At 39.7% G+C, this 69,421-nt stretch overlaps 5 protein-coding genes across 7 annotated transcripts; 4 read left to right on the forward strand and 1 right to left on the reverse strand.

Annotated features, from left to right (window-relative positions):
• Positions 1-12,301: 12,301 nt before the first annotated feature.
• Positions 12,302-28,420, reverse strand: snx16 (sorting nexin 16). 2 transcript variants are annotated; one of them, XM_054623253.1, is made up of 9 exons: positions 28,278-28,420; positions 26,307-26,840; positions 25,898-25,984; positions 24,365-24,513; positions 24,006-24,075; positions 23,026-23,162; positions 22,666-22,782; positions 20,736-20,780; positions 15,673-15,760 (listed from the first exon to the last, which is right to left on the reverse strand). In XM_054623253.1, exons 2-8 carry the CDS (start codon positions 26,691-26,693, stop codon positions 20,762-20,764), a joined length of 966 nt encoding a protein of 321 aa, XP_054479228.1. In that variant the 5' UTR covers positions 26,694-26,840; positions 28,278-28,420; the 3' UTR covers positions 15,673-15,760; positions 20,736-20,761. The 2 variants fall into 2 exon arrangements, with proteins under 2 accessions (XP_054479227.1, XP_054479228.1); XM_054623252.1 differs by lacking the exon at positions 20,736-20,780 and having other exon boundaries at positions 12,302-15,760.
• Positions 28,421-30,559: 2,139 nt separating this feature from the next.
• LOC129110693 (leukocyte elastase inhibitor-like) lies at positions 30,560-38,364 on the forward strand. The gene is made up of 9 exons (XM_054622866.1): positions 30,560-30,742; positions 32,570-32,731; positions 33,588-33,728; positions 34,669-34,786; positions 35,611-35,753; positions 36,817-36,894; positions 37,138-37,227; positions 37,309-37,489; positions 37,731-38,364. The coding sequence occupies exons 1-9, from the start codon at positions 30,560-30,562 to the stop codon at positions 37,955-37,957; spliced, it is 1,323 nt and encodes a 440-aa protein (XP_054478841.1). The 3' UTR covers positions 37,958-38,364.
• Positions 38,365-41,049: 2,685 nt separating this feature from the next.
• On the forward strand, positions 41,050-45,389 carry LOC129111115 (leukocyte elastase inhibitor-like). Its single transcript, XM_054623407.1, has 6 exons — positions 41,050-41,133; positions 41,689-41,861; positions 43,430-43,507; positions 43,753-43,842; positions 43,924-44,104; positions 44,346-45,389. The coding sequence occupies exons 2-6, from the start codon at positions 41,694-41,696 to the stop codon at positions 44,570-44,572; spliced, it is 744 nt and encodes a 247-aa protein (XP_054479382.1). The 5' UTR covers positions 41,050-41,133; positions 41,689-41,693; the 3' UTR covers positions 44,573-45,389.
• Positions 45,390-53,762: 8,373 nt separating this feature from the next.
• Positions 53,763-61,253, forward strand: LOC129110672 (leukocyte elastase inhibitor-like). 2 transcript variants are annotated; one of them, XM_054622832.1, is made up of 10 exons: positions 53,763-53,892; positions 54,517-54,698; positions 56,545-56,649; positions 57,863-58,003; positions 58,238-58,355; positions 58,452-58,594; positions 59,300-59,377; positions 59,690-59,779; positions 59,904-60,084; positions 60,252-61,253. In XM_054622832.1, exons 2-10 carry the CDS (start codon positions 54,522-54,524, stop codon positions 60,473-60,475), a joined length of 1,257 nt encoding a protein of 418 aa, XP_054478807.1. In that variant the 5' UTR covers positions 53,763-53,892; positions 54,517-54,521; the 3' UTR covers positions 60,476-61,253. The 2 variants fall into 2 exon arrangements, with proteins under 2 accessions (XP_054478807.1, XP_054478806.1); XM_054622831.1 differs by lacking the exon at positions 56,545-56,649 and having other exon boundaries at positions 53,765-53,892.
• A 2,063-nt stretch (positions 61,254-63,316) lies between these two features.
• pigm (phosphatidylinositol glycan anchor biosynthesis, class M) lies at positions 63,317-66,543 on the forward strand. The gene is made up of 8 exons (XM_054623226.1): positions 63,317-63,645; positions 64,185-64,358; positions 64,548-64,668; positions 64,795-65,038; positions 65,157-65,260; positions 65,487-65,641; positions 66,125-66,226; positions 66,329-66,543. Exons 1-8 carry the CDS (start codon positions 63,475-63,477, stop codon positions 66,494-66,496), a joined length of 1,239 nt encoding a protein of 412 aa, XP_054479201.1. The 5' UTR covers positions 63,317-63,474; the 3' UTR covers positions 66,497-66,543.
• The last annotated feature ends 2,878 nt before the right edge of the window (positions 66,544-69,421 follow it).

Consider the following 69,421-nt stretch of genomic DNA (forward strand, 5'->3'; position numbering starts at 1 on the left):
ATGAGGGCTGAGTTGAGGGCAGTGGAGATGACATGTTAGTGATGGGGCTTCCGCTTACGGTAACCAAAGGGATGGCAGCGAAAGGAAAGGTGTCTCAACAAAAGTGAAAGAAATCTGCTTCCAGTCAAAATGATAGAAGTACTTGTTTACGTTTATTATATTCAAAAGGTGTATAATAGGAGGAGGACATCTAATCAAAAGGGTTAAAAGCCAGAATATCAATAAAGACAGAGAGGTGCAGCAACACAAGGGTGGTAATTAGCAGAAATGCTAAAACTAGCTAGAGTAGCTCAAGGCAAAGCTAACAGATAAAGAGAGGGATGCTCAAGGAGGGAAAACATGAAGATATACAGAGTACGCAAAGGCGCTGAAGGAGGGCCCAGGGCAGTGGTTCTCTTCGTGAAGAAGCAGCTTATAGAGAACCTTGACATTCCCGGCACGATGGACCTACAGATAGAAAGAGCTCACTGGGCATTTGCACCACTGCCTCCGGCAAGCGCCCAACGCAGATGATCCCAGTCAGATTCCTCAGTTTAAGAATGAAGGAAGAAGGGCTTAAACTGGCATGGCAAAAGAAAATCCTACAAAAGAGCCTTGACCACAACTATTCACCTGTAATCCTAGTCAGACGGAAAGAATATGTGGTGGCACGGAGGGTCCTGAATGAAAACATCAGAGAATGTCAGTTTCTTTAACCAGCTTGGCTGAGAGTATTCTATGATAATGCGACAAGAACCTACAAAATGGTGGAGGAGGCAATGTCTGACTAAGTGGACCGGGGATTCACACAACTAGAATCGCTTCCAGAGAAGGTTCAGCGTGGTCATGGCAGCCTGTGTAGGCGCAGTGCATGACTCAGACCAGCGAAGTTCCAGGTGAAAGTATTCAGACGTGGACAATCAGAGAACACAGACTACTGTAAAACTGAAGACGTCTCAATAGAGTAGTTTGGCTCAGGTAAAGGTTTATAACATTTAGAATACTCATCCTACTAATATGATAGACTTATAAAAAATATGTAATATTCTATGGCTATTATCACAGCAGAAGGCCCTCTAACCCAGTTATCCCTCAGAGTTGAGGCAAGCCAGTGAAAGAACTTCACAAAGAACTTTTCAAAGTCTGGAAAAGAGTTAAAAAGTTCAATGTTCAAAACATTTCTTGTCTTAGTTCTGCTTTTTGTTTTATTTGTTCAGAAGGGAGTGATCATTTTACTTCTGTTAGAAAAAAATGCAAGTTGGGTCTGTGAAAACATTTTTCATGTAAATGGGGGTTTTGAATACAACATAAGATAAGAAAGATATTGTCAAAATAAAAAAAAGAACACATTTTGGTTTAGCACAAACACACACAAACACACACAAACACACACACAGACATATATTTTGGTTAAAACTCACTTGTGGACGAGGGAGAAACAACAGCGGATGACTTAGGTTCCACACAGTTTAAACTCTCTATGTTTATGTAGAGGCTGTCGCCTTTCCGTTTCGTTGGGGAACCTCTTGCTTTTCATTTCTGCGCCCACGTTTTTAGGTTAGAGCATCCACACAACCCGTGAACAGCGAGACTGCAGTCGCTGAACTGCTGCCGCACTTCTTCTGCTAGTCTTCAGCAGATCATTATCATTGTCTATTTTTGCTCAGAAAAAATGGGCAACACACAGCTGTGCTGCTCAGGCTCCATATGTCTTTTGTACAGTACTGGTCCAACAGCGTGTAGACTGCATCTTTTAAAGATTCAAATGTGGGTCAAGATGTAAAAAGTTATTTCAGCTTTCGAGTTCTTCAAAGATTAAAATTATTTTAAATGTTATGTTATTCCCATTTTGGCTATTGTGAAAAGAGAATAAAAAATTAATTAATAGAACAGTAAATATGTAAAAAAATAAGTAAAATATGTATGAAATCCAGGTTGCTCAGCAATACAGTTCAAGCACATCTCAAAACAACAGTATGGCTGTTACTATGTTACTTAAAAGAAAGATAACCTCAAAATAAAAAATACATATTTTTCCTCTTACCTGTAGTGCTATCTATCAATCTAATCTAATTTAATTTTGGAAATATCTGCTGTAGAGATGTCTGCATTCTCTCGAATTTAATTGGACAGTCTAGCACTCTGCTTGTGGCGCTCAAATCATTGAAAAAAACATTTGCAAAACTCAACATCAATGTGTCTTTCCAGAAAACAGGACCCAGTTATTCAGTGAAATCAGGCCAGTTAACATGCAGAGAAAATGTCATTAATACAGTGTTACGTTAATTTAATGTTGGTGTGTGTGTGCGCTCTAAACTAAAGTCTGGGGGTGGAGTCTATAGGGTGGATGGATGTGAAAGGGAAAATGTTTTATTTATACATAGTTATAATAATAATGTTAATAATAATATCAAGAATAAAAAAAATAATGATAACATGTAAATAAATGAATAAAGAAAGAGAAAAAATGTAGACAAATGCTAATACTAATCATATGTTTACTGCCACCACCAAAGCTACTATTAATAATAACAATAACAAAATAATAATAAAGAAGTTAGAGGAAGTGCCAGGCAGCTGGGTACCAGGCAGCTCCGGTACGGGACAGCAGAGTCTGGCAGTCGTCCGGTTTTGTACTTAAACATCTGGAATTTTCTTTATTCATGTAAATTTTTGGAAGCAATAGGACCCTTATAGGAGGGGGCGGTCCAATTGTCGGCTCGATACCATTAAATCATAGGCAAACAAGACCCGAGGTCTTATTTCGTTAGTTGTATTGTGATGACCTAGCCTTCCTTCCCCCTGCCAGCCGCTCTAAAGAGAACCATCAGAATTCCTCGAATCGAGCTTCAGCTGCCAGGTACAGGGAGGATCACAGCCCCCAACAGTTTCCATGTACCCTATTTATGATCCATCCATCCATCCATCTTCCGTTACCGCTTATCCAGTTAAGGGTCGCGGGGGTGCTGTAGCCGATCCCAGCTGTCAATGGGCGAAGGCAGGGTACACCCCTGGACAGGTCGCCAGTCTGTCACAGGGCTGACATATATAGACAGACAACCACTCACGCTCACATTCACACCTATGGGCAATTTCAGAGTCATCAATTAACCTAAGCTGCATGTCTTTGGACTGTGGGAGGAAGCCGGAGAACCCGGAGAGAACCCACGCTGACACAGGGAATTGAACCCGGGCCCCTCTTGCTGTGAGGCGACAGTGCTAACCACTACACCACCGTGCAGCCCCCTATTTATGATGAAGATATTAATCATAATAAAACGAATTAATAATATGGTGGCGAAGGGGTTTAAGAGAGAAAGAAAGAAAAATATACAAGAAGGCAAAACATATAGAATTCATGACAAATATGCAACAATAAATAAATAATAAAAAAGAATAAATACATTGGTAGATGGGCGTATAGGAGGTTGTCTGTGTTGGGGAGGTTGTGAATATATATGCACCAGTTGAATAAATAATAATGATAATAATAACAACCATACAAATAAAAACAATAATACTGTCCTTAAAAATAACAATGGCAAAACATAAACACTTGATAAATGTTTACCTTTAATAAAGGCTGTTAGATCTGGGTGAATTATGGGTGGAGTGCCTTTTTCTATCCTGTGAGCTAGTGTCTTATTGATGATTTTTAAATCTCTCTTGAGGAGAGAAAAAGGACGGTAACTTGATGGCAATGTTGGGCCTTTGTTAGGTTTGAGTAAAATTGTGTTCAAGTTCTATGGAAGTCTTAAATGTAGCTTTGATTCTATAATAATTCAGTTGAAGAGTAGAGCTAGAATGGACCAGTAATGCTTAAAGAACTAAGTAGGGAAGCCATCAGGCCTGGTGCTTTTTTATTGGGAATGAGATTGAGGGCAGTTGAGAGTTTATTCTAGATATTGGTGAATTAAGTATGGTGGTTTGTTTTTTACTAAGCTGTGGTAGATCAATGCTGTTGAGAATGAGTTGATGTCCTCTTGATTTGGGTCTTTTCCTGAGTATAAGTTGGCAAAAACAGTTGAAAATTTGATTTATCTTTAAGGTTGAATTTGTGGGCTTCCCTGCTAACTGCTTAATGACAGATGGTTTATTTTGCCAGATTTATTGCTATGTAGGAAATTTGCTTGTAGAAGTCTGTTTATCAGGAATTGAGCTTTCTTACACACATTTTTTTTCTTCATAATTTTGTTTAATTTAATTTAATTTGCAAGTATTTATCAGATGAATTGATATGGTGGAAATTTGCTTGTCGAAGTGTATTGGGGAATTGAGTTTTCTTACTTGTAATTAAATTTTTGGGGAATTTATACTCTCATTTGTTCTGGGTTTCCTTTGTTGGGTTACTTGCCGCTGTGTTTTTGAGTTGCTTGATTTTTTTTCTTCTCTCGTTTAATAAACGGAGAATGAAATTATCATGCCCCTAAAAACTGCCTTTTCTGTCTCACACAGAAGAGTTGGTGATGAACGATGAATGATTTGGGGGAAACAATATGGAAACTTATACTCAACGCAAATATATTTAATGATCCAAAAATAGTGGAGAAACTTAAGGAAGACATCAGATACTATCTAGAACTTGATGATTCTGGGAAAGTGTCAACAGTAATTCTGTGGGACACAATAAAAAGATGTAATAAGAGGGAAAATAATTCACTGCATATATGAAGAAACCTAGTGGCAGAGATTGGCAGATCTGCAGGTGCAATTAAAACAGCTACAATTTGTTAACAGTAATAAAACAAATTCTTATTTGAAACTTGAAATTTTTAAAAACTACACAGATTGACCTAATGTATACACAGGAAAACGAGAAAAGGTTTCTTTTACTGAAACAAAAAAATGTCAGAGGCAAATCAGCAAAATGTATAGTTCACAAGTTATGTAAACAAGTGGGAAAACAAAGAGCCCAAAAACAAAACATTACGAGAATAAAATAGAGAAAATTCAAGAGAGCTTTGGAACATTTTACCAAGAGCGGTATTCTCAACCCCAGGCCTCCAACAAGACCCATATCAACATTTTCTTAAGTTCTTTGAAACTATCCATACTCATAAAACAAAAAATAGTACAACTAATTTCTGCCAAAGAATTGGACCTGGCTATCTCTAAATTAAAGGGTGGAAAGTCCCAAAGCTCAGATGGTTTTACCACAGAGTGATACAAATCTTTAAAGCCACAGCTATCTCCATTATTAATCAACACATTAAACTCAAAACTTACAGAAAGGAGAATTTTTAAACTCTTGGAGGAAGGCAATTATCTCGTGCTATTCCGAAAGAGGACAAAGAGAAACAAGAATGTGGTAATTCTCAGGGTTCTCAATTATCTTATTTTTCTTTCTCATGTCATTATATTATAAATGTAAAACAAAAAGCAAGCTCAGTAGGAGTTACACATTTTTTGATTAGAGGTCACATGGCTAACTAGCTATGCTAGTCTTCACAGCAAACACTTCCATCTATAATCACAGTTACAATTCAAACTGCCCCTCTCTCCCTGCACTAAGTTCCTGGCCCCAAGAAGAGGCGTGTACCAGGCAAGGGCTGCTGTAAAGCACACAGTCTAGTCACAGTCACAGGTAGAATGCTGTTGGAAGTGTAAAAAATTTGATTGCTGGTGAAACTGTAGGAAACACTGCGTCGGATGAGGTCTGATGAAAAAGAAGGATGCAGAATGGCGATATGAGGATTTGCAGACAGTTTGAGGATCCGATGTAGTTAAAAGATTTAGTCACAACCCCTTTTATTACTTTTAATTGGTTCACCCACTGACAGATGTAAAGGGTAACTAATAGCATAGATATATGAAAGAAAAAAGAAATGACGAGAGACATGCTGGGAGGAAAAATGCCCAATTTCTCCTCTCCTATTTGCTATATCTATTAAACCCATAGCTCAATTAATAAGACTGCGTGAAGCATTCAACATCTACCAGAAGGGAGCACTACTAGCAAATAATGTTCTGATGTATTTTTAAGAGCCGGAATTTTTTTTTTATAATTACATTAATTAAAGCAAAATATGAGGCTTTTTTTTTTAAAGATAAAATCAGATATGCAGAAATGGTATTTTATACCATTTTATAATCTTAATTCAAGAATAAGCGCAGTTAAAATAAACATTCTCTCTTGACTACTATACCAGTATAGGTCAATGACCATCAATTTAGGGATTGGGACAAATCCTCAGTTTATCTGGCAAGGAATAAAACCAAGAACCCATTTAATAGGGCTCAATGCTAACACCTTTGCTATATTGTTGCAATGCCGCCAAATTAAAGGGAATTAGAATTTGGAATGATTACTACTTTTCCTCTACAATAGCTGATAAATGCCTTGCAGCCCTACTCAAAGAGAAAAAAAAACTAAATAAATCTCACATAAAAAATATGGCAGATGGTGGTTAAGTCATGTGGAATCCACAACATGTTATATCTTCTCATATGGTGTGCCTACGATACAGATTTTTTTCCTTACAGAGGAGATAAGATTAGAATCCTGCATAAGGAAAGGACTTACAACCTCTCCCTCATCGTATTGGAAAAATCTCCATTTTGATGTGGACGTCTAATCAGTGCTGATAGTAAGTTTAGTCCATGGCCGCAAATTCCATTCCCTGTATGTTCACTGGTACCGGAGGAGTGTTAACCCCGGCGGAAGTCATCTTCCAAAACAAAGTGGCTAAATCCAGTACCACCTATGTTGGAAGATTGGTAGGGAATTAATGGAGAGTTGACTTATTCATTGAGGATCCAAAACGTCAAATTTGATCAAATTCGGAATTAAAAGATCCTAATTATAACCGCAATGAAAGCTAACTTTGTATGACTCCACTAACTCTCTTCGTCTTTTTGATGGGAATAGTAGAAATGTAAGCATGTTTTTAATGGGTTGTTGGATGGGCATATGCCATGGAGGTATGTAGGCCGTATGCATGTCGGTATACTGGTGAATATTGATGTGTGTGTGTGTTTGTGTGTGTAGATGTGTTACATCTGTATATTTGGAAAGGTATGGATATGGATGTATACTACTGGAAGTGAAGATGGACGACTGAAAGTTTTCCTGAGTTACAGCCAATAAGTACTGTGGCTTCATATACCTTTCTCTGTGCATGTAAATATATACAAGTATATAAAATAATGGAAAAGAGTTCTAAAATGATAAAAAAAGAATTGGCAAAAATATTGAAAAGCTTTGTACTCTTTAACATAAGATAATAATAATCCTTTATTAGTCCCGCAGCGGGGAAATTTACAGGATTTACAGCAGCATAGAGTACAGTGCAAACAAGAGACATAGCAAAAAAAAGCAGTAAAAACAGTAAAGAATATTAAATAAGTAAAAAAATCCACAATAACTAAAATATTATATATACAGACAGGATAACTATTATATTGCACAGTGTATTTATACTGCACAGATTTTTTGTGTCGTGTGGTCTACTGGGAGCAGAGATGGTTGTGCAGCCTGACAGCAGCAGGAAGGAAGGACTTGCGGTACCTCTCCTTCACACACCGGGGGTGAAGCAGCCGGTGGCTGAAGGAGCTGCACAGAGCTGCCAGGGTGTCCCGCATGGGGTGGGAGGTGTTGTCCATCAGGGATGATAGCTTAGCCATCACCCTCCTGTCTCCATTTCCACCGTATCCAGTGGACACTCCAGCACACAGCTGGCCTTCTTGACCAGTTTGTTCAGTCAGTTAACCATATTCACTCTTTGCAGAGTTACTCTCACATCTGCTGTGGGTATTGACAGTTGTAAGTCCTCTGATCACAGCGAATATAACAGGTTTACGCTCATCTGGCAAAGTGCCCCCACTCAACATTCTGTTTTTTGTGGCCTGTGATGTTCTGGATCACCTGCCACATATCTTTGGTGTTGGAGTTTTTCTCCAGTCTCTCCTTCTGCCTCCACTTTGCTTCCTTGTTGCCAGCTGACAGTCCTGCTCTGACGGTTCTGTTTGTGATTTGGTCCCCTGACTGAAAGGCAGCTTTTTTGGGGGGCTCTGGATAGGGCCCTCATCTCACCATTCATCCAGGCTTTCAAATTGTCTTTGTAATCAACACATCATCAACACATCATCAACACATTTGCAACACATTTGTGTCAGCATGGTCCACAGTATTTTTTCCTCTTGTGCAAGTGAGGACATGCTGGTTGAATTTAATTAAAACAGTTCCGTACAGATGTTAAAATGCGGGCACAGTGGTGTGATTTCTGCCACCTCATGAGAGTGTTATTGATTTTGTCATGTAACTCTTTACGTAAAAGTGACTAAGCATATGTATTTTGTCTGAGCTTAAGTCGCATATCGCATATATATATATTTTTTTACATATTTGCCTTTGTTTGACAGTCAGTATACTAAGAGACATGAAACATGATAAGAGAGGGGGTATGCAACAAAGGGTTTTAGTCTGAACAGGCTCGGATTTGAAGACACTTCGAGCAGCTAGGATCTTCCAAGCTCTCATATAATATTCACCCTGCCGGCCTTCAGTCAAGGGACAATGTAATCACTCATTCTAATTTTAATTCAGCAGCTGCTGTGGAAACTTAACTAGAATACAAAAACCTGAACGCTTTCATTTTGGAAAAAATGACCAGTCAAATTATTCCTATCAAATCTTGAGTTACAACAAACACAGCAGGTCGAGAAAGGATTTGTGTTGACTGACCTTTTCTCATAAAAACTCTTCACATTTATTATACACATAATGACCAGTCTATTTAACCCTTGGTGCAGCTGTACTAAACACCAGACACCCACAATTGAATTAGCATAAACTAATAATGACATGACATTTAAATTAGTGCAGTTTACAACTTAGTTTACATGAGAGCAGTTTAGTCATGGAGAAGAAAGAGACAAACTTGCCTTTAGGGTAGCAACATAAAACAGACAGTGTGCATACTGTCCCTGTGTTGCTGTTTGGTTGCACTGTAACTAACAGATTGCCATATTAATCCTTTAAAATTCTTCTGTGGATACTGTGCAACATACGTTTAACGACACGTTGTCCTTAAAAATGTTGACTGTTGCTGTAGTGTGACTGTTAGGAAGATAGAAGAAAGAAAAATAGAAAGAGAGAAGGGAAAAAAGGAAAGATTTTTGTTCATAAAGGAAAAATTAAAGATTTAGGAAGATTCGATCAAATGTAATTAAAGTAACATTGTCTGCTAAAACACAAATCAATACAATTTCAAAAATTGTTATCAAATCAAACCTGCATAATGGCTTTAAATGAACACATCACTGAATTTCAAATCCTATTATAGAGCTGGCTGGGATAATGCTAACAGAGTTGTAAATAAATAACAGGCTGCCAGGGCTAATGGACCAGCTGGCAACCCATTCGTGTGTTGATTAGAAATAAGAAAGTATAAACCAGAAATGAAATGTGTGAGGCATTTATTTCTCAAATCATTAAGTCCTATCATAACTGAAAGGATGCAGTCAACTCATGTGGGAGTTCGGGTTGCCCAGATCTGAGCCACTCCTTGTTTCAAGACTGAGACAGAAGCAGAAGACAGAAAAATAGACTTTGACAGTGAGCGTAGACATGCACCAAAATGGTTGATTACAACAATACTGCATGATTGGTATAAGAAATTTCTGTTTACATTTTGATACATATTTTGTGCCACAAAAAACTAAACAGCTTCTGTTGGAGCTCTGAACTTTTTACAGCAACCTTAAAAACCAATGGGGAGTTTGTTTTTTAAATAAATGACTAATGTTGAGTATTGTTGAGTATTATTGTAAACTACTCAAAAAGATCTCTTTAGATAACTCTTGTTTAACACATCTGATTTTTAAATTATTCAACAACATGAAACTAAAATGTACAGCTACTCCCAAAGGCAATCAAATGCAGGACCTGCATACCAGACTCAAACAGGAGGCAGAAACAAACAAACTTAGTCACACAAAAACAAACTTTGTGACTAATTAACTCGAAAAAGTAACTGTTCTAGGCAGCGGTAGACCTGCAGAGGACCCTATGTTCTGCAAGGCAAAAATTATTTTTTTCTCAATGGAGTCTCGTGGCTTTGGTGAAAGCACAGATGGACACGACAGCTTCAGTTCCTTGTCTGAAATGGCTATCTGATGGCAGCCACAACTGGGCACCCAAAATATTATGCAGTTTGCTGGAGCAGAATACAAGATTAGCCGTCAACCGATACAGAGGTGCGCAGGCAGTCAGCCCTTTGCCCACTTTTTTGCATTTTTCAAAATGATTCAGTGGCTGGAGTTAGACTAAGCCCTGAGTGTGAAGTTACACTTTATAATGCCCATCCCTAGTATAGCGGGTCTTGTACAGTTTATTAGTGATGCACCGGTATCTGCATCAGGTCCGATACTGTGCTCATGTACATGTACTTGGAAAATTCTGATAAAACTGCACCCAAAACCACTACAGCATTATGACAACATCTGATGAAAATAAAACATGATTTCAATCGCGTTGTTAGAACTGTATTTGTATTATTTAGTACTCATGTCGTTCCTCGGTATGGATTCTATCTGTGCATCCCTACAGTTTATGATGTTTACCTTATCGCGGTGGCAGGAGAGGATTGGCAGTTCTTGGCTCTGGGAACTTCAATCCAGGGATCTAGACGTCTCATCTGGGTTGGCTAGCAATCAACTTCAAACGACTCAAAAGACCTGACCTGCAGGCGTTAAAATAGTCAGATATGTTTATTACTTAATTGCCTTTTCCATTTATCAGGATTTGTTAATTTCTTTCATTTGAAAAACATATACTTTATAAATATTATGTAAATTCCACATCAAAATATGCTCAATAACCTTTGCAGAAAATAATTTGAGTAAAAGGAAACTGAATTTATATCTTAAGTGCATTTACTTTATCACTGATCATGAGTCACAAACTATTCACTGTAAAGTTTACACAATACTATAATGCCAGCTGTTCTTTTTAATTGATATTCAATAAAATATTGTTATCTATTTTACCCAACTTACCATTTCATGAGTTGGTCTGTGTCTTTCGACAGTTTTCGGTTAGCAGGGCCTCTCATATCCACATCTACTAGTACAGACTGTTAATGCTCTGATTTTACAACGTTATATCGTGTTTTCACTGTTTTAACTGTTACATTTGTACCTTTAAGCAGCATTTCCTAACGCTGCAGTGTCACCCAGCGTCTTACTGGTGCATGCTGCCTTCGGCTTTCTTTATACTTGCGCTAGGCTCCGTAGCGAGCGCGTGAGCTCCGAATACGTACGAAGGCGTTTATGTTCTCTGTGCTGCATTATTCTATAATTCTATTATTATAATTATTATATTATAATTCTATATAAAACATAAAACCGGCTTATAAACAATATTTACTGTGAAGAATCAAAAAGGCAACGAGTGTAACCCATAGGTATGCCTATAGGCTGAGACCAATTGCGGAGCCCTTGATTACGTCATTTTCTGGCGCTCGCGGTTGCAGACCTGCGTTCTGATTGGCTAAGGCACTTATCGTTAACTCTTTGTGACATGTGACACAAGCACAAATGAACAACAACCTTTACAACCGTGGATGTACAACTGCAGCTGTAAGAGTAGAGGGACTTTAGTAGAGCGTTTTATTGCTCTGGCTATTCCAATTGTCCAAATGAAATCACTTGTGACAAAAACTATACAATGTCTCTCTTTTCCATTTGATAGAATATCTACAAATTGTCCATACTGTCTATTGAACATGTTTCCTGGATTGTTGCGCTACCTGGTCCGTGTCAGATATCTCATATGTGACTATATCTAGCCAACTGTTTATGAGTCATTGAAAAAAAAAGCAATTGGAAATGTGCCTTCCTCCTTCAAAGAATAATACAGAGCATTACATTCTCAGTGTAAATGCTTAGCAATAACTCTCATAACAGTTAGAGTACAAAGCACTCAAGGGGGACACAATGCTTTGTTGGTTTAATGGATTGAGGCAAACTCATTCTTACTGAGTTATAGTCACTTGTATTCATCGTAAAGCTGTAGTATCACATACAAGCAGAGCGCCATTTCAACTAATTCTGTAAAAGCAGCATGGTGTATCAAAAAACGAGGTATTGATCTGTTAAGCACAAGAAAAATAAGTGCCCTATAAATGACGGTGTACTTTACATTATAGTCTCTGCTTACCTAATAATCATACCGCTGACAAGAAAGATGGGGGTAGCCTATAGTTTGAAGCGTATACTACTCAGACAGTATGCATATAGTCCCCTCTCTAGGGAAACTGTTTAATTAGTATTTTTACAGCTGAAAATAAACTATTGTGGCAAAGAAAGAGGATGTTCCGTGATAAGAATTTATTACATTTCGAAAGCATCACATTTTTAAAATGGGCCTTACAGTAACTGTATGCCCAAATCATCTTATACCTTATCAGACCTGACAGCTGTGTCACCCAAGCACAAACCACTAATATGATTTCATGAAAGCAGACTTTAGATGTGAAGAAACATACATGTGTATTCAATAGATCCTTCCACGTTAAATTGTGGGTGAATTAAATATTTCTTTCTGATAAACAGCTCTGCTGAAACATGTGTTACAGTATCCACAATATTCATTTCAGACCAGATTTCTCTGTGAATTATCCCCTTTAAATCCAGGACATTGATAGTGACACCAAACTAAATGTTATTAATTCAAGTCTTTCATAGTGCAACTATAGGTGTATATATGTAACTAAGACTTCATATTATTCATAACATTACAAAAACACATCCGTTCAGTCTATTCAAAGCAACATACACATGGGGGTCATTTAAAAGATTATTTCCCTCAGAGGAACCAAGTGGAAGTGTTTCATGTTGTGAACGAATCTATAAAGCTATTCAAACACATCAAAAGAAAAGTTAGGTGAAAGATGTACAAGGCACTTAGAATTATGCAATTTACAGAAAAACAAAACATGAACAAAACTCATATGCATTTCTCACATATTGACACATTAGATCCATTTGGGAATCAAAACAGATTCAGTGGTTGAAAAGGCACATTTCTGTCAAACAAATTAAGTAGTAAAAACCATATCCTAGCAACCACTATGGGTTGCCATTCATCCATAAAGTGCATCTCATGACCTCTTTTCCCAGGTTGAGACGATTCAATAGAGCTGTGGTTGTTAAACACTGTATTAAATCATCATCAAAGAGTGAAAACACACCAACACATGTGAAACCACTGCACCTCAAGTGTTTTATATGGCTTTTGGGCATGACGTGTAGGCCTGGCAACACTGTCTAGTAGTGATGCCCCAGTCAGCCTTTTCTATTACAATCTCCCACCTGACCCGCTATAAGAGCCAATCTGCACGGCCCGACACAAAAATGATGCGTTAATCAACCACCTGGCCCGATCTGCAAACCGCTAACGTTATGCATTATAGTCACACAATTTTCAAGGGTCTGGTCTGACTCGAGTGCCGCTGCCTGCTGTGTGTCAGATATATTTTTTAAAATCTAGCATATACTTGTTTCTCAAGATTATCAACCCTAGACGTACAACTTTAAGTTCAGCCACACTGTACAACATGTTCTCGCCTACTTTAATAGATATCTAGCATTGCAGATAGTTTTGGTTTAATGTTCAGATGTCACAGTTACTCAAGATGTTACCCTCGGATGGCCCTGTTAAGAGGCATTTTGCTCCTGTAGATGGTGGTTATACTTATAACTGTTGTGTCTGTGGATAATCTGTTTACTGATTACTGTTCAGTTTTTCATGTCATTTTCCAGTTCTTTCGGCACCACAAACTAAAATTCCATTGACCTAAATTGTATCCAGATAGAGGCAGAAATCTTAGAAGTGGTTATCTTAAAAAGGTGCTAAATATGGAATTCAATGCATATCTATTGCCTCAACACTGCTCTCAACATGGAGTTGGCTGAGCCGCAGGCTCGCAGCTAACGGTGCTATAAGCACGAACAGTGGATACAACGACACCAGTGCCGAGATAGCTAACAGTGTTTACCAGGGGGGGAACGCTTTGGGAAGGGACGGTAATAAACACAGATGAGTATTTATTTCAAATTGCTTAAAGTAAAAGTCAAGGCTATTACAGGGACATTAGGTTATCCTAGCTAGAGTAGAACTTATGTTTTATTTCACAATAACCCCACAGTTAGCAGCCCCTAGGGACACTAAACTTTGCTATGCTAGCTAGCAGTGTTGACTTGGCTGATCTAACTTGTTTCACCATGTTAAACTAACATTAGGTAGCTGGTAAGTGCAGGTTCTTCTCAACCACCTAGACATTGTTGTCAAAAGTAACTTAATACCAAAATCAATCTTTAAAGTAGAACATTTAACACTTCTTGGGACAGCAGGCATGCGTGAGACACCACCGTAGTAATGTATATAGAATCTTTTAAATCTTCAGCAGATACCACCAAAACTATCTGCATGGCCACACATACCATTAGGAGTTAGTAGAAATGTTTTGTTTTTTGTTTAATGGCTGAACTGTCCCTTCAAAAATACCTACGTTACAACATCTAGGTTGACCTTGTCAAGTCCATGCTCAGTCTACTCTATTAACAGGCAAGGTGCCAGAAGAGGTTTAATGTTGTAAATATTTATGGACTTTCCTTAAATTGGCATATGCAATGTCTAAAAGCAAACTGATGCTAGTGTCAGGGGAATGACATGAAAGTGTACATTACATTCCTCTAAAAGCAACAATAGACCACATTTCCTTGGCACTCTGTCAATAGAATGCATTACAGATTTGATGTGTCTCTCGGAGGACTTTAGTTTACTACAACTCTTCCATGGCACTAAAACATGGGGGAGTCTAGGCTTTTAGACGCAAACTGAAAGTGAAAATCCAATGATGGATCCAAAGGTCAGTCTATAGCCTCAATGGGAGTCAATGGCAGTACAAAGCAATGACAAGGAAGTACTTGCTAACATAGCGTTATCAGTCCTCTCTGATACCAACCTGGCCTCCAATGCTTATCCTGAGACATTTTTCTATCCAGACTCTTTGTTTATATTTCTATAGTCACATAGGGCTGTTGTCTTTTGGGTTTAAGAGGAGGGCATCTTGTAACAAGTGATGAGCCATAATGCGAGTCTGCAGAGACTGATGAGATGATGGTTCGGGTTTTCTGTAGATTGTCATGATTGTGAATGTCTTCAAGTTATCTTAATTTTTTTTGGTCAAGAAGCCAAACTTTGGCCTTGTGACCTCAGGATCAAGTTGATTCAGACTGGCTGCCGCTTTATGAGGCTCAAAAGTGAACGGGGAGGATTGAGAAATCCCGCAGAGTTTAAGACAGATCAACTCAATCTGAGGTTTTAGTGTAGCCATGTAATTCAAGATATTGTTCATATCATGTTGTACGAGGTCTTCAGAAAGTCTTCTGTAGGGGCCAGATAAAACATCCTATAACCCGTCGTATAGGGGGAAATATAAGTGGAACAAGCTGTTGCAGTACAAAACTGTTCCCTTTTAACATATACACAGATCTTGAGCTAAAGAGGAAAAAATGTAATTGTGGTGGGAGGAAGGAATGATAAGGTGAACAAAAGGCCAGAAACAAAAAACAGACCTTAGGGAATAGCACTCAAACATAAGGAAGTAGGGGAGGAGGAGATGGAGGAAAAGAGATAAGTGGGACAAGTGTTCATTGTTATTGTTCCAGCTTCTGGTGGTAAATCTGAGTGACCTCAATGACCGGAGGAGAGGTGCTGAGTGGCGGCCCACACCAACAGGCTGAGGATGACACCGGTTGGACCTCACACCTTCCCCTAGAGAGAGGGATGTCACAGCAGAGGAAACTCATTACCAAATCGACCTATTCAACTCAAATGCAATGCAACGTCAGAGCTGTACACCTCAGACAACATAAAGCCAGACAGACTGAGAGGATCGAAGAGGAAATGTAACAGTAGAGGAGAGATGTTAATATAGCCCAACTTAGGAGCCATCCTCGTGGAAGGGGACACATACTGTAGAGACGTGTTATTAATGCCACAACAACGGCAAATTACAGGTACAGAAATCCAACAACCTACAATGCCCATGTAGTGAGCATACATCACCATGTGAAAGAAGAGGCGCTTACAGCATGTGTTAGTCAAATATGATGCAGGGGAGCAGTGTGGCACAGCCAAAAGGTTCACAGAGCACAGAACACTGCAATACAATGAATACACACCAATATTGGGAACAAATCAATTTCAGGACAATCAATTCAAAAAGTGGATATAATACTAAATACTTTTTTAAAATTAATTTTGTGGCCTGATACCCTGTTTTTGTAAATAACAAGAACCCTCAACCTTTCTTTCATGGTTTGTTACAATAAGGCCACCGTAGTTTAAAGGGAAAATTTGGCACATTAAATGAGCAAGTGTAATCAGTTGTTAATGGTAATTGTAGTTATTTGACTCAATAAAATCCCTAAATGTGTCTTCTATTGACCCAGAGAGCTCAGTTTGCAGCTCAAAACATCTGTTCCTGCATCCAGCGGCCTAATTTGATGTGACAGCAACGTAGTGGGTCGCATAGTTTACTGAAATATGAGTGCAGAGGATGTTATGGATGAGGACACATTTAACAGTGTTTTTGGATGAACTGTCGTATTCGAGACAGAGGTTTACGGCTGAAGAAATACAGCAGAGAGAGGCCAAGGCTGCAGCGAGGATCGTGTGGACAGTAGGGAGCCTCCAGAACCTGAGCCGCCAAGAGTTAACACAGACTGGTTGTTGTAAGAGTAGCATAGTTTATTTGGAGAAGAGCAGAGCCAGTACTTAAGTGTTTGTGTGTCTAGGGTGTAGTGGAGAGTAAAGCAGTGTGATCAGGACGAGAGAGCTATTGGAACAAAGGAGAGTTTAAGTTTAGCGGTGAAGATATCAAGTAAATGTGCAGTAGGGTTTGCAGGACGGAAACGCAAAGTACGCAATGCATCCTGGTACATGTAGGCACTACCGGCACGGCTCTGTGAGCAGGAGAAATCATCTTTCTCTGTCAATATAGTATACACTGAGGAATTTATTGCTTCAATTGACTACATTTACCATGAACAATGATTGGGATATCCACATATAAGGTGCCAAATTTTCCCTTTAAGGGGATGGGACTTTGTGTAAGAGAATACAAGATCTTTTCCTGAATTAGTTGCCCTGAAAGTCAACTGACCCCAACCTTGATAAACATCCTGCACATAAAAACAAGCACATAAAACATAGGCTTATATTTTTTTTCAAGGAAATCTTAATACAATGATCACATGTCATATACAGCGGGTAAAATAAGTATTGAACACATCACCATTTTTCTCAGTAAATATATTTCTAAAGGTGCTATTGACATGAAAATTTCAATAAGTAGGATAAGTAATCCATACATATAAAGAAAACCAAACAAATAAGTTCAGAAATTAAGTTATGTGTAATAAGATGGAATGACACAGGGAAAAAGTATTGAACACGCTTACTGAAATTGATGTAATACTTCGTACAAAAGCCTTTGTTGGTAATGACAGCTTCAAGACGCCTCCTGTATGGAGAAACTAGTCGCGTGCATTGCTCAGGTGTGATTTTGGCCCATTCTTCCACACAAACAGTCTTCAAATCTTGAAGGTTCTGTGGGCCTCTTCTATGAACTCTGATCTTTAGTTCTTTCCATAGATTTTCTATTGGATTCAAGTCAGGTGATTCTTTCTCTGAAACCAATTGAGATTTTCCTTGGCTGTGTGTTTGGGATCATTGTCTTGCTGAAATGTCCACCCTCGTTTCATCTTCATCATCCTGGTAGATGGCAGCAGATTTTTATCCTTCCTTCAATTATATGAAGTTTGCCAGTGCCGTATGCTGAAAAACAGCCCCACACCATGATGTTCCCACCTCCAAACTTCACTGTTGGTATGGTGTTTTTGGGGTGATGTGCAGTGCCATTTGACCTCCAAACATGGTGTGTATTATGGCATCCAAAGAGTTCAATTTTGGTCCCATCTGACCAGACTATATTCTCCCAGTTTTTTTACAGGCTTGTCTAAATGTTGTGCAGCAAACTTTACACGAGCTTCAACATGCTTTTTCTTCAGCAACGGGGTCTTGCGTGGTGAGCCTGCATACAGGCCACGGCGGTTGAGTGCATTACTTATTGTTTTCTTTGAGACAATTGTACCTGCTAATTCCAGGTCTTTCTGAAGCTCTCCACAAGTGGTCCTTGGCTCTTGGACAACTCTTCTGATAATTATTTTCACTCATCTGTCAGAAATCTTGCAAGGAGCACCTGGTCGTGGCCAGTTTATGGTGAAATGATGTTCTTTCCATTTTCGGATTATGGCCCCAACAGTGCTCACTGGAACATTCAGAAGTTTAGAAATCCTTCTGTAACCAATGCCATCAGTATGTTTTGCAACAATAAGGTTGTGAAGGTCTTAAGAGAGCTCTTTGCTTTTACCCATCATGAGATGTTTCTTGTGTGACACCTTGTTAATGAGACACCTTTTTATAGGCCATCAGTTGGGACTGAACCATCCATCCATCCATCTCCTTCCGCTTATCCGGGGCCGGGTCGCGGGGGCAGCAAGCTAAGGGGGGTCCTCCAGACATCCTTCTCCCTAGCAACACTTTCCAGCTCCTCCTGGGGAACCCTGAGGCGTTCCCAGGCCAGACAAGATATATAATCTCTCCATCATGTTCTGGGTCTACCCTGGGGCCTCTTACCAGTTGGACGTGCCTGGAAAACCTCTAAAGGGAGGCGTCCAGGAGGCATCCTGATCAGATGCCCGAGCCACCTCAGCTGGCCCCTTTCGACGCGAAGGAGCAGCGGCTCTACTCCGAGCTCCCTCCGGATGTCTGAGCTCCTCACCCTATCTCTAAGGCTGAGCCCAGCCACCCTACGAAGGAAGCTCATTTCGGCCGCTTGTATTCGCGATCTCATTCTTTCGGTCACTACCCAAAGCTCATGACCATAGGTGAGGGTTGGAACGTAGATGGACTGGTAAATCGAGAGCTTTGCCTTTCGGCTCAGCTCCTTCTTCACAAAACGGTCCGGTACAACGCCTGCATCACTGCTGACGCTGCACCGAACCGCCTGTCCATCTCCCGCTCCATTTTACCCTCACTCGTGAATAAGATCCCGAGATACTTGAACTCCCTCGCTTGGGGCAGTGACTCACTCCCAACCCAGAGGGTGCAATCCACCGTTTTCCGGAAGAGAACCATGGCCTCAGACTTGGAGGTACGGACTCTCATCCCGACTGCTTCACACTCGGCTGTGAACCGCCCCAGTGCATGCTGAAGGTCACGTTCTGAAGAAGCCAACAGAACCACATCATCTGCAAAAAGCAGGGATGTGATTCTGAGGTCCCCAAACCGGAAACTCTCCTCCCCCCGGCTGCGCCTTGAAATCCTCTCCATGAAAATCACAAACAGGATTGGTGACAATGGGCAGCCCTGGTGGAGGCCAACACGCACTGGGAACAAGCTCGACTTTGTGCCGAGTATCCGGACACAGCTCTCACTTTGGTCATACAAGGACCGAATGACTCAGTAACGAACCAGGTACCCCATATTCCCGCAGTACCCCCACAGGACTCCCCGAGGGACACGGTCGAAGGCCTTCTCCAAGTCCACAAAACACATGTAGACTGGATGAGCAAACTCCCATGCACCCTCCAACAGACCTGCAAGGGTAAAGAGTTGGTCCGCTGTTCCACGTCCAGGACGGAATCCGCATTGCTCCTCCTGAATCCGAGGTTCGACAATCGGACGGAGCCTCCTTTCCAGCACCCTGGAGTAAACTTTCCCGGGGAGGCTGAGCAGTGTGATACCCCTATAATTGGAGCACACTCTCCGGTCCCCCTTTTTGAAAATGGGAACCACCACCCCGGTCTGCCACTCCACAGGCACTGTACCCGACTTCCACGCGACAGTGAAGAGACGTGTCAACCAAGACAGCCCAACAATGTCCAGAGCCTTTAGCATCTCCGGTCGAATCTCATCCACTCCTGGCGCTTTGCCGCTGAAGAGCTTTTTAACTACCTCAACGACCTCCGCCAGGCATATGGACGAGTCTTCCCCTGAGTCTTCAGACTCTGCCTCTTCCACAGAGGACGTGTTGGTCGGGTTCAGGAGTTCCTCAAAGTGTTCTTTCCACCGCTCGACAATATCCCCAGTCCGGGTCTGCAGTTCTCCCCTGCTGAGCACAGACTGAACCAGCTGATATTAATTTGCACTGACAAGGGGCAGGATTTCTTTCTAATTACTGATAGATTTAAGCTGGTGTCTTGGCTTTCCATGCCTTTTTGCACCTCCCTTTCTTCATGTGTTCAATACTTTTTCCCTGTGTCATTCCATTTTATTACACATAACTTAATTTCTGAACTTATTTGTTTGGTTTTCTTTGTATGTATGGATTACTTGGGTTGTTACCGACATCTTGTGAAAATTTCATGTCAATAGCACCTTTAAAAATATACTTACTGAGAAAAATGGTGACGTGTTCAATACTTATTTTACCCGCTGTATTTGGCCAGTGTGGATATTAGGAACAATATCAGCAATAATTAACTGCACGTATGGCATATGAGCATGGTTTTAAGACAAGATGTGGAAATAATAGAAACCTATGCTTTTGCATCCTGATACCACAAAAAAACCTCCATTTCAGTTAAAAGTGGGCGTAAGATAGACGTTACTGAAAAGAAGAATATGACAGAAGAGTATGCCAGAGTAGTGTTAGACTGAGCTGGTGTACAGTATGAAGTACCTCGCATGTTATGGGACTCTTTTTTTTCAGATTGGGGCAGCACTGCTGTGAAATGTGAAGGACGAAAAACACAAAAAGGGAAGGGTAACATCTTTAAAGAAGCACACTAGCAGATGTGATTAGGATAAAAATTACATTTTCACCTTCAAATCAATGATATCGTTGAAGGCGTACATGCCAATGAATTATTTATTTAAAGAGAAGATCAGAGACTAATGTGTCTATCCAGACATGTGCAAAAGTATGACTGACATTTGGGCCTGAAAATCATTAAAGGATACTTTGGGTTATGCTTTTCTTGACATTAAAAAGCCAGTTACGTAACCCATCCCAATATCCAGCAAATTGGATAAATTAATTGAAATTATCACTGATATGTTACATTACATTACATTACAGTCATTTAGCAGACGCTTTTATCCAAAGCGACTTACAATCAGTAGTATATTGCATATCATTCACCCATTCACACACTGATGACAGGCTACCATGCAAGGTGCCACCATCAGACTCTAACTAACATGCATGCAACATCCAGTCCACACCGATGGCAAGCCTTCGGGAGCAACTTGGGGTTAAGTGTCTTGCCCAAGGACACATCGACTGCCGAAGCCGGGTATCGAACCACCGACCCTCTGATTGGAGAACTACCTTGCTCTCCACTACGCCACAGCCGCATCATGTGGGGATAAAGATACTAGGCAATACATGTTTTATTGCCCATTGTGAATTGGCAATTGGAAAATTGGCAATAAAATTGGCAATAAAAAATGGAAATACACTTTTATAATGCTTAATAATGTCTCAGTATGTTCCTAGTAAATGGGACTATTTTCTGGTAAGTACTAATGAATCAATGCAAAAAAGGAGGCTTGTAGTTAGAGATGAATCAAAAGAACTGTGATTGGATTAGTGTTTAGTTTTTAAGATGGGAGGTTGAACTTTTGACAGGTAAATTTGAACATTTAACAGGAGTAATCCAAGATCAGGTAACATCATTTGAGATAAAGTGCTAAACCATTACACATGCAGGCCCATGACTCATAACAGGACCAGTATTACTGATCATAACCTGCTATTATGTAATACAGTTAAAGTTTCTTAAATATGTTTGTAACCATGTAATTTGATTAGGTAGTAGAGACTGAGGCAAGAAAAGTCCACACTGCTCAGAACCTGCAAATCACTACTGTAGATAGTCAAGCCATGGTCTTATTTAACTGAAGGGGAACCGGGCCTTTGTGTACATGCGCTTTACATCATATTTAGCGAGAGGCCTTGCACTTTTTCAGTCTGCTCCCGTTTACCATGCTGATTTGTAGTTGGTGCAAACATGACACATCCTCAATCTGTTTCACGTTAAGTGCTTCCTGTGGCTAAAGGGGCATTAACCCTTCATTTCCCTGAGAGGTTTAACTGGGAAAGTAGAGTTTAATCAGCAGCACCTTAACGCCATGAAACACAAAGGCGAAAGTAGAATTCACCAGAAAAGAATTGACACTCATTGAGTCATCATAATCACTTTAGTTACTGTGCGTGTGTTAAATGGAAGAAAATGGACTTGAAACTTAACAGTCATGTGAGAAAAACAGTGAAACGGGAGCGGTGGCATTTGAAGGCGTGTTTATGTATAAGCAAAGGTCATAGTGCACGGATGATTGATGCAGCATGTAACGTTGACTAATTAACCTTGCCCTCAATTCCTACAAAATTTACTATGAGCTCCCTTTTTGTGGCAGGAAAACACCCCATGTCCCTCAGCATCATTTCCTATGTGAAATAAAACCAATTGTAGAATGGGATGGTGGGATTAACTTGACAACAGGGCTGTGTGAGTTGTGTTTGGTCGCTACATTTGTGGAGTTTGCTTGTGCTGTATTAATACATCTCATTCACTACTGCGTGTGGTGTTTGTGTGTGTTCACATTACCCAGTGTCGTCAAGCACATCCTGATCAGCCTCTGCAGCGGACGAGTCCACATCCGCACTGCTCTCGTTGCTCTGAGCTGACAGACCACATGGAGACTGGGGGCTCACACACTCGCCACTGGGACGGACAGAGATACACACAACCATGTGGTTTTTATTGACTTAGTTAGTACATATAAAGATATTTTAGAGCATTGGGTGTGGACCTCAATTGTCACCGCCCTCTGCATAAGAAGCAGCACATGGTGTGAACCACATGTATGCTGCTTGTATGTCATTTATTGTATTTTGTAGTTTTTAATTTGTTACAACCCTGATTCCCATTTCTTGTATTGTATGTGTGTCTACTATGCCTACTGACTTGATATGCTTCTCCAGTAGCAAGATGGCTTGCTCCCTTTCTTGCAACCTCCTCTTTAGGGAGGCAATCTCCTTCTGCTTCTCGAGCAGCTCCTTCTGGAGACGATAGTTGCTCTCCTCCAGAGTCTCACAAAACGCCTGGAAGGAGGCAGTGACAGAGAAAAGAAGAACAGAAAATATTTGCTGGCAGTAGAAACAAGGATTTGTTTCCTGGTGTCAGCCTGAAAACATGTTCAGGTCAAATCAAGAGGCAAGTGAAACATGTTTATTAACTGCTGTGATGACAGTAAGTACCTGCCCTGGAGTCACTTCATATGATACCCCAGGAAAATGTAGGGCTGGGTGTCATTTCAATTGCTTAAATACAATCTCCATATGGCACCTGAAGTTTGGCACTGACTTTAAAATGATACCCATAACATACTTTATTTTGAGTAATGTATAGAAAACTTTCTATTCAATGTAGTCTTTATACACACTGAGGAAAAGAGACATCCATCTCAAACAGAGGGGGAGGAAGTAAAATTGTGATGGTCAAAATAGCTCAGACCATGAAAACACTGGTGAAAGCAGAAATGGAGATGGCAGCAAATTAAAAGATATATAAAAGGTAACTTTACAAGAGCTCTCAGTGTCAAAACTTTTTTAAGCGTTTCTATTTCCAAAGCTTCTATATTAATGTTTTTCTTTCTGTCTTCTGAACTTGGTGGGGTGTTTTTTCTTTCATATCTAATCTAAATCCAAAATGCGTCAGGCCTGACGCCTAAAGAAGAATTAGGTGTGAACTTTAGATACTTGACAGAGTTTTTTATACATCATATTATAGATAAACATAGTCGGTTCACAAAGCTACTGTATCAATGTTCAATACTCCGACCTACTAAAATGACCTCTTTTAATGCCTTGAAATGACACGGATAGCAGCCCAAACATACATACAGTACATGAGCACTGTAATGTCACATGCGTATGCACACTTACTCTGCTCTCCTCCAGACTATCAAAAGGCCCAGGTGGGTCATCCAGACACAGAAACTCTCTCACTGCCAGGCTGTCAAGGAGAAACAAATCAGGTGACATGAATATGTGTGTGTGTGTGTGTGTGTGTGTGTGTGTGTGTGTGTGTGTGTGTGTGTGTGTGTGTGTGTGTGTGTGTGTGTGTGTGTGTGTGTGTGTGCATGGTTGTGTTAATGAACAGACCGGTGTGCTCAGGAATACAATAAAAAAAACTTAAATAAAAAGTAAGGAGTTATCAATTTTTTAGGTGACCACATAGTTTACACAAAAAGGCTGAATAAATTCATTTTTAACTTAAGACTCTGCATAATCATGTCACATACCAGTTTGCGATGTCCTTGTGTGCAACCAGGTTTTGCAAAAAAGCCTGTAGTCCCAACTGTCTGTCCTCCAGGAAGTCGCTGTCATAGTTGTCTTTGAACCAGCGCTTGGGAGGAAGCGCGAGGCGGAAGCCTGGGAACATCTCCTTCAGCTAGGAGACACACAAACACAGACAGAGAAGGGAATGAGTATCACATGATTTTTCATAGTACAGCAGTTATAGTGAAAGAATACTTTCAAGACAATATGAGGTTATGGACATGCATGGAGAGAACGCTGCAGTAAGAGTGGCAAAGAAAAATAGTACATGCTGCTGATCCCTGGAGCACTAACGCTGCACGTCTGCATTACATGCTGTGTTCAAATAACTAATGAAGTCGATTGTCCTCCAATCTGTATCTCTAACTAAATAACCACATTTTTTACGGGGATCACAACTACACACATGTTCACATTTGACACACACTTTAATTTAAAAGGTCATTCAGAATTATTTATCAGATAAAAGTATGAACATATATTTCAAATGACATGATATTTCAGTTTGGTTTGAACAAGATTCTTGTTTCACAATTCAAGTCTTAGGTAATTTGCTCAACTGTACAGGACGCTGCAATAATGTGTCTAATATAACTACTTCACAAGCAATGTGTGATTCCAGCCACACAGTAAGAAGACCTTGCTGCAGGTTCAAAACCTGATCATGTGTTCCATGCCAGAAATCTACGCTGTCCTTTATCTTAATTACATGTGCATGTTTGGCTATATACACAGAGTGCAAGTCCTCTTCAATAACTTTTAGATGAATACACATAGGAATATCATCAACATGTTCATGCTTATGTGCTACATTGATTGATGCACCTGATGTGGGAACATTTCCAGCCATTTGAATATAAGCAAAAAAGAGGCCTCAACAATTACAGTATGCGCAAAGGCAAAAAACTATTCGTCGTGGAAATTACAGCTGCCCTTGAAGAAAAGCCAGATGAATGGTTGAGAGGGATGTCCACACCCCCCCCTTCTCTGTCCTCTTGCTCCGATCTAGGGTGATCCCGTCTCCTGTGTTTCCATTCTTCTTGCCTGGGGTTACTGAATTAGTGCTTTACAGTTATAGATTTAATCAGTTTTGCATGTTAGCTGCAGCTATTTAGCGTCATCTTTTTTTCCTCTTGCAGGCTTTTTTCTTCATACAGTATTATCACATGGCATCACATCCCTTTTCTGCTGGCAATTTTCCCGCCCCTTTTGTAATCTGTGACAAAATAGTTGTTACAGAAACCACGAGAGACCTGTTCCCTAGTTGGCTAGGGCCTTTTGGCTATTTGTGAACAGAAGGCTTCTTTGTGTAGCTTTAATCACTTCCACAGTGCACTCAAAAACAAAAGAAAAGCATGCTCATAGCAATTATTTGATGGTCACAGTGTCCGCAAACAGATGATCACAAAATTAAGTTTAAGATAGGCCTGAGATTTGGGACTGCCCGTACTTTGCACACAAACATGCATATGTACATATAACACACCCAAACACACCTTGTCGTTGAGCCTGGAGAAGTCTGTGTACCTTCTAAAAACAACCCAGCTCTCATCTGGAGTCTTCCTGACCAGGACCTTAAATACCTGCAGCAGAGATAAGACAACACACAGGAACTTAAAGACATTTGTACAACTGCAAAATTATAAGACTTGTTTCATTTTGCTAAGCACTTGTAAATGATTTGTATCCATCTAAGTAAATGTTGACATTTGACCCTTAATCTTTAGTATTCTTCATGCTGTGTTTTTCCTCATTGAGTATGTCTGGCCCCTTTAACCTAGCTATCAATTTAGGCTAAATAACATAGCATTTAAAATGTAATCAGAGCACTTAGCTGGAGGGTTGTACCACAGATAAACAAGTTCAAATAAGTTGTCATGATAAGCCAATTTTCCGCTTTCATACCGTGAACTTGGCCCTCTCCTCCATGACCTCATACCCCAACACAGTGGGGGTAATGGGCCTCTCCTCGCCCTGCTGGCTTCCGGCAGGATCCGATATGGAGCGTGGACAGCTGGAGTACTCTATGGAGGTCTCCAGAGTCCCGTTCACCCTGGCCCGTGTCACAGGGCTGTGGAGGGGTGGTGGTGTCCTGCTCCGACCGCCTCTGTCCATGCCGCGAGATTGCCGCCCGGAACCTAATCCTCCGCATCCTCTTCCATGGTCCTCCCCGGCTAAGGTGCTGGAGACGCTGCCTAGTGATGAAGCTCGCTGCGGCCGCCTGAGCGTGCTGCTACCTGCTGAGAAGGCTCTGTTCAACGGCACGGGGACAGGCACAAAGGGTGACGCCATCTTCCTGAGCTTTGTCCTCCTGGCCCGCCACCGCAGTAGTCAACAAGGCTCCTCACACTGACCTTGCCTTGCTTCAGTGGTGCTGTGCAATGATGAAGTGAAGCAGTAATGCTCACCCTGGGGGGGCTGACAGCGACTCTGAGCACCCTGTAACAAGATGAAGAGAATAATTCTCATTCAGTGTATTTATCATTATCAAAAATGACTATAAGCCTCCCTAAATACAGGCTGCCAAAATGAGATCCTCAGATTTCCCTTAAACTTACACCAATGTAGCAGAATCTGTCAGCAAACATTATTCTTAGATAAGGAGGCCAGACTGTGAGGGCAGATGAATTATTGACATGAGCCACATGTCATTCATAATTTATGGATTTGTGCATTATGTGTAAAATGAATGATGGAAAAGGTCTGTGAAGATCTGTAGATTATTGTAGTAAATCTGATTATCTTGTAAATTGATAACTTTTGTGTACTTGTTCCTATAGAGGCCTTACTGATCCTAGCAAATTCTGCAAAAAGCCATGATGAGATGTTTGAGATAAAAGTAAGAGGAACCTGCATGCATAAATTGATTTCTGCTCAGCCTGAGAGACTGTCAGCAAGTTGTCAAACCTGTTTGCATTAATTCAGCATCAGTGGAGCTCAGCGAGACCAGCCCTGTGCCTCTGTATGATTATCTTAATTACACGTTAGTAATACACATTTCATTAGGTGTATAGGATGTTCAAATAAATATTTCAATGCCAACTAAAGGCAGGAGGACAATAGAAGAAGAAAAAACACATGAAAGCAATACAGAAAAATGCACAAAGAGGATGAATTGGTAAAGTTAACTAAATGACCCTGATGATATTCATTGCTTAGGCTGCTCACTCTTGACTACAGCTTTGTTTAGTGCGCGTAGGAGAGAGAGAGACTAGAGCTGGGACTAGAGCCAGCATGACAACAAAACCATGACTGGCAAATATCCTGCTTTAACTAACCTTTACCTTAAAGTAACGTGTTGAAGTCAAGCGGCCAGTGACGTAGCTAACATAACAGCGACGTGTGACGTGCTTTAAGTGAGGGTGACGAACTCCATTGACAAAATGTGACAATGTAACGTCAGTCAGTGCAGCGCTGCTTCTCTCACTAGTGGCTTTAATGGATACGCCTTTAAATGACAGTCAACCAAGGTGATATAGTAAACACTGAATAGGAAGTAACCACCAAGCGAAAGCATAATTTCAGAATCACTCAATCAACAGCTGCAGCTATGTTTTAGTTGCTTCCTAGTCCCATCAATCCAAACAAAGTGGGTTTCATTTAAATGTGTCAAAATAAGAGCTGCTTATAATATGAGTTTCATGCCGAATGGAGTAGCAATTCCTCATAGTTTGGCAAAAGTGGTCTTCTATTTTCTACCAGGTATCGTGACAATACAACATAACGCAACGCTACATGGAGAACATTTTGCACGTCGTTTGACAGACCCGGGGATTCAAGGCTACCTCACTACCTCCACGTTAGCTAGTGAGCTAGGACGGGTAGCCGGTGTGGACAAAGCTAAGATGACGCATGATGACAACGACTCTCGCTTACCAGGAAGCCAGTATCCGTGCCCTTCAGAAAATCATTTTGAATAGATGTGAAGCCCGACGTGTGATTGTTCTGCTGCTGTTATTACACCGCACTATGTCCTCCCGTCCTGTTCACGTTAGCTCGGTACGATCCAGTCCAGGACAGCAGCTGTGCCTCAACATAGCCAGGGGGGGGCGCAATAGCATAATTAATATTGAACCGCAGTGTACAGCATGTAATTCAGCAGGGGAAAGTTATAGGGAAAAAACCCTATTGGTGGTGGTGCATGGCTCACCATGGACTATGTCACCTTCATTGTTTAAAAAGTTGATTCAACCTGTAGATAAATGATGTCCGATCTATCTTTATGTGAAGCAGCGTGATGATTCCTAGCTGGATAAAGTCCAGCCAGACCCAAAATGCAACAAATCCCAATGTTTCATCCCTACAATTCAAACTATCTCTTTCATAAAACCAAATACATTCAACTCACTATATCTTAACAATCTTGCATTTCTAAATTTTTTATCTGTTGTCATCCTATGGCAACAATATTGGCGGTAGAGGAAGCAGTGAATAGCACATCTTTACCCGCAGTACTCACTCATTCTACTTTTGCCAAAGTAGCTTTAAAAATGTGAAAAAGAAAATAATGTATTGATGCTTCTCTAAGTTGACAAAATGCAAACACCACAACCACAAATTTGTGCATGCGCATATAAAAAAAATGAAGCCTTCAAAGCCTTATATTTTGTGAGCCACAGGTGAATAGTACCAGTAAGATTATATGACAAATTAACACATTTGAAAAGTTCTTTAAATATCTGACAAGAAAATGCACCCGGAAAAATAACCCAAGGATTTTTGTCACAAATGCCAAATAATGTCCCAATTTAATCAGCATCTCAAATTTACTTTATCTCTCCAGCCTTTAACAAAGAGCAATTTGAACTCTATTCTATGATGCAACAACATCAGCATCTGCATTGATAGCAGGACTTATGAGCTCTGTTAAAACAAACATGTTTAAAACATGGTCTATAAACCCCAGTTTGAATTGTTTGATTCATTTCATTATTCTCTGCTGGTTTGAAATGTGTTAATCACATTTCTATAGTGATGTTTAGGAAGATTATTGCTTTATACACTGTAGACCGCACCTTGTCTTCATCTCAGCACCATCCCTCCATATATCAACAGCCGTCTGTCATTACGTATGTCGATCCGGCCCATTCTCGTCAATATGACATCGCAAGAACGACTGGTGGGAATTCTTAAAATTTGGCACAACCATCCACCTGGAACAAAGGATAAACCATAGTCTGTAAAAAAAAAAACGGATGAACTGATTAGATTTTGGAGGTCAAAGGTCACTAGGGATGCAAGCTGCAACATGACTGGTTGGTGGAGGTCTTACACCCGCCAGGTGGTTTCTAGTAGGTTATGTTGTGTGTCTGTGGTAAGCATACCCATCGACACAGGACAGCAACCAAATCATAATATGGGCGGGTGTGTCTTTCACTGATGGGTGTGATTTCTAGATACTTTCTCAAGCTGCAGCCAGACCTATTTGAGCTTGGGTGTGTCAGAGTGTAAAATAGCTCAGCTGGTTCAAACAGAACACGTCTTCCTATAACTGAATCTTTCCCGATCACTTGTTCCCTCGAAGAAGAGTCTCAGTGTCAGTAAGTACAGGATGTGCCTTGTTGTCTTTTGATTTTGATGAGAGCGATAGCAAAAGATAACCCGGCTTTACTAACAGTTATTGAATTATACTCTTTTCACCTAGTTTCCAAAGGTAACAATGGTCGAGTAGTGATAATTAATATCTGTGTGTTTTTTACTGGTTACATTTCACTTTTGTTTAAGATTCTAAATTGATTTAAAATAACCAGTGAGTGAAAAGATTATGGTAAAGGAAGAATGGGGATTTGTCTGCATGTGTATAGACATACGCGTATGTATACAGGTATTTATAGGTAGAAGCTCAAGCTGCTTGCGTTTTACAACTGCAAACTATTTAAACCAATAGGCCAAAGTCTTGAATTTCATGAAATAATATGGATTCAGTAGCATCTCTGAAACACTCATGTTGTGCATTAAAAAAAAAGCAAGAATGCAGAAGAAGAAAGATCTTTGTGGCTGGAAAAGAGATGGATTCCTACCAATTTGAACTTTTTTAAAGCAATTTGTGTTTTGCATAATCAGGGAAACAGATCAAACAGGAGAATGCAAGTTATCAGATAAAAGATATGCTTCGTTTAATATTGCAAGGAATAACGCTCCGCTCTCTATCAGACACAATGGAGACATCCACCTCATCCAAGGCAGCCAAGGCCAACACCACCTTCTCTCTGGCCTTGTTTAAAAAGCTGAATGATGACGACAAGACAGCGAACATCTTCTACTCCCCTTTCAGCATCTCTTCAGCCCTGGCTATGGTGATGCTGGGGGCCAGAGGAAACACAGCCACGCAGATGTCAGAGGTACAGTATGCGCACACACACACGCACGCACACACACACACACACACACACACACACACACACACACACACACACACACACACACACACACACACACACACACACACACACACACACACACACACATTGACACACTGTAAAAATGAACTGAAAAAAAGTTTCAATTCTCCAGTTAACACACCCATTTGGGAGTGTTTATACAGGCATGCATTCAAAAGTCATTGCAAGTCAGTGGATCTGGTTCATCAAGGTGTTGGAATTTCGCAAGCATATTGTTACAACCAAGGAGAAAGGCGTGGGTTCGGGTTTCAACTTTGTCATGTGCATAAGTTTTCTTAATGTATTCTTAATGAAAGAAAAGGCATCTTTATTAAGTATTATTAAAAACATGAGTAAATGATGACACCAAAATGTATCGGAGATGACAGGGTTTTGGTCAGAATTTCCGATGGAAAACTTAGTCCTTACTGTCTTGCAGAGTGGGGTGTGGCAGGAGAAAGTGTCTGGACATGCATATATTACTCACTCTGTCTCACAGCGTCAGCAGTGTTCTGTTCTAATCTGCCTCGGATTACAGGGAGAGGAATAGTTGTATCTGTGTTGTAGACAGTAAAGCAACAAAGCCAAAACAGCAGTGATATGGTCCTGTCTTGAGTCAATTTAAATGGTGGAAAGTACCCTACTACATTTACTCCAGTACTGTACTTAAGTACAATTTGGAGGTACTTAAGTATATCCATTTTCTGCTATTTTATACCTCTACTCCACTCCATTTCAGAGGCCAATATTGTACTTTTTACTACAACTAGTTGAAATGTATTTGCCCGTCAGTTTTACATACTTTCATACTTCAAAGTAAAACTTTTGAAGATATTAATTTAAATAAAGGCCTAATGATATAAAGTGACTGGGCTGATGGCCCATGGATGAAAACCCTTGCAATTTCAGTAATACAAATTTGGAGTCTGTGGCAAAAATCAAAAGCTCCAACACTCTTTTGATCTCTGGGAAGTGAGATCCAAAAACGCACCTGCTGTTATCACTTATAGCCTTAGGTGCTGCCAAAAAGAAAAAAAACAGAAATCTTCGATATTGTAACTTTAAGTTCATTTTTTTTTTTATTAACGAGCTGTAGAGATTTTTTTGTAAGCAAACCCGGAAGGTATCATTGCAATTGTTCCCTTACAAAATGCCAATGGGATCTTTCCACACCACGGTCACATGACTACGTCACCACTACTAAGCTAAAGGAAGACTAGTGTTTTAGTTATGACTAGAACACTAGTCTTACCTTATTAGCTATGGCCTTTTTAAAGATAAAAGCTTCTACTATCTCATAGAACAAAATAACTTTTATTTTAAGTAGAGGATGTGAATACTTTACAACTGATGGGAGTATGAAAACTTGAAGCTACTGTCCAGATTGGAGTGACTCCAGAGTAAAAATGTATATTTAGGCTGCAAGATGTCGGCATGTTGGTATGACGGATGTCGATGGAGTAACATTTCAGTCAGATGTGAAGTTGACGATGTGGGCAGTTGAGGATGAACATTCAATGGAATAATACTGGGACGGGATCCTGACTTTGTCGGTTAACAAGTGTGTCATTGGTAATGGTTGGGAAAACGTGTGTGTACATGCATGCCTTGGTATGTATGTGTGATTCAACATTAGCCTGTGGGAGGTATATTTTCTCTAGGCAAAGACTGCATATGCAGTCAGTTAACCTATGCATCAATCTGCCCTGCCACACACACACGCACTATCAATGTTCAACTTTACAGTGATCCTAGTCTAAGGAGAAAAACTACCATTTGCACCCCCAGGTCCTTTGCTTCACTGAGTCAGAGCAACCGAAGCAGGAGGATGCAGAGCAGATGCAAACGCAGTCGCCGATGCTGTCGCAGATGCAGTCGCAGATGCAGACTCGGATGCAGTTGCGGTCTCAGTTACAGCGGACCAGCAGACTGCCAAACTATCTGGTCAAGGTGGTAACAAAGCCAGAATCAAAGGCATAATTAATGGTTAGGCTTGGTGGGAAAACTGAGATTTTGGTATTCACACTTAATTTCCCACTGCTTTGCTTGATAATTTTATCATGCTGAATCTTTTAAAACATAATTTGGAAATATGAAGCGTACTGTGAAGCCTCAAAGAGCAAAAAGAGCTGATTTATGAGCAAAATTTGTATCTTGACAAAGCAACAAAAGCCTCCTAAATTTTCTTTGGTCCACTATGAAGATGACCATGTAAACAATATAATAGTAAGCAAATGGTGGATAAGTATGTGTTTAAAGTCTGAAAAAACATTCTCATGGGTTCACATGAATATTAAAGATGTTAAGGCTTTTGTTTAGTCTGTTTTCGCCTTTTCCCTATTCTTTCCAGGAGGGCCTCATAAAGAGAAATTAAACTCTCGAAAACTTCCGGTTCGGGGGAATTCTTGCTGGAAGTCTTTCTAAATACAACACCAAAATCATTCATTTTACATTACTTTCACTGGGCAGCATTGAGAAATTGAGAAACAATTGCCAATACAATAGCTTTGTTGAGAAAAAAAAAGTAAAGACTGACCAAAGTTTTTGGCCTACAGTATGGATTCATGAAATCCATTAAAGGTGCTGAAAGAAAAATGTCCTGCCTTGGTAATGTTTAAAAACCCAACACAGTGTTGGCAAAGCTTCAATTTGGAGCACCAGGGTTATTGGTGATGTTGATGTCTATTCTCATCATTTAAGAGGTAAGCTGACCGCTGGGTGAATGAACATAATACAAAGTTGTCTTGCATTGGTCAATGTCTCAGTGTGTCTTTGTAACGCGCAGGTCTTTTCTGGCTGTTTGCAGTGCCTGAAACCCCAGAATGGTGAAGACGATGTCCACGCTAGCTTTGCCCAACTGCTGAGTGAGATCAAAAAGGAAGATGCTCCATATGCCCTGAGCCTTGCCAACAGGCTCTACGGGGAGCAGTCCTACCAGTTTGTTGAGGTGTGTGTTTGTGAGTCTGTTGTGCTCAGCATGAATTCATTAATTGGTGAGAAAATGAACTGCAATCCTGTAAATGTTCAACCTAATTCCTAGATAGCTGGATCCTTGCTAGTGTTGTGTATGGTATGAGACAATTGACCCTTTGTTAGGCCCCGCCCCCATGGCTACTCCATCCAGCTGTCAAAGCTACCATGGAGCCCACACTGTCACTAAATTAAATCACTGAGTAAATATTAAAACATTTTGGGAGAAAAAAATCTTTCTCAAAGAGTAGCAGACAAGTGGTCTACAAAACTGATTCAGCAGAACCACAGCACCAGCTGGCAATCAAGACAGAAGTCAATAAAAGTTGAGGAACTACACTGTTCCTGTAAAGCCAAGCCAAGCATGTGTATACATTCAGTAGCTAGCGTAGCATAGAAGTGCTAATGCTAGTTAGTGATATGCTAACGTACTTTGCTAATGTTAGCTCCACATATTCTTATGTAGAAATGTAAGATTTAAGAAATGTATTTCTACTTCAAAACTCTCCGGGTCAGGAGTATCACTACAACGTTGAACATGACTAGCTTGAAATCCCCAAAACCACCCTGAAAATTAAGAAAATCAGAAAAATGTGTCCAGGGAGCAGAGCTAGGTAGTTAGCAGACACTGGTCGGAGCTGGCTGCTGCTAAGGTATGGTTGGCTAGTCAACGCTCTAGAGCGGGTCTTAGCGAATGGTCATTACATCATCAGCTCTCAGGAAATCATACTGAATGAGGGATTCCAGCTGTCCACTCAAATTGGCTTATTTCAATCCAAGAACTGAAAGCTTTCAATATACAATTCAACTCATGCAAATTACATTGTATTCCTTGAAGTATTTCTTCTTTATAGATTGGTTAATTTGAGTATCTAATGTGTGGTGTGAGTATTCAAATGTACTGTTTTTGCTTCCAGGATTTCTTATCAGAAACCAAAAAGCATTACAACGCTGAGCTGGAGTCTGTGGACTTCAAAACCAGCGCAGATGCAGTCAGGATCAACATCAATAGCTGGGTGGAGAAGCAGACGCAAGGTAGATCTCACACACACTCATCAGTACATTACAAAGATTGGCCTCTTTGCAACCCCTCTCCATCTTATGAAAAGAAAAGTATGAGTGTAGCGACCACCGTCTGCCATCTGCCAACTTCTATTTTAAAATGTTTCTTTCTCTCAAAGTGTTTGCTTTACTACTGTTAAATTTAGCAGGTTTTTGTTTTTACTGTCAGAAACTAGTTTTATTTGTATGCGTTGCCATGTTGTCTTTTAATCCTCCCCTGCCTCTGTGAAGCCTCAGGGATCAGTCTATGGTCTGGTTATTATGCCCTATTTTCACGTTACCATGAGGTCACATAATTCGCAAGCATTAGAGCGTTTTCCTTTTCTAGTTTCCATTCCCATTTTAGACTCTATCCTATATCAAGCAGTTATGGTTTGCCCCAGTTTGGGAATTGTATTAAACGTATTTTTGGTTATTAGAATTTTTAAAGATCACAACAACGTATAAAACTATCCAACGAGAAAGAACATGATACTTTCAGTTTACACCTATGTTTTGAGTTGATGTTTACAAGTTTTTTTGACCCATCTTTACTTTAGGTTTTGTGCCCTTTTATGGGTTATAAAATATTATTTTCTTTTTAATTCAAAAACGATTCTACCTGATTTTAAATTTGAGCCTTGAGTTACTTGTTTTCATGCATCTCTTGTTCTTCTTCTTCAAGTAGTGTTGGTACTTCTAGAAGTTTTGGTGGAATAACAAATCCAATTTCCTGAGCTCCAGATGAAAATATTGCTAATGCCTGTGTCTGTGTCTCTGTCTTTATAATGATGTCTTTGGTAAATACTGCTCTACAGAAAAAATCAAGGACTTGCTGTGCCAGGGTGTGGTGGACAACACGACCATGCTTGTCTTGGTCAATGCCATCTACTTCAAAGGCAACTGGAACAAAAAGTTCAAGGAGGATTCTACTGTTGATGCTCAGTTTAGAATTAACAAGGTGACACTGCACAAAAGGTTTTAAAATGTTAAGACATCAGGCTTCCATCGTAAAGATGAAATGTTTATTTAGAACTATTATATCATAGATATCATAAATTGGGATGATAACCGACACATGTTATTAAAAGGGCCACTGTGATAAATGATTCAAGAACGGATTATTGATAAGCTCCCACCTTATCGGTTGTTTTTCAGTATTTTTTTACATTTTGATGTCAGCTAATATACCATTACACTGCAGCTCGCATCTCCTCTGCTCTCTCTGTCGGGGCTGAGCTCCTCCAATTTCACACACGCACAAAAAAAACCAAGAACACACACACACAAAGCATTTCAGCGAGGCCACGGACACTGAAGTGAAGCAGGTGAAGTGGAGATTACTAGGACAGCTATCCTCGTAACTATAAGAGCAATAAAACACGAGCAAGTAAAAAGTCAATACTTTTTCACTATGTATCTGTTCAACAAGCATGAGCTTGTAAACAAAATTGCAACATGTTTCAATCTGCGGTGCCCGCAGTCATTCATCAACCAGCGCTAGCAATTACTGCTGTCTGTCTGTAGTCTGGCTGGTTAGCTCGGTTTATTCTTGTGAACTTGTCTGGTGGTAGCAGCCCTCCTCCTTTTATCAGCGGTAACTGCAGGAAGTGAATCAAATCAGAGGAAGGAGGACAGGAGGAATGGCTGATACTGAGTGATGTTTGTGTTCTTCATTCTTTATAAACGTCACTCAGGAATGATATTTCTTTTATTGGCATTTTAGATTTGTTTCTAGTGAGATATTTATGACTTTATATAGGGACGTTGCTGCTGTAAACAGTAGTTTAGTTATGTTTAAAACACATATAAATTGTAATCCTGTTGTGAATGTATTTCTTACAAATAAATCATTTTTAAAGCAATTATTTAGTTATGAAAAAAGGACCAATAAGAGTATGGATAAAGAACCGAACCGATTATGAGTATCGATAGGAGTAGTGGTATTGATAAATCCTAACGATACCCATCCGTAATGATAACTCAACAAGAAAAGTGCTTGCTCTGTTTGCTGTATTCTTTAGAATGACACCAAGTCGGTGAAGATGATGTCCCAGACTGATAAATTCCCTGTCACCTCCATCCCGGAGGCCAACTGCCAGGTAATGTCCATGTGTTTCAACAGTGTGGTTTTCCCAATGCCTGTTTGTCTACTATGTGGTCTGATAATTTGATAATTTAAGAACAGATCTCAAGAAAATAGTGAACAGATTTAACACAATTGGTTCCATTTTGACAATGGTTGAACCCATCAGACTTATGGTTTTTAAGATAATGTCCATTCCTGTAACTAATCCGATTATCTTAAAATGAAATTAAAAGAAAAACCTAATGTGTTTGGACAGATCCTAGAGATGTTCTATGAAGGGAAGGAGCTAAGCATGCTCATCATCCTGCCCAATGAGATAGAGGACGACACAACAGGCTTGGAGAAGGTAGGGGACATAAACGCACACAGAAAACAAATGCACAATTTAAAGCAGACCGATTAATAACTCTTATTGCATCCACACTAGCTGGAGAGGGAACTTACCTATGAGAAATTTGAGGAGTGGACTCGTTCGGACATGATGGGTCAAACTAAGGTTGAGGTGAGGCTGCCTCGATTCAAGATGGAGGAGAAGTATGACTTGAAAGATGTTCTGATCAGCATGGGCATGGTGGACGCTTTTGATGTCACAAGGAGTGACCTTTCCGGTGAGAAAAACACCATGAATGTATAAGCTGCATAATTATTCTAAGAGCACAACATATCTGAACCGACAAATGAAATAGCACCACTTCCCAAATAGAAATATATAGAAATGGCATTACATTATTAGTCTTTCAAAACCCAAAATGTTGCACTTGAAATTTAAACTACAAACACAAAAAAAAGCATGACATCAGTTATCCAGAACTCAAGACATCTCTTTTGGACTTTTTCCTATGCTGATAGGTATGTCCCCAGCAAACGACCTGGTAGTGTCAAAGGTCGTCCACAAGGCTTTCGTGGAGGTCAACGAGGAGGGAACAGAGGCTGCTGCTGCCACTGGTGTGATCATAACGGAACGCTCTATAATTATTCCTGCCACATTCATCGCAGACCACCCCTTCTTGTTCTTTATCCGACATAACCCCACCAAGACCGTTCTCTTCTCAGGCCGATACTGCTCCCCTCAGTGAGAACCACTGTACCCCCTGCAGACATGGACGGATTATGAGACAATGGGCCCCTTAGCACAGACATGTAAAGGGCCCCGAACCCATCCTACGTGAGAGCAAGAGCCACAGATTTAAAAAGACATCTTTTTGGTCATTTTGCATCTCTTTTAGATGTATTGCTTCTTTGTGGTTGGATCCTGTCTATTGGTTGTTCTGTGTCTCTCTTTGGTCATTTTGCATCTCTGTGGTTGTTTTACGTCTCTTTTTGGTAGTTTCGCATCTCTTTTTGAGAGTTTTGCATCTCTTGCATCTCTCTCATGTCCATTTGTAACTTCCCAACAAGAATGATAGCAGAAACCGCAGAAAGATCTGTGCCCAGTAGCCTCATTCATTAGTCCATGCCTGTAGGGCATAGTGATTCAGCCGGGGTTGGGATATATCTATTGCAGCTAAAATATAAGGCATCAGTATCACTGCTCTAGAATTTGTTTAAATTCTCATCTGTGTTCCTGTCCTATATTCTCAAGACCCAGATTTTGCAAGAAAGCTTTTGAATGGAAACTACTGTATGGCGCTAGTTTGAATAAAAGTGCATATGGGAACTCAGTGGGGTTTAGTCTTGTTAAAATATTTTGCATGCATGCTTTTTACTGAATGAGTCTGAGTTTGTCCACCTTCTGTTTTTCCATCCTGTTTTATTGCCTTACAGCATTAACAAAACATGTACATTACTGCACTTTGCTTAAGTATCAAATTAAATAAAAATAAGTCCCCACTGATTGGAAATCTTCAAAGAATGCCCCTTTCAATTTAGGAGTTTGAGGTCCTAAGATTCTAGTTCCTTGTCCTCGTATATAGATTGGGTGTATTAGTCAACGTCTATTTCTACTTTCTCCAGATAGGGACTATTATAGTTTCTATCTGTTTCTAACATGAGACTCCATAACCTTCACTTCTTCATTTAGAAGGTCTTATAAAGAGATAAAGAGGTTTTTTATTGTCATTGTAGTGATACAACGAAATAACGTCTTATAACGTATAACCAATTACTAAAGATGAATGACCATTTACAATGAGATGATTACCATATATCACGTTTTTTAGCATTAATAAAAAAATATATTTATATTTTCCTTTCTTTTATGACTCTTTTACTTGCAACATCTTCCTTTCTTAACCAATTATTGTTCATCATTTGAATATGTGCCACCATAAACATAAATATGAATTGAATTATCCCCATTAATTACCTTAACATGTATATTTTTAATTACAATCAGCTCCATCACAATGTAGTTGAATTACAAACCATTGACGGTTGTTAACCCCACTTAAACTGAATGGCTTTAATGCAAAGCTGTAATGTCGACAGAGTAAGTTTAGCTGTTCCACGAACGAAAGCTAGCAATTAGCCTAAGCGATTAGTGTTAGCTTGTGAGTGTTAGAAATTAGCGTTGGCTAGCGGTTAGCAATACAGTTGGGGATCCAAAGTGCAACAAAATGTACTGGTATTTTATCTTATAAATATACTAAACATGGAGCAAAGACAGAAGTGCCCCTGGGTGCAGACTGTTTTGCTTTCCTTTAACAAACAGAAGAAAGAGTGTGGTTTGAATCACCATGTCTTTGTTTCATTTGATAGATCCTTGTTTGACAATGGGCAACAGAATTGACCTTAAATTGACAGTAAGAATACAGTACCTGAAAGACTAATTGACTACATTCTAGCAAAAAGTAACTTAACAGATTTATTTTAAAAGCTACACTGGCTGTCATTTTAATTATACAGTATGAATGTATCAATGCAATGATTATTTAGTTAGGGCGAATCGATAAAAGTGTTGTTTGTGGTTCCAGGATTTCTTAACACAAACTAGGAAACTTTTCAAGACCAGGATTCAGATCAACAGCTGGGTGGAGAAGCACACACAAGGTGCATCACACACACTAACACATACCATCAATGTGCATCATAAGCCCCTCCATTCCTTGCAATCATCTCTCAGAAATCTTGAAATGAGCTCCATCTTGTGGAACATCACAGCATTGTAATGTTACCTGGTCAGTCTTGCATCAGCCTCAAGTATTTTTTATCTTCTATCGCGCAAGTAAGTGCCCATCACCTCTGCATTCCTCCAGCTATCAAGCACATTCTCCCTTTACATTTTCTAATAAGTGATTTTCTTGAAGATGGTGTGTATTTTAGAAGAAGTAGGGAAATAACATTGTATCATTTGCTATCTCAGACAAACACTGATCTGTTGCATCCACACATCGTTAGTAAAATGTAATTTGAGTATGTTGATAATGGACTATAATGAAAGAGGACGTTGTCAGCTACTTAATCCAAACTATAACAACAGTGTGTATTCTTGTGAATTGTTTTATGGTGTCAATTTATTTACTGCTCTGATGAAGTTTTTTTTTTCCTCAGTCATCTTTGGTCAATATCATCACCTCGATCGCATAGGCCTCTGATTTATGTAGAAATAACACTTAGAATTACATGAGCACTGTCCTTCTTTTGGCAGGAATCCATTGTCATTGACATCTCAAAACATTATATGAGCCTGTCTTCTTTATGGAAAAACGATGTATTGACAAATAAATCTACTATTTGGTCCTTTACTAAGTTTCTTTGCGTCAAGCCACAAAACCTAACCTTGTGTTTATATTACACTAATAATAGTTACTGTATAATAATAATAAAGTAATAACTTTAGAAAAAATGAGAAGGCTAAAATCATTTTTCACCACACAGTATCCGTACAATGACATATGAGATTAAGGTTTATTCCCATCCATGGGATTGTTAAAAGAAGGCCTGGACGGCTTCTTGAGCTATGGGGTGTGACACATGCGCAGTGCAGCTGGGGCTGCTACATTGGAAGGCACCTGTTCAGGCGCTCTTCTGTTGCACTCCGCCTGACAGAATTCTTTAGGGATGCTCGTGAGCCACCTAATGAACCTTTCAGCAAGCCCAGACCAGATTTCACTGCGCATGTGTTGTACCCCAATGATATGACTCGTGACATCTCCTCTTTTAACTCTCCTTGATGAGAATGCGTAAGCTCATTTGGCAAGGCTTTTTGGGGCGTGTCAACCAGCTTGAAAATAATAAAACTGATGGTTTAAACTGAAGTCTTCCTGTGCGGAAAAACTATTGAACACTTGAGGAATACAAGAAAAGTCTGTCAGTAAGTATATGATGAGTTAAATTCAGATTGAGACGATGGGATTATTTAGTTTATATACAGTTGACGTGTTAATAGGAAGTTTACTTGTTTGTATAGGACAGGTTCAATGGGATTGTCAGTGTTATAGTTAGATGTTTGACAGGCATTTAATCTGGTTGACTCGTGGTCTGGCGTTGAGAATGAAGCACAGTAAATTCGAGTATATGTTATTCTAAGTTGTAATATAGCTACTAAATGTAACATAAGTAGTCCTAGACCGATATTTACCATTTCAGCTGTTATTATTCCATTGAAAATCCGGAAGTGTAATACTTTCTAGAATTTATAGTGTTTTGTTAATATAATTACAATCTGCTGGTAGATATGCATAGACACCAGCAACTATGCAGTTAATTTCAAAATAATCTTGAATTAATAATGAAAAATAATGAAAACGACTACCACTTTACTTTAATTATCACTAGTATATCTAGGTAAAGAGACGAAAACTTTTGAATTTTTTTTTAAAGGTTCTAATGCAATAATGAATGCTGCTCTCTCCTCCCTTATGTGTAGGCACAATGGCATCACCAACCCCTCTGTCCAAGGCCAACACCACCTTCTCTCTGGCTTTGCTCAAAAAGTTCGGAGATGACAACAAGACAGCGAATGTATTCTTCTCCCCTTTCAGCATCTCCTCAGCACTGGCTATGGTGATGCTTGGGGCCAGAGGAAACAGCCACGCAGATGTCAGAGGTACAGAACGCACACACACACCAACTGTCCTTGTTAAAAGTAAAAGATTAATATTAATGGCTTTGAGGGTTGGTGCACCTGGTTCAGAGTTACTTTGTGAAGCCAGTGGACAAAAGAATGCAGGTTTCACACTGTGAAATGTACTCCATCAAAACACCCCCATGGGCTGTGTTTCAAACAACAATGAAGATTGTGGAAGGAATTTCATAGGAATGAGGGGCAGTGTTACGTGCTGCAGATGTGTAGGCCCTCGTTCAGTATGAATCACCAGTTGTTTCCTTTTAGCATCAGCAAAAAATAACAAAGATCTGCTCTGTTCAGACAGGTTTTTATGGGGGTTGGCTCTTTGTTGTGTTACTACAGGAACAAAATGTTGAAGTGTAAGGGCAATAAAGATATAGGTAAAGTATCCCATATGTTAGGTGCAGCAGATATGTCCAATGGTCTTGCTCGGTGTCATACATTGAGTTGCTGAATGGATACCAACTGGAAGAATATTTGCAGTCCTCTATAATTAAGCACACGTACTCCCAATCAGACAATGAACAGTAATGACTGTCATTATCATTTAAACCACAGCTATAACTCATACTATGCTACCATGAACAATCTAGGAGCAGCAGCTGTAGAATTAATTTCCAAAGTTATAAGGAAGTATGGGATTCCTTTGGGGAAAAAAACATTGTTTAAACTTAATTTGTCTATCCAGTGATTATGACATTAGAATAATAAAAACCAGAACATTTTTATAAATCTTAAGCAAAGACCCAGATAGCTCTTGGCTGGTGGAAGTGTGAGTATGTGGGAGGGGCAGTGCTTCGCCCTAAATCCACCACATTTTCAACAGTCATTTGCAATGACAATATTGTGAAATATTACAGAAGAAAGTGATGAATAAAATAAAGGTGACAGTCATAGGGATAAGGTTATATAAAGCAACATGCAGGATCTTCATTGTAAGGGGGTTATGTTAACACATAGGGTAATATAATAGCAACTATTAACATTATTTTCTCCTTTTTGTTCCCTGCTGTCATCAAATGTGGTGACAGCAGCGTTATTAGCAGGCTGCTTGACAGGGTCAAGGACAAAGTTAGTGTTATAAATACAACCTTTTATGAAAGAGTACGCTGTGCAAAGCAAGTATCTCTCTCCCATTGTGTCCTTTGTATAAAGGCTAGGTTTGTTCCAGAAGGTGGAAGCATTCAGCTAACAGTTTGTTCAAGCATGACTAAGTGTGTAAGAAAGTGAGGGGCATTTTAGATTTGTTTCTAGTGAGATATTTATGACTTTATATAGGGACGTTGCTGCTGTAAACAGTAGTTTAGTTATGTTTAAAACACATATAAATTGTAATCCTGTTGTGAATGTATTTCTTACAAATAAATCATTTTTAAAGCAATTATTTAGTTATGAAAAAAGGACCAATAAGAGTATGGATAAAGAACCGAACCGATTATGAGTATCGATAGGAGTAGTGGTATTGATAAATCCTAACGATACCCATCCGTTATGATAACTCAACAAGAAAAGTGCTTGCTCTGTTTGCTATATTCTTTAGAATGACACCAAGTCGGTGAAGATGATGTCCCAGACTGATAAATTCCCTGTCACCTCCATCCCGGAGGCCAACTGCCAGGTAATGTCCATGTGTTTCAACAGTGTGGTTTTCCCAATGCCTGTTTGTCTACTATGTGGTCTGATAATTTGATAATTTAAGAACAGATCTCAAGAAAATATAGTGAACAAATTTAACACAATTGGTTCCATTTTGACAATGGTTGAACCCATCAGACTTATGGTTTTTAAGATAATGTCCATTCCTGTAACTAATCCGATTATCTTAAAATGAAATTAAAAGAAAAACCTAATGTGTTTGGACAGATCCTAGAGATGTTCTATGAAGGGAAGGAGCTAAGCATGCTCATCATCCTGCCCAATGAGATAGAGGACGACACAACAGGCTTGGAGAAGGTAGGGGACATAAACGCACACAGAAAACAAATGCACAATTTAAAGCAGACCGATTAATAACTCTTATTGCATCCACACTAGCTGGAGAGGGAACTTACCTATGAGAAATTTGAGGAGTGGACTCGTTCGGACATGATGGGTCAAACTCAGGTTGAGGTGAGGCTGCCTCGATTCAAGATGGAGGAGGAGTATGACTTGAAAGATGTTCTGATCAGCATGGGTATGGTGGACGCTTTTGATGTCACAAGGAGTGACCTTTCCGGTGAGAAAAACACCATGAATGTATAAGCTGCATAATTATTCTAAGAGCACAACATATCTGAACCGACAAATGAAATAGCACCACTTCCCAAATAGAAATATATAGAAATGGCATTACATTATTAGTCTTTCAAAACCCAAAATGTTGCACTTGAAATTTAAACTACAAACACAAAAAAAAGCATGACATCAGTTATCCAGAACTCAAGACATCTCTTTTGGACTTTTTCCTATGCTGATAGGTATGTCCCCAGCAAACGACCTGGTAGTGTCAAAGGTCGTCCACAAGGCTTTCGTGGAGGTCAACGAGGAGGGAACAGAGGCTGCTGCTGCCACTGGTGTGATCATAGCGGAACGCTCTATAATTATTCCTGCCACATTCATCGCAGACCACCCCTTCTTGTTCTTTATCCGACATAACCCCACCAAGACCGTTCTCTTCTCAGGCCGATACTGCTCCCCTCAGTGAGAACCACTGTACCCCCTGCAGACATGGACGGATTATGAGACAATGGGCCCCTTAGCACAGACATGTAAAGGGCCCCGAACCCATCCTACGTGAGAGCAAGAGCCACAGATTTAAAAAGACATCTTTTTGGTCATTTTGCATCTCTTTTAGATGTATTGCTTCTTTGTGGTTGGATCCTGTCTATTGGTTGTTCTGTGTCTCTCTTTGGTCATTTTGCATCTCTGTGGTTGTTTTACGTCTCTTTTTGGTAGTTTCGCATCTCTTTTTGAGAGTTTTGCATCTCTTGCATCTCTCTCATGTCCATTTGTAACTTCCCAACAAGAATGATAGCAGAAACCGCAGAAAGATCTGTGCCCAGTAGCCTCATTCATTAGTCCATGCCTGTAGGGCATAGTGATTCAGCCGGGGTTGGGATATATCTATTGCAGCTAAAATATAAGGCATCAGTATCACTGCTCTAGAATTTGTGTAAATTCTCATCTGTGTTCCTGTCCTATATTTTCAAGACCCAGATTTTGCAAGAAAGCTTTTGAATGGAAACTACTGTATGGCGCTAGTTTGAATAAAAGTGCATATGGGAACTCAGTGGGGTTTAGTCTTGTTAAAATATTTTGCATGCATGCTTTTTACTGAATGAGTCTGAGTTTGTCCACCTTCTGTTTTTCCATCCTGTTTTATTGCCTTACAGCATTAACAAAACATGTACATTACTGCACTTTGCTTAAGTATCAAATTAAATAAAAATAAATCCCCACTGAGTGGAAATCTTCAAAGAATGCCCCTTTCAATTTAGGAGTTTGAGGTCCTAAGATTCTAGTTCCTTGTCCTCGTATATAGATTGGGTGTATTAGTCAACGTCTATTTCTACTTTCTCCAGATAGGGACTATTATAGTTTCTATCTGTTTCTAACATGAGACTCCATAACCTTCACTTCTTCATTTAGAAGGTCTTATAAAGAGATAAAGAGGTTTTTTATTGTCATTGTAGTGATACAACGAAATAACGTCTTATAACGTATAACCAATTACTAAAGATGAATTACCATTTACAATGAGATGATTACCATATATCACGTTTTTTAGCATTAATAAAAAAATATATTTATATTTTCCTTTCTTTTATGACTCTTTTACTTGCAACATCTTCCTTTCTTAACCAATTATTGTTCATCATTTGAATATGTGCCACCATAAACATTAATATGAATTGAAGTATCCCCATTAATTACCTTAACATGTATATTTTTAATTACAATCAGCTCCATCACAATGTAGTTGAATTACAAACCATTGACGGTTGTTAACCCCACTTAAACTGAATGGCTTTAATGCAAAGCTGTAATGTCGACAGAGTAAGTTTAGCTGTTCCACGAACGAAAGCTAGCAATTAGCCTAAGCGATTAGTGTTAGCTTGTGAGTGTTAGAAATTAGCGGTTAGCAATACAGTTGGGGATCCAAAGTGCAACAAAATGTACTGGTATTTTATCTTATAAATATACTAAACATGGAGCAAAGACAGAAGTGCCCCTGGGTGCAGACTGTTTTGCTTTCCTTTAACAAACAGAAGAAAGAGTGTGGTTTGAATCACCATGTCTTTGTTTCATTTGATAGATCCTTGTTTGACAATGGGCAACAGAATTGACCTTAAATTGACAGTAAGAATACAGTACCTGAAAGACTAATTGACTACATTCTAGCAAAAAGTAACTTAACAGATTTATTTTAAAAGCTACACTGGCTGTCATTTTAATTATACAGTATGAATGTATCAATGCAATGATTATTTAGTTAGGGCGAATCGATAAAAGTGTTGTTTGTGGTTCCAGGATTTCTTAACACAAACTAGGAAACTTTTCAAGACTAGGATTCAGATCAACAGCTGGGTGGAGAAGCACACACAAGGTGCATCACACACACTAACACATACCATCAATGTGCATCATAAGCCCCTCCATTCCTTGCAATCATCTCTCAGAAATCTTGAAATGAGCTCCATCTTGTGGAACATCACAGCATTGTAATGTTACCTGGTCAGTCTTGCATCAGCCTCAAGTATTTTTATCTTCTATCGCGCAAGTAAGTGCCCATCACCTCTGCATTCCTCCAGCTATCAAGCACATTCTCCCTTTTCATTTTCTAATAAGTGATTGTCCTGAAGATGGTGTGTATTTTAGAAGAAGTAGGAAAATAACATTGTATCATTTGCTATCTCAGACAAACACTGATCTGTTGCATCCACACATCGTTAGTAAAATGTAATTTGAGTATGTTGATAATGGACTATAATGAAAGAGGACGTTGTCAGCTACTTAATCCAAACTATAACAACAGTGTGTATTCTTGTGAATTGTTTTATGGTGTCAATTTATTTTCCTTGTGTTTCTGAAAATGTTAGGCAAACATTTAAAATCTTAGAAAATAAAAACTGACCGCTCTTTAGATGTATTTCCCCCACATAGGATATAGTTATACAGTATCAATCATATAATTAAACATCTTCAAGCAAACCAAGGGATTTTGTATTTCCAGAACTATTTATCATATAATTAATCTCTACAAAACACATTCTTACTGCCCCATCTCTAATCCATAGCTGTGTCATGGCACAGGTAGTACCATAGAAATTATTTATTGTTACCTCCAGGCAAATTAAGACTTCATATTCATACTGGCATTCTCAAATTAGAGATTATAAAAAAAGTGTATTCAAGATGAAAACACAAGATTACAACGTGTTTTCTCTTAAACTGGTTGACTCGTTTTAATACATGGAATAATGGGAGTAATGTAAAATAATAACTCAGTCCAAGTTAACTGCTCTGATGAAGGTTTTTTTTCCTCAGTCATCTTTGGTCAATATCATCACCTCGATCGCATGTATTGACAAATAAATCTACTATTTGGTCCTTTACTAAGTTTCTTTGCGTCAAGCCACAAAACCTAACCTTGTGTTTATATTACACTAATAATAGTTACTGTATAATAATAATAAAGTAATAACTTTAGAAAAAATGAGAAGGCTAAAATCATTTTTCACCACACAGTATCCGTACAATGACATATGAGATTAAGGTTTATTCCCATCCATGGGATTGTTAAAAGAAGGCCTGGACGGCTTCTTGAGCTATGGGGTGTGACACATGCTGGGGCTGCTACATTGGAAGGCACCTGTTCAGGCGCTCTTCTGTTGCACTCCACCTGACAGAATTCTTTAGGGAAGCTCGTGAGCCACCTAATGAACCTTTCAGCAAGCCCAGACCAGATTTCACTGCGCATGTGTTGTACCCCAATTATATGACTCGTGACATCTCCTCTTTTAACTCTCCTTGATGAGAATGCGTAAGCTCATTTGGCAAGGCTTTTTGGGGTGTGTCAACCAGCTTGAAAATAATAAAACTGATGGATTAAACTGAGGTCTTCCTGTGCGGAACAACTATTGAACACTTGAGGAATACAAGAAAAGTCTGTCAGTAAGTATATGATGAGTTAAATTCAGATTGAGACGATGGGATTATTTAGTTTATATACAGTTGACGTGTTAATAGGAAGTTTACTTGTTTGTATAGGACAGGTTTAATGGGATTGTCAGTGTTATAGTTAGATGTTTGACAGGCATTTAATCTGGTTGACTCGTGGTCTGGCGTTGAGAATGAAGCACAGTAAATTCTAGTATATGTTATTCTAAGTTGTAATATAGCTACTAAATGTAACATAAGTAGTCCTAGACCGATATTTACCATTTCAGCTGTTATTATTCCATTGAAAATCCGGAAGTGTAATACTTTCTAGAATTTATAGTGTTTTGTTAATATAATTACAATCTGCTGGTAGATATGCATAGACACCAGCAACGATGCAGTTAATTTCAAAATAATCTTGAATTAATAATGAAAAATAATGAAAACGACTACCACTTTAATTATCACTAGTATATCTAGGTAAAGAGACAAAAACTTTTGAAAACAATTTTAAAGGTTCTAATGCAATAATGAATGCTGCTCTCTCCTCCCTTATTTGTAGACACAATGGCATCACCAACCCCTCTGTCCAAGGCCAACACCACCTTCTCTCTGGCTTTGCTCAAAAAGTTCAGAGATGACAACAAGACAGCAAATGTATTCTACTCCCCTTTCAGCATCTCCTCAGCACTGGCTATGGTGATGCTTGGGGCCAGAGGAAACACAGCCACGCAGATGTCAGAGGTACAGAACGCACACACACACCAACTGTCCTTGTTAAAAGTAAAAGATTAACATTAATGGCTTTGAGGGTTGGCGCACCTGGTTCAGAGTTACTTTGTGAAGCCTCGTTCGTTTGCCCGTTCGTTGGACAAAAGAATGCAGGTTTCACACTGTGAAATGTACTCCATCAAAACACCACCACGGGCTGTGTTTCAAACAACAATGAAGATTGTGGAAGGAATTTGATAGGAATGAGGGGCAGTGTTACGTGCTGCAGATGTGTAGGCTCTCGTTCAGTATGAATCACCATTTTTTTCCTTTTAGCGTCAGCAAAAAATAACAAAGATCTGCTCTGTTCAGACAGGTTTTTATGGGGGTTGGCTCTTTGTTGTGTTACTAAGGGAACAAAATATTGAAGTGTAAGGGCAATAAAGATATAGGTAAAGTATCCCATTATGTTAGGTGCAGCAGATATGTCCAATGGTCTTGCTCGGTGTCATACATTGAGTTGCTGAATGGATACCAACTGGAAGAATATTTGCAGTCCTCTATAATTAAGCACACATACTCCCAATCAGACAATGAACAGTAATGACTGTCATTATCATTTAAATCACAGCTATAACTCATACTATGCTGCCATGAACAATCTAGGAGCAGTAGCTGTAGAATTCATTTCCAAAGTTATAAGGAAGTATGGGATTCCTTTGGGGAAAAAAACATTGTTTAAGCTTAATTTGTCTATCCAGTGATTATGACATTAGAATACTAAAAACCAGAACATTTTTATAAATCTTAAGCAAAGACCCAGATAGCTCTTGGCTGGTGGAAGTGTGAGTATGTGGGAGGGGCAGTGCTTCGCCCTAAATCCACCACATTTTCAACAGTCATTTGTAATGACAATATTGTGAAATATTACAGAAGAAAGTGATGAATAAAATAAAGGTGACGGTCATAGGGATAAGGTTATATAAAGCAACATGCAGGATCTTCATTGTAAGGGGGTTATGTTAACACATAGGGTAATATAATAGCAACTATTAACATTATTTTCTCCTTTTTGTTCCCTGCTGTCATCAAATGTGGTGACAGCAGCGTTATTAGCAGGCTGCTTGACAGGGTCAAGGACAAAGTTAGTGTTATAAATACAACCTTTTATGAAAGAGTACGCTGTGCAAAGCAAGTATCTCTCTCCCATTGTGTCCTTTGTATAAAGGCTAGGTTTGTTCCAGAAGGTGGAAGCATTCAGCTAACAGTTTGTTCAAGCATGACTAAGTGTGTAAGAAAGTGAGGGGCGTGTGAGTGTGAGTGAATAAAAGAGAGCAAACTATGTCATTAGCCAGCATTCCAACTGCTGCTTACCACACACCCCAGTCCGTTGTGGGAAAAAAGAAATGTGATGATCAGCAATTTCATCATCCTGGATTGCAAGAACTTGTAATGTGCATACACTGGTACTGCAATATAATATGAAGCTGTGATCATCATCTCCATATTTGTTTGTGCTGGAGGGGGGTTTAGAACATCAGAGAAGCGCTTTACTTAACAAATAATATAATTTTATTCACTTCCTGAGATCAGTATGACTTGGTATCATTTTTTATCCATCTTCCAAATATATGGTTCATGCTAGGATGATATTTTGACTTCCTGTCCAGAGAAACATGGTGTCTAACCTAACAGTCAACACAACTGAATCCCTACTGTAGGTCCTCCGCTTCACTGAGGCAGAGAAGCCACGGGATGCAGGAGCAGAGCAGATGCAGATGCAGATGCAGATGCAGCAGCAGCACGCCGCGTTCACACTGCCACCGCATCTGCTGAATATGGTAACAGAGCCAACAGCGGAGCAAAGATAAACTAACTGAGGGGCATTTTACTAACAGTCTCGTGTCATCTGATGAGGGGATCCTCTGAGTCAAAGAGTTGGTGGTTCAAGAGAGTTTTGTGCATGTTTTCACTTTGCTTTGCTTTGCTTGCTGATCTTCGATCTGCTGCTAGCTCGAACTGAATTTGAAAAAAATAAAAAACAATGCAAGGGAGGCGCCCAAGTTGAATGCTGTTTACATAAGGTTTAGTGTCTGTGTCCAATAGCTCGAAACCACATATTATTACATTATACACAGGAATGTGGTCCTGGCTTTTCTATTGATGGCTTCTTCCCGGTGCGTCTTTTTTTGAATCTTTTGCTGGAAACCAAAATGTGATTTGACTTAACCCTCACAACAACAACTCTAGTGACCAGCCATCATTCAACGTAATGAATGCAAAATTGCAAATGCATAGCGTGGAGCACCAAAGTCCATAAGGGAAACCTGTCAAACTCATCACTTAATAGTCAAGATCATAAGCCTTATATACTGTTCAGAATAGACTGGTCTGTCACATGCTCACTGCTTCTTTGTAACACTTGTCTATTTTGTCCACAGGGCCTGAAAACCCAGGATTGTCAGGATGATGTCCACGTTAGCTTTGCCCAACTACTGAGTGAGATCAACAAGGCTGACGCTCCGTATGCCCTCAGTGTTGCTAACAGGCTGTACGGGGAGCAGTCCTACCTGTTTGTTGAGGTGTGTTTGTGAGTCTGTTGTGCTCAGCGTGAATTCAATAATTGGTGAGAAAATGAACTCACAAATTAAACTCAGTAAATATAAAACCTTTTTGGAGAATTTTTTTTTATATCAGAGAGAAGCAGACAGAAGGGTCTACAATATGTGTTTGAAGGATATTTTGAGGATGTCAAACTGATTCAGCAGCGAAAACAGGTTAAAAAGATAAAGTTAGAAGCTGAAGCTGACAGACCAAAGTGTTCAACAGACAATAGGAAAAATTAAAAAAGACAATACAAATTAAGAAACTATCCTGTTCTTGTAAAGCCAAGCCATGCATGTGTATACATTCAGTATACCTTCAGAAGCTAGCGTTTCAGCTCCCCACTCATGTTGGCTTATTTCAAAATTTGGGAGTAACAAATCCATTCATTGTTCAAAGAACTGAAATCAATTTACAATTTACAAATGAACTCATGCAAATTACATTGTATTCCTTGAAGTATTTATTCTTTATGGATTGTTTAATGTGAGTATCTAATGTGTGGTGTGAGTATTCAAATGTACTGTTTATGCTTCCAGGATTTCTTATCAGAAACCAAAGAGCATTACAACGCTGAGCTGGAGTCTGTGGACTTCAAAAACAGCGCAGATGCAGTCAGGATCAACATCAATAGCTGGGTGGAGAAGCAGACGCAAGGTAGATCTCACACACACTCATCAGTACATTACAAAGATTGGCCTCTTTTTTTTGGAGTGACCATAGTCTGCCATCTTCCAACTTGTATTTTAAAATGTTTCTTTCTCTCAAAGTGTTTGCTTTACTACTTAAACTGTTGAGTTCAACGCAACATTGGTGCTATTGATCATTTGATTTTCATTCAAAAGTGTCATAGACATTAGGTGGGTATTTGTGTTTACTGTCAGAAACTAGTTTTATTTGTATGCGTTGCCATGTTGTCTTTTAATCCTCCCCTGCCTCTGTGAAGCCTCAGGGATCAGTCTATGGTCTGGTTATTATGCCCTATTGTCACGTTACCATGAGGTCACATAATTCGCAAGCATTAGAGCGTTTTCCTTTTCTAGTTTCCATTCCCATTTTAGACTCTATCCTATATCAAGCAGTTATGGTTTGCCTCAGTTTAGGAATTGTATTAAAACTTATTTTGGTTATATGCATTCAATTAGAATTGTTATAGATCACTACAACGTATAAAACTATCCAATGAGAAAGTACATGATACTGTCGGTTTACACCTAGGTTTTGAGTTGATGTTTACAAGTTTTTTTGACCCATCTTTACTTTAGGTTTTGTGCCCTTTTATGGGTTATATAATATTATTTTATTTTTAATTCAAAAACGATTCTACCTGATTTTAAATTTGAGCCTTGAGTTACTTGTTTTCATGCATCTCTTGTTCTTCTTCTTCAAGTAGTGTTGGTACTTCTAGAAGTTTTGGTGGAATAACAAATCCAATTTCCTGAGCTCCAGATGAAAATATTGCTAATGCCTGTGTCTGTGTCTCTGTCTTTATAATGATGTCTTTGGTAAATACTGCTCTACAGAAAAAATCAAGGACTTGCTGAGCCAGGGTGTGGTGGGCAACACGACCATGCTTGTCTTGGTCAATGCCATCTACTTCAAAGGCAACTGGAACAAAAAGTTCAAGGAGGATTCTACTGTTGATGCTCAGTTTAGAATTAACAAGGTGACACTGCACTACCAAATTTCACACAGCTAGGTGAAACGCAGCGTTGGGGATAGTCAAAAGGGGGTGCTATCGATCCAATTTCTCCGGCCTCAGCCCGACACCCCAAAAATCTTGCTATTTTCGACGAGTCAGATTGATTTGCAAAATTTCAAGAGTGTACGTTTATCCCAAGCACTTCTTTTCCCTGTTGAAAGACGCCAAATTTGAAGAACAATAGGTCCTACGCTCTGGGGCTGGGGCCCTAATTATATGAGCACTTTCCTTCTTTTGGCAGGAATCTATTGTCATTGACAGCTCAAAACATTATATTAGCCTGTCTACTCTATGGAAAAACGATGTATTCACAAATAGATCTAATATTTAATCCTTTATAAAAGTTTCTTTGCGTCAAGCCACAAACCCTAACCTCATGTTTGTATTACAGTAATAATATTTACTGTATAATAATAAACTAATAACTTTAGAAAAACCGCGATGGCATCTTTTTCCACACGGCTTCCCTACAATGACATACGAGAATCAAGTCTTATTCCAATCCATGGGCTTGTTTAAAGAAGGCCTGGACAGCTTCTTGAGCTATGGGGTGTGACACATGCGCAGTGCAGCTGGGGCTGCTACGTAGGACGGCGCATGTTCAGGTGCTCTTCTGTTGCGCTCTGCCTGACAGAATTCCTTCACTGCGCATGCGTTGTACCCCGATGATATGACTCGTGACATCTCCTTTTTAACTATCCTTGATGAGAATGCGGAAGCTCATTTGGCAAGGCTTTTCGGGGCGTGTCAGCTAGCGTGTAAATAATAAAACTGATGGTTTAAACTGAAGTCTTCCTGTGCGGAACAACTATTGAACACTTGAGGAATACAAGAAAAGTCTGTCAGTAAGTATATGATGAGTTAAATTCAGATTGAGACGATGGGATTATTTAGTTTATATACAGTTGACGTGTTAATAGGAAGTTTACTTGTTTGTATAGGACAGGTTTAATGGGATTGTCAGTGTTATAGTTAGATGTTTGACAGGCATTTAATCTGGTTGACTTGTGGTCTGGCGTTGAGAATGAAGCACAGTAAATTCTAGTATATGTTATTCTAAATTGTAATATAGCTACTAAATGTAACATGATAAGTAGTCCCAGACCGATATTCACCATTTCAGCTGTTATTATTCCTTTGATAATCCGGAAGTGTAATACTTTCTAGAATTTATAGTGTTTTGTTATTTTATTTACAAAACATCATCTATTCAAGAAAGTATTTAATAAATGATGTTTTGTAAATAAATGAAATATAATTACAATCTGCTGGTAGATATGCATAGACACCAGCAACTATGCAGTTAATTTCAAAATAATCTTGAATTAATAATGAAAAATAATGAAAACGACTACCACTTTACTTTAATTATCACTAGTATATCTAGGTAAAGAGACAAAAACTTTTGAAAACAATTTTAAAGGTTCGAATGCAATAATGAATGCTGCTCTCTCCTCCCTTATGTGTAGGCACAATGGCATCACCAACCCCTCTGTCCAAGGCCAACACCACCTTCTCTCTGGCTTTGCTCAAAAAGTTCGGAGATGACGACAAGACAGCGAATGTATTCTTCTCCCCTTTCAGCATCTCCTCAGCACTGGCTATGGTGATGCTTGGGGCCAGAGGAAACACAGCCACGCAGATGTCAGAGGTACAGAACGCACACACACACACACACACACACACACACACACACACCAACTGTCCTTGTTAAAAGTAAAAGATTAACATTAATGGCTTTGAGGGTTGGCGCACCTGGTTCAAAGTTACTTTGTGAAGCCTCGTTCGTTTGCCCGTTCGTTGGACAAAAGAATGCAGGTTTCACACTGTGAAATGTACTCCATCAAAACACCACCACGGGCTGTGTTTCAAACAACAATGAAGATTGTGGGAGGAATTTCATAGGAATGAGGGGCAGTGTTACGTGCTGCAGATGTGTAGGCCCTCGTTCAGTATGAATCACCATTTATTTCCTTTTAGCGTCAGCAAAAAATAACAAAGATCTGCTCTGTTCAGACAGGTTTTTATGGGGGTTGGGGTCTTTGTTGTGTTACTAAGGGAACAAAATATTGAAGTGTAAGGGCAATAAAGATATAGGTAAAGTAATCTGTACACGTTATCAGTTCCCATTAAGTTATGTGCAGCAGACCTGTCCACTTATCTGGCTTTGTGTCATACATTGAGTTTCTGAATGGATACCAGCATGAAGAATATTTTCAGTCCTAAACCCACGTGCTCCCAATCAGACAATGAATAGTAATAGTAGAAATAGTATTTTCATTTCAATCACAAATTTTACTCATACTATGCTACCATGAACAATGTAGGAGCAGCAGCTGTTGAATGAATTTCCGAAGTTATAAGGAAGTATGGGATTCCTTTGGGGAAAAAAACATTGTTTGAACTTAATTTGTCTATCCAGTGATTATGACATTATAATAATAAAAACCAGAACATTTTTATAAATCTTAAGCAAAGACCCAGATAGCTCTTGGCTGGTGGAAGTGTGAGTATGTGGGAGGGGCAGTGCTTCGCCCTAATTCCACCACATTTTCAACAGTCATTTGCAATGACAATATTGTGAAATATTACAGAAGAAAGTGATTAAGAAGATAAAGGTGACAGTCATAGGGATAAGGTTATATAAAGCAACATGCAGGATCTTCATTGTAAGGGGGTTATGTTAACACATAGGGTAATATAATAGCAACTATTAACATTATTTTCTCCTTTTTGTTCCCTGCTGTCATCAAATGTGGTGACAGCAGCGTTATTAGCAGGCTGCTTGACAGGGTCAAGGACAAAGTTAGTGTTATAAATACAACCTTTTATGAAAGAGTACGCTGTGCAAAGCAAGTATCTCTCTCCCATTGTGTCCTTTGTATAAAGGCTAGGTTTGTTCCAGAAGGTGGAAGCATTCAGCCAACAGTTTGTGCAAGCATGACTAAGTGTGTAAGGAAGTGAGGGGCGTGTGAGTGAATAAAAGAGAGCAGAGGTGATAGTGACATGTGGCCGCTTATGAGGATTTGAGTTTTAGCAGCCAGTTACAAAAATTGCAGTTGAGTGAACAGTTTTTTCTTCTAACTTGGTCATTAGCCAGCATTCCAACTGCTGCTTACCACACACTCCAGTCCGTTAGAGAAAAAGAAATGTGGGGATCAGCAATTTCATCATCCTGGATTGCAAGAACTTGTCATTTGTCTTCCTGTCAACCATAAACATAATGATTCAATCCAAAATTTGTAGCTGTCATCATCTCCGTATTTGTTTGTGCTGGAGGGGGGTTTAGAACATCAGAGAAGCGCTTTACTTAACAAATAATATAATTGTATTCACTTCCTGAGATCAGTATGACTTGGTATCATTTTTTATCCATCTTCCAAATACGGTTAATGTCCTGCAACCCACCAATTACTGCTAGGATGATATTTTGACTTCCTGTCCAGAGAAACATGGTGTCTAACCTAACAGTCAACACAACTGAACCCCTACTGTAGGTCCTCCGCTTCACTGAGGCAGAGAAGCCACGGGATGCAGGAGCAGAGCAGATGCAGATGCAGCAGAAGGCAGTCTTTAAACTGCCACCATATCTGCGGAAGATGGTAACAGAGCGGAGGAAAGATAAACTAACTGAGGGGCATTTTACTAACAGTCTGGTGTCATCTGGTGAGGGGATCCTCTGAGTCAAAGAGTTGGTGGTTCAAGAGAGTTTTGTGCATGTTTTCACTTTGCTTTGCTTTGCTTGCTGATCTCCGAACAATGCAAGGGAGGCACCCAAGTTGAATGCTGTTTACTGAAGGTTTATTGTCTGTGTCCAATAGCTCGAAACCACATATTACATAAAACAAAGGAATGTGGTCCTGGCTTTTCTATTGATGGCTTCTACCTGGTGTGTGTTTTTTTTTTTATCTCTTCTTGGAAACAAAAGTGTGATTTGACTTAACCCTCACAAAAAAACTAGGAAAATAGTGTACAGACAAATTAAGCTGTTTCCTTTTGGTTATATGCCTTATTCTTGTTTAAAACCTTCTTGGATGTGGTTAACACCAAATTCAACAAACGACAGGATGACTTTCTACGAAAATTACCTCTCTGAATTCAGCTGAATGAAGAGTTTTTTTGAAGATAACCATGTTAATAAAAACGCGGTGGAGGGAATGGTGTGCGTCTTCATGTGGATGTGTCCTGAATGGCTGGTCCACGCTTGGGCAGGCAGTTCCATGGGTTCTCCAAAGTCTGCGTTAAAGTGTTTTTATTGTATTTTTATTTTGCCTTTTGCCATATTTTTTAGTCGGTGTTGGGTTTTTTGCATTAACAATGACATGTAATTGATTAAGGTGTTCTCAGATACAATTTGTACAGTATGTTGATAGTGAAATACTGAAAGCCTTCAACTTGAAGGGGTATTTCTGTACAAAAAAAAAAGATCATACCCATTAAGTGATGAGAAGGTCCAAGCAATCCATTTCTTTACCAGTACATCAATATGGCTCAATCTTTCTTTGTTATAGATTTTGTGCTGATTCCTTACCTTTTTGAGTTTTCTAACGACAAATTAATTGTCAAGAGAGGGCTTTGCAACCAAACATATCAGGAAATATTTCAGGTGAGCGACTGCATACTCTAGTGACCCGCCATCATTCAACGTAATGAATGCAAAATTGCAAATGCATAGTGTGGAGCACCAAAGTCCATAAGGGAAACTTGTCAAATTCATCACTTAGTCAAGATCATAAGCCTTATATACTGTTCAGAATAGACTGGTCTGTCACATGCTCACTGCTTCTTTGTAACACTTGTCTATTTTGTCCACAGTGCCTGAAAACCCAGGATTGTCAGGATGATGTCCACGCTAGCTTTGCCCAACTACTGAGTGAGATCAACAAGGCTGACGCTCCGTATGCCCTCAGTGTTGCCAACAGGCTGTACGGGGAGCAGTCCTACCTGTTTGTTCAGGTGTGTGTGTGTGTTAGCATTTGTGTAGTTTACATATTAGTCTGGAGTGAATGGGAGGCACACATAGCTTTGTGAGAAGGAATGGTGAATGAGGGAGTAGACAGTCAGCCACCATACAAACAAGTAAAACAATGGAAATACTTCTTCGGCTGTTACTACTACTAACTAAAGTTAAGCAAACAGAATATTTGTTTTTGTGATCAGAAACAGTAAATGTGTCATTGATGATTCCAGGATTATTTAGGACAAACCAAGAAGCACTACAGTGCAGAGCTGGAGTCTGTGGACTTCGTGGGCAGCTCAGAGGCGGCCAGGCTCAACATCAACAAATGGGTGCACGACCAGACACAAGGTGGATCATACAGACCAACATACATGGAAACATGGCAAAAGGCCTGCCTCTATTTGTGTGACATTGCTTCACGTTTGTGTTTGTTTTGATCGGCAGGTAAAATTAAGGACTTGCTGGCCATGGGTGTGGTGGACAGCCTCACCAGGCTGGTGCTGGTCAATGCCATCTACTTCAAGGGCAACTGGAACAAGCAGTTTACAGAGAGCGCCACAGGAGATGTTCAGTTTAGAATTAACAAGGTAACACTGCTCAAAGAAAACATTCAGTTGACTAAAACTGACTCAAAAGTCAGTTTATATTGTTTTTTAAAACTGTATTGCTTGGTAGCACATATCATGAAGGCCATGGAGGTTGATTTTCACTTCTTCATTGAAAGAAGTTAAAAATTAAATGAAAATAATTCAACATCCATGGCAGGAAACCTGAACATATGAGATAGAGGAAATACAGGATTTATATCACATAATAAAAAGGCATTTGTCTGACATTTTTGTATTGCATACTAGTAAAGACTTGGAAGAAGCATTTCCCAACGCGTAAATCATAGGTTGCTACTCTGCATTAGAAAAAGTTTTTGTTCAAGTAAGCAGGGTATGAGTCACCAGCCACATCTATGTGGTGTTTCACATTGACAAATGGTTCTACCAAGGTAAACATTTTTAAGAGGTTGCACTTCTCTCAGAGTAATAACAAGTGACCTCATTTTGAACTTTTAGACAAAATGCTAGAAATGCATGAAGTCGTTTTTTCAACAGTAAAAAAGAACCCAAAACCCTTTTATATATAGTTTGTTGCACCTCTGACCACACCCAACAGTGATGTCACTATGTACTGATCACACCCTGCGGTACACTTCTACACCATTGCAACAAGGTGATGTGTACGAGACTTCAGTTGGTGTCAAGTTTCTCTTCAAGCTTGCGTATTATTCTGCTTGTTTTCAGAATGAAACCAAGCCAGTGAAGATGATGCACCAGAAATCAAAGTTCCCTTTCACCTACATCCCGGAAGCCAACTGCCAGGTAACGAGTTCATTGATCAATTCGTACAGTCTTTCGGACCATCAACAAATTGTTAAGTGACCACGCAACAGCTGAACCAATCGTGTATAACCTTTGTTAATAAAGGTTAAGAAGGATTTTGTGAGACTTCCATGTAATGTGAATGATTCAAAAGAGAATGCATGAGGTTTTGATTGTGATCCATTTAACCATAACTGTGAAACTAAATGCCTACCAATTTTTTTTGTTGTTGTTGAATGTAATCCCATAAAATATCTTGTTAATACATAAAAAATAACCTTGCAGTAAAATTTGAAACCCGCTGTTGGACAGATCCTTGAGATGCCTTACAAAGGAAAGGAGCTCAGCATGCTCATCCTTTTACCCAATGAGGTGGAGGACAGTACAACCGGTCTGGAGAAGGTAGGACTAACACACACACACACACACACACACACACACACACACACACACACACACACGCTCTCTCATAAAGAAACCCGCAAGACGCAGACAAACAAATCATTGATTGTGTACCCACCCCTAGCTGGAGAAGGAGCTGACCTATGAGAACTTTATGGAGTGGACTCGCCCAGACATGATGGATGAAGTTCAGGTCCAGGTGGGGCTTCCTCGGTTCAAGATGGAGGAGAACTACGACATGAAGAAAGTCCTGGTCAGCATGGGCATGGTGGACGCTTTCGAGGCATCAATGTGTGACTTCTCTGGTAGGACGTGTGCCTGGATCATATCAGATACATTCATTATCATCAAAAGAACAGTCACACGAAATCTGCACTGGCTCCCGTCAACGTGCTCAACGTTCCTCTCATGTAGGGTGGGACATGGCGTTGTGTTTATTTAAAATATTCCATCTCTTCCTCTTCTGTGACAGGAATGGCTCCCGGCAACGACCTGGTGCTGTCCAAAGTCGTCCACAAGGCTTTCGTGGAGGTCAACGAGGAGGGAACCGAGGCCGCTGCTGCCACAGCTGGTATTATGATGCTGCGCTCTGCCATGCCAGCGACCTTCATCGCCAACCACCCCTTCCTCTTCTTCATCCGACACAACCCCTCCATGACCATTCTCTTCTCTGGCCGGTACTGCTCCCCTGAGTGAGCACACCGTTTAGTGCAGTGTTTCTCAACAGGAAGGGGGAGAGGGGTACAATACTATCTACTATTGCAACAACTACTGGAAGAATGTTGAAAATCACCACTCTGGAGTTCCTTATAGCTAATCACACCCTGAATTCCCGTCCTTTATCATCAACACCAGAATGACTGGTAAAAGCAGTGGTGTTGAAATTTCCTAAGTGTGGCTTTTCGTTAGCGTCGCCTCTGTGTGTATCCGGAGCATTACGTTCTTGCACTGTTTTATCTTTTGCACCTTATCTCATCTTTAGGATATGGTTTACTTTAAGTCTGTAATGCACGTATGACCAATTTGCTGCACCCTCACACCCTACCCTAGTTAATGTATACCATGAAACTCTAATGCATCTTATCTTAAGCCTTATACCCTTTGAAAGAATTTGCCTTAATCACAATTTCTATTTTTCAACCTCTAGCACAGACGTCAACTTAACTTTACACCATATGAATATACAACTGTTGCAAGATTTACTGCACTTTATCTACAGTACATGCAATTACAGAGTTTTATATGTTCAGTAAACCAAAGAGAATAATGTGATGAAGTCACATTGTCAGATAAATATGTCCTTGGTGATTGGTGTAATCAAGGAAAGTGCAGTTATTTGTAATTGTACAATTATGCATATAATGATTATAGACCATAAAGAAAAAGAGCTTGCATGAAGGTTTGAACTTACATTGAGTCCAGGCCATTTTGTATATCCTTACGCTTCTACATTTGGAATAAAAGTGTGTGGTTCAAAAATATTGTTTGTCACATTTAAATGATTTTCTGAGATCTGGTGCAGTCGATTGTGTAAGATGGATAACCTGTAGTTGGATCGGTCATTGTGGTTTGTGTGTTAATACTACACTGGTTGTCTATGAGACGCCTTTAACTTACTGTTAATGTTTAACCCCAGCTGACAGTAGTAATGCTTTGGTGAATTATACAGCGGGTAAAATAAGTATTGAACACGTCACCATTTTTCTCAGTAAATAGATTTCTAAAGGTGCTATTGACATGAAATTAGTAATTAGAAAGAAATCCTGCCCCTTGTCAGTGTAAATTAATATCAGCTGGTTCAGTCCCAACTGATGGCCTATAAAAAGGTGTCTCATTACCAAGGTGTCACAAGAAACATCTCATGATGGGTAAAAGCAAAGAGCTCTCTCAAGACCTTCACAACCTTATTATTGCAAAACATACTGATGGCATTGGTTACAGAAGGATTTCTAAACTTCTGAATGTGCCAGTGAGCACTGTTGGGGCCATAATCCGGAAGTGGAAAGAACATCATTTCACCATAAACCGGCCACGACCAGGTGCTCCTTGCAAGATTTCTGACAGGAGTGAAAATAATTATCAGAAGAGTTGTCCAAAAGCCAAGGACCACTAGTGGAGAGCTTCAGAAAGACTTGGAATTAGCAGGTACAATTGTTTCAAAGAAAACAATAAGTAATGCACTGCTGAAGCTTGTTTAAAGTTTGCTGCACAACATTTAAAAAAAGCCTGTGAAATACTGGGAGAATATATTCTGGTCAGATGAGACCAAAATTGAACTCTTTGGATGCGATAATACACACCATGTTTGGAGGTCAAATGGCACTGCACATCACCCCAAAAACACCATACCAACAGTGAAGTTTGGAGGTGGGAACATCATGGTGTGGGGCTGTTTTTCAGCATACGGCACTGGCAAACTTCATATAATTGAAGGAAGGGTGAATGGAAAAATGTACCGAGACTTTCTTGATAAAAATCTGCTGCCATCTACCAGGATGATGAAGATGAAACGAGGGTGGACATTTCAGCAAGACAATGATCCCAAACACACAGCCAAGGAAACTCAATTGGTTTCAGAAAAAGAAAATAAAGCTGCTAGAATGGCCCAGCCAATCACCTGACTTGAATCCAATAGAAAATCTATGGAAAGAAGTAAAGATCAGAGTTCATAGAAGAGGCCCACGGAACCTTCAAGATTTGAAGACTGTTTGTGTGGAAGAATGGGCCAAAATCACACTTGAGCAATACATGCGACTAGTTTCTCCATACAGGAGGCGTCTTGAAGCTGTCATTACCAACAAAGGCTTTTGTACGAAGTATTAAATAAATTTCAGTAAGCGTGTTCAATACTTTTTCCCTGTGTCATTCCATTTTATTACACATAACTTAATTTCTGAACTTATTTGTTTGGTTTTCTTTGTATGTATGGATTACTTGGGTTGTTACCGACATCTGGTGAACATTTCATGTCAATAGCACCTTTAGCAATATATTTACTGAGATAAATGGTGACGTTTTCAATACTTATTTTACCCGCTGTATATGAGGAAGACTAAGTACACTACAGAAACTACAATTAGTGTTTATTCCCACAGGCGTTTCTTCCCTGAGATAAATAGAGTTACACACGTTCTTGAAAGAAAATCACATTATTTTAAGCATCAAGGCTGGGACTGTTACACTATTCAATCATGTAGGTTTAATCATATTTTTGAATAACATCTTTAATGGGATTAAATGTACCTGCAACGCCTTGTCTGGCCAGTGTAAAGAAACATTTTAGATGTAGAAACAGGAGAAGAAATAAAGCAGGCTTACTGTTCTGGACACACAGGTTTGAATTCTATATATCCGATAAATACGATATATGCTGCGTAATAGAGCAATTGGAAATGTAATGGTGTGTTTAATGTAACACAGAAAGGGGCTACATACCTAATGTCAGTAAACGCATCTTACTCCAGACCAGTAGGTGGTGCTAATGCATCGGTATGTTGGTGCCCCGAATAGCAGGCAAAGAAGAAAATGTTAGGGATGGCACTTCCGGATAACTTCCTAGTTGTCATTTTTGAAGTCCGAGTATTCAAAAACGAACTGTTATCAACAATACATGACGACTATATTACCAGAAGTCCTAGGGGAGAATGAGCTGAGGGACACACTGAACTGAACTGGTTTCCCCTGCTTGGTCGGTGATGGAAAGGCTGATAGCGAAGCTCACAGAAAAGCATGTCCTTTTCACGGCTTCCGTCGCAATACGACTGGCCTTGGTGGCTTATGGAGACTACCAGGATAGGACCATGGTGGTGAAGTACACTGACATAGACTACCATGTGTTCACAGACGCTGCGAGATTCATCACTGAGGTAATAACAGTATTAAAACGTCTGTAACAGGAGATTTGTAGTCGGATAAAACAGTTTGGTACCGGAATATGTCCACTAAGATATTGCTGGGTGGAAAGTACAGTATACTCAAGTACTTAAGTATACTTTTTGAGATGCTACTCCTATATGACGTCAATCTAATTTTATGACATGCTAACATTAACTTGCTTCTCTCCCGTTGCCTTTCCAAACCTCAAACAAAATGTCAGAACATTAATAAAAACAATTCAAACATATTTGAATTGTTTTACTCCAGAAATGGATCTATCAACCATAGTTGCCTTTCAGATTAGGATTTTCCATACAAAACATTATATGATCGAGTTAAAATTAGCTCCACCTCCACCAACTACAACATTAAAGTACTGCTTATTGCATGTTAATGCCTAAGTATAAGTGGGCCAATAACACTGACTGGGGCCCTTCTCCATGATGAGTACTTTTGACACTAAGTGCATACTGTTGCTCATACTTCTGTGCTGTACTATGTCATTTTAATGTGGGAAACTTTTGCACAGGGTCAGTCCCCGTACAACAGATCAACCTACCGCTACACCCCTCTCCTGGCCTGGCTGCTCACCCCTAACATCTATCTCAGTATGGTATTTGGTAAGATCCTCTTCATCGTCTGTGACGTGCTGTCAGGACTGCTCATCTACAGAATCCTCCGTCTGAGAGGTCTGAGCTCTGAGGTATGGTTTCAGGCACTTTTAAAAAAAATAAATGTTGTGTTGTTTAACAGAAATCCTTTATTAGGATAGTTTATATATAATAGCTGACTATTGTTGCAACTACTTACTTTTTTTGGCCTGTACAACAACAGTCTTCCTGGAAGCACACAGTTAAGATTAAGTTGTATTTTTGGGGGATTTATTTTTCAGACTGCAAGACGTGTTTGTTCTCTGTGGCTACTCAACCCACTGCCTATGGGAGTGTCCAGCCGAGGGAATGCTGAGTCAATACTGGCAGCTCTGGTGCTGGGGACGTTGCTCTGTATGGAAGGTAGGGGTGTGGATGTTGTTTGTGGAGCTTTTGGGTTTCAAAAATACATTTTATCTCAGTAAAATAATGTTTTGTAATGTAGATACTCAGCTCCTGTGCTAACGACTTTGACCATTTTCCTTCTAGCCCGGCATCTGATGTGGGCAGCAGTACTCTATGGTCTGTCAGTCCATATGAAGATCTACCCCATAACATATGCTCTGCCCATCGCTCTGTACCTGCGCATGCCAGAGACCAAATTAGAGAAGGACAGCAAAGGGTGGAGGTGGTTCATTGGGTTTCTGGGAAGCTTCCTCAACTGGGAGCTGTTTCTCTTTGCAAGTGTGGCCGGAGGAGTTTTATGTATGCTCACAGCCCTCTTCTACTACATGTGAGAAGCTACTCAGCTAGTTAATATGTCTTAGTATTTCTGATATAACTATATTAGCCTCTCCACATCATCCTTTATCTGAAGAAACACATGTAACAATCCTTTCCTGAATTGTCAGGTATGGATGGGAGTTCCTTCATGAGACCTACTTGTACCATCTGACCAGAAGGGACATCAGACACAACTTCTCTCCATACTTCTATATGCTCTACCTCACCACAGGTATTCACCTCTCTTGCCATTCGTAGCCTCCTAGTGTGACACCTTGCTGCAGACAGAACTACAAATCAGTGCATGGTCAGCAGCAATGAAGTGGTTGTTTATTAAATCAGTTTTAGAGTTGGATGTATTTGATCAGGTATTTTCCTTGCATCTGTTTTAAATTGGTGGTATAAACTTGCAGGAGATGATGCAGCTTTCTAACCCTCTAATTATTTTGCTGGTGCAGACAGCAGCTGGAGCCAGTGGCTTGGCCTGGCAGCCTTCCTGCCTCAGCTCATCCTACTGGTAGTAGCCTCATGGGCCTTCCACTCTGACCTGGCCTTCTGCTGTTTCCTGCACACCGCCATCTTTGTCTCTTTCAACAAAGTCTGCACTTCACAGGTACATCAGACACTCAACTTTCACACATTTATTTTAAGACTCTTCTTTATCCAAAGCATTGTCAGGATTGAGATGAGCGGGGAAAAAATGAGGATGCTTGTTTTGGGGGAATATGATCCAATTAAGAAGAGATAATGTATTTTTGTAGTTTGTTGTTTTGTAGTTTAGTTTTATGACACCGGACGTGACCTATTGGTTTTATTTTTAAAGGCATATTTCTTAGCGAGAGAACCACCTGACAACAACACAACAGATATGCGATAATGAGCTAAATCAAAGTATTAAAGTGAATGAACTCACCGGACTGACACCTCATGTCTGTGGTCAAAAAGTAAGAACAAAGAGAGAAAGGCAGCAAATATAGACTCATTGAGTTTAAGTGATTTCACCTGAGGGGGGGGGCAGGTCCTTTCTAGGCAGGAACATTTGCTTTATCCTACTTGCCTCAGGTGTGGCCATATGTTGTGTGTTATCCTTTCATAGTACTTCCTGTGGTACCTATGTCTACTCCCTCTGGTCATCCCTCACCTGAGTCTGTCACTAAAACAGGGAGTGGGACTTCTCCTCCTCTGGTTTGCTGGACAGGTAATTCAATTTATCGTGTTTTGGGTTTGAAGTCCTTTGAACAAAGTAACTTGAAATTGACTTTGATATGAAGAAGTTATTATATTTTCTCTCCACCATCAGGGCATCTGGTTGGGCCCCGCCTACTTCCTGGAGTTTGAAGGCTACAACACCTTCCTGTTTATCTGGCTGGCTGGATTACTCTTCTTGATCATCAACTCCTCCATCTTGATTCAGATTGTAGCCCATTACAAACCGACCCAGACTCCACAGAGACTGAAGAGTGAATGACATTCTAATAATTTTAACTGAAGATGATGGACTATGGATGTTCATAAATAAAGTGTATATTTTGTTAATTCTCAGTCTCCCTGATACTTAATTACTTGCTGTAACCTACATAATTTTAGGACAGAAAAGATGCATACAGTGGCTAAGACCACTGGTTAATTACAGTCATTCAGGGTTAAAACTATTGATTAAATGCTTTCCACTGTAGGCCAAAACACTTAAATCCTGAATGACTCAGATAGGGCAGAAGACTGCAGTTGTACTGCTGTCTCTCGGTTGAAACTTTGAAGTCTGTTGTTCCACCTGTGGCCACGCCACATGACAAAGCAGATGTTTTCCATTTGCCGTCAAGGGAAAGAAACCAACCGTAAATCAGAGAACACACCCTGCCCCGATGTTAAACAGCTCTGCACCAAAATACTTAACACACCCTCAGAGGTTTCTGGTTGCCATCGTCACTGCCATCTACAGAATGGGAAGCACTTTATCATTCCAGAAGGAGAAATGGGCAGATTGTGTATAGCTAGGCGTCACTCAGTTTTAATGTGTCTCACTTCCATATTGGTGCTCACCCCTTAAATTTTAAGGGATCAGAAGTCCTATTACCCAATCCAAGGAGGAAATAATCAGATTTAAATCATGTAATGTTTATGACCTGACCTGGATGAATAGTACCTACACACTAGTCTGATGCATTGTGAATGTTTTCTTAGTTTGGAGAAAAATACAGTTTTTTTTAACTTCTCTATTAAATATTTTGTTACATTGTGGAACTACTAATGAATAGACTGTGATCAGTAATTATCATTACATCCAGATAAGGATACAGAATCACGCTCTACTGTAACAGCCGTTTCCATTTTCCTCTGTACATTTCCTACATGGCCTCAAAGTTCATTCATGCCATGCGATGTCATATTAAAAGGATTTGACTCTTCCTCAGTTGCAGTGTGCAGTTGTGACCAGTAGGTAGAAGCATTCGCCAGCAGAAGAGGCAGCTTAAACATCTATCCTCTCATAACCCCCGCAGATTAATCAGGCAACTGGAGCATGAACGAAACCCAAAACAGACAGCGCTGGCAGTGGTTCCATAATCTCACTGTACTCTTCCCCCTAATCTCACCCGGAAATTATTAGAGCATTCGCTAGGCCTGTAGGTTCAGATCATGTTTGCTGGCCTTGTCCTGTAGGATTGCATGTGGGAGTGCATAATGATAATAACGCATGTATTTGTGGATGCATGTGAGATACACAGTAAAGGGTTGATTTAGTGGCTTTCCTGAGACATTACTGTAACGCACTTTGTGTATCTGTGTGAGAGGAAGAGCATGCTTCCTTGTGTGTTGTGTATGTGCGTGCATTTTCTGTATGACTCACGGTCAGCTGCGGCCTGCATATCTAGTTTATGAATCACCAGGTTGCACTCAGTAACCTTTCAACTGGCCAGTCGCCCCTGGGCGCATAAAGCATTTCATTTCAACACTGCATCCCACTGAATACCCTCACATTCAGCAGTTTACTTTTAAATCCCCAGGACTGGAAATATGACTGTTGTTTCTTCTTCAACTCTATTTCCTCTTAGTTTCTAGAGCAGTCATCTCCAATCTGGGATACTGGGGGTTGGAAACATTTTAGAGTAGCTCAATTTATTTGACAGTCAAAGTCAAAATTACAATCCTTCTACAGTCATACTTTAAGTGCATATCAGGCTGCTTGAAAAGTAGTTAGCAAGCTAGCAGGGTAGAAACAGTTAATGTAGTGGCTATCTTTGGTCTTCTTTATTACTCTTATATTTCTGCACTTAGTTTCTTTTATAACCACACTTGAAGGACGACATGACACTGTTTTACGCGTTGAGTCGGTGTGTATCAACGGTACGGCACGTCACGGCACGTGCCATGTCATGTCGTCCTTCAAGTGTGGTTATGCACTTAATAAGGGATTATGAGTCAAATGAATAGCTAAAAGTTGTGAATAAACAGTTCAAATAGTTAGGTAAATGTGCTGTATAGGGGATAGGTGGTTGATACTTAGCTAAACAGAATGGATACATGATTGTAATAGTTAAAGGTTATGCATATGTTTGAAATAGACAGCTAAAAGTAGGATAAATTGGCTAATTCAAATAGTTAGCTAAAAAAACGTTGAAATAGCTAACGGTAGGATAAATAATTTAAATTGTTAGCTTTAAGGGACGATAAATAGGTGAAACTGTTCGCTACAAGTAGGGCAAACTGGTAAAATGGTCGAAAAACACAAAAATATGGTTCAAATAGCTTATTCATAAAGTTGTGAATAGTCAAACTAAATAGCCTAGCTAAAAGTAATGGGTAAATGGTTGAAACATCCAGCTTTCATTTGGTGATAGTGGGAATGAAAAACAGATTCAATAGTGTTAAATGACATCCAGTTTAAACTGATTTTCAATGAATATATATTTGAAACATGATGGGTGGTAAGAAGGGGTACTTGAATTTATCTGACAGGTGTAAAACTACTGCGTTAGAGGCTTTAACAGAGCTAAAGAAAGTAAGAAATAAGGCAAGGTGCAGTTTATTGTTCATTAGCTAATTGAAGTCGGGGAGCAAGAAGTGGCAATGTAGTGGGGGTAATGGGCTGGGGATTGCGTGACCATCTTCCATATGCTTAGTAGGGTGTGTGTATATGTGCATGATAATGTGCGTGCATAAATGTATGTAGATGCGTGTCTGTGCTATACCCTCAAGGATTCTCCTCATTGTCAGCGGGGGATATGGCGAGAGGAGATGCAGACATTGTTGTGTCTATGCATGCGTTGATGCATCTGCCTATATGAGTGTGTATTAGTGTGTGTGAGAGTGGGTGTGACCAATTAGGGCAAATGGTGTGTGGAGCAGCAGAGAGTTGGGTATGAACGGTCACGCAACCCTGCATGGTATAGGATTA

The sequence above is a fragment of the Anoplopoma fimbria genome, chromosome 21, assembly GCF_027596085.1.
Source record: "Anoplopoma fimbria isolate UVic2021 breed Golden Eagle Sablefish chromosome 21, Afim_UVic_2022, whole genome shotgun sequence".
NCBI classification, from domain to species: domain Eukaryota; kingdom Metazoa; phylum Chordata; class Actinopteri; order Perciformes; family Anoplopomatidae; genus Anoplopoma; species Anoplopoma fimbria.

Coding starts and splice junctions, on each gene's coding strand:
- snx16 (XM_054623252.1), bottom strand. CDS start 26,693: ATGGCGTCACCCTTTGTGCCTGTCCCCGTGCCGTTGAACAGAGCCTTC. Junction 25,985..26,306: donor AGGAGAGGGCCAAGTTCACG/GTATGAAAGCGG, acceptor TCTCTGCTGCAG/GTATTTAAGGTCCTGGTCAG. Junction 23,163..24,005: donor ATAGTCTGGAGGAGAGCAGA/GTAAGTGTGCAT, acceptor GCCTCCTTCCAG/GCGTTTTGTGAGACTCTGGA.
- LOC129111115 (XM_054623407.1), top strand. CDS start 41,694: ATGGCATCACCAACCCCTCTGTCCAAGGCCAACACCACCTTCTCTCTG. Junction 43,508..43,752: donor TCCCGGAGGCCAACTGCCAG/GTAATGTCCATG, acceptor GTGTTTGGACAG/ATCCTAGAGATGTTCTATGA. Junction 44,105..44,345: donor CACAAGGAGTGACCTTTCCG/GTGAGAAAAACA, acceptor CTATGCTGATAG/GTATGTCCCCAGCAAACGAC.
- pigm (XM_054623226.1), top strand. CDS start 63,475: ATGGAAAGGCTGATAGCGAAGCTCACAGAAAAGCATGTCCTTTTCACG. Junction 63,646..64,184: donor CTGCGAGATTCATCACTGAG/GTAATAACAGTA, acceptor ACTTTTGCACAG/GGTCAGTCCCCGTACAACAG. Junction 65,261..65,486: donor TATGCTCTACCTCACCACAG/GTATTCACCTCT, acceptor TTGCTGGTGCAG/ACAGCAGCTGGAGCCAGTGG.
- LOC129110672 (XM_054622832.1), top strand. CDS start 54,522: ATGGCATCACCAACCCCTCTGTCCAAGGCCAACACCACCTTCTCTCTG. Junction 58,004..58,237: donor AGTCCTACCTGTTTGTTCAG/GTGTGTGTGTGT, acceptor TGATGATTCCAG/GATTATTTAGGACAAACCAA. Junction 59,780..59,903: donor GTACAACCGGTCTGGAGAAG/GTAGGACTAACA, acceptor ACCCACCCCTAG/CTGGAGAAGGAGCTGACCTA.
- LOC129110693 (XM_054622866.1), top strand. CDS start 30,560: ATGGAGACATCCACCTCATCCAAGGCAGCCAAGGCCAACACCACCTTC. Junction 35,754..36,816: donor CTCAGTTTAGAATTAACAAG/GTGACACTGCAC, acceptor TGTATTCTTTAG/AATGACACCAAGTCGGTGAA. Junction 37,490..37,730: donor CACAAGGAGTGACCTTTCCG/GTGAGAAAAACA, acceptor CTATGCTGATAG/GTATGTCCCCAGCAAACGAC.